General features: G+C 46.2%; 2 protein-coding genes across 2 annotated transcripts; both read left to right on the plus strand.

Moving 5' to 3' along the window:
* Positions 1-1,813: 1,813 nt before the first annotated feature.
* pld1b (phospholipase D1b) lies at positions 1,814-53,138 on the plus strand. Its single transcript, XM_084443106.1, has 26 exons — positions 1,814-2,052; positions 5,152-5,319; positions 7,904-8,076; positions 11,701-11,843; positions 14,556-14,646; positions 14,784-14,849; positions 14,953-15,011; positions 15,246-15,338; positions 15,456-15,608; positions 15,783-15,932; positions 16,976-17,059; positions 17,540-17,621; positions 17,914-18,024; positions 18,179-18,370; positions 45,349-45,547; positions 46,828-46,956; positions 47,055-47,173; positions 47,385-47,498; positions 47,889-47,999; positions 48,096-48,184; positions 48,833-48,946; positions 50,113-50,162; positions 50,274-50,408; positions 50,588-50,741; positions 51,269-51,386; positions 51,495-53,138. Exons 2-26 carry the CDS (start codon positions 5,184-5,186, stop codon positions 51,717-51,719), a joined length of 3,090 nt encoding a protein of 1,029 aa, XP_084299232.1. The 5' UTR covers positions 1,814-2,052; positions 5,152-5,183; the 3' UTR covers positions 51,720-53,138.
* Positions 53,139-53,870: 732 nt separating this feature from the next.
* Positions 53,871-56,718, plus strand: LOC311313461 (uncharacterized protein). Its single transcript, XM_084443592.1, has 5 exons — positions 53,871-53,955; positions 54,725-54,838; positions 55,118-55,270; positions 55,416-55,508; positions 55,776-56,718. The coding sequence occupies exons 1-5, from the start codon at positions 53,953-53,955 to the stop codon at positions 56,091-56,093; spliced, it is 681 nt and encodes a 226-aa protein (XP_084299718.1). The 5' UTR covers positions 53,871-53,952; the 3' UTR covers positions 56,094-56,718.
* Positions 56,719-72,089: the final 15,371 nt, after the last annotated feature.

Below are 72,089 nucleotides of genomic sequence, written 5' to 3' on the forward strand. Positions count from 1 at the left end.
CCGTCATAACATGGATATACTGGCTCGCGCTGGATTTTAAATATCTTCTACCGGCCTCCGAACTACACCAAAGTGATCTCGGTGAGTCAAACTTCTTATAATATGTCGTAAATAAGGTCCAGGTTGTCAAAAACGAGCATTGCCCTTTAACTGCGTTTAGAATGAGGTCCAATGTTTTTTTATGTTTGTGTAAGGAATCTCACCCTAAATTTCTATCGGTGTCCCTGCAACAAGAAATGCAAAGGTCCCCCTGAGGTCTTGGGCCCCTGGGCCTTGTCCTGGTAGGCCCGTTTGGTAATACAGTATGTCTTTGATTATCACCATATCTATAGCAGTCCTAAAAAAAAAAAGATTTATAAACCTTTTCAGGTTTATAAGGTTCCATATACAGAACCCTTTTCAGGTCTGGAGGAACCATTTCTAGTTGGAACCATAGGGTTCTGTCTGGATTTCCAGAGGATTCCCCTGTTGTCACAAAGGGCTCTATGTATGTATTTAAGTGTAGCTAGCCAATGCCATGTCTCTCTATACTAGGTAGGGTGAAGGGTGCATCATAAATCGTGGCCTTGCCTCCTTCCCTTCCCCTGAACAGATCTAAAAGAGCTAGGGATGCACCGATGCATCGGCCGAACATTGGCATCGGCCGATGTTGGCCTTGTTGACTGCCATCGGCCCATCGGCAAATAAAATGACATTCACCGATGGTAGTGGCCGATGTTATGTCGCAACAATTATGGCTTTTTTTGTTGCAAAACGTAGCCTACCCAGCTGCAGATTCAGAGAAGATCTGTGACTTAATGCTGCAAACGCACGTGTAGTTTGCTTTCCAATTAAAGTGAAATAAAAATCTGCGTTTTGGAACCAAACACTTAATTTCTTTGTTTCCCTGGCACAAAAGGGGGAATAAAAATAAAATAAAGTAAACATCGGCCATCGGCATCGGCCATCAGCCGGATTGTTATTTTAAACATCGGCATCGGCCCAGAATTTTGCAATCGGTGCATCCCTAAAAAGAGCTGGGATGGGAGAGAAGCACCGTCATTATGTTCAGCCAAAGGGGAGAAGATGAAGAGAGGAATCCTCGGTAGACGTTTGAGACGCACCGGTCAGATGATCCCTGTGGCTGGCACACCTAAATCTTTGAAAATTATTGAAGAGGTATAGGACAGTACCTTGGTTTAGTGTTGACCCGCATGTGTGTCTGTCTTTGTCCATTGTACCTGCGGCTTTAGCCATTTGCCTCTGCGAGTTTGTTTAACCGGTGACATGTGGGTGTGAATCAGAATGTTGGGTTGCTCTTTGGAATGTCAATAATGAATCACATGACCATTGCTGGGCCAGGAAGAATTCTAAGGCATGGTAATGTGCTGCTTACACACACACAGTCACATGTATGGCATTGCACGTATTTATAAACACTCAGACATCCTCCCTTCTCCCTTCACTCATTCTCTCACTAAAACCCACTAGCACATGCAGCACATTATGTACATACACTTGCGCGCGCGCACACACACACACACACACACAGTACAAGTACACACATGCAGAGGTGAGTGTTTCACACACCTTCATTAATATCCACATACCTTCATGCATGTGACAGACAGGTGTTACCCAAGACCAACATCCCGCCCCTGCTTCCCCATTGGCTATCTGCAGGTTACCCGAATCCCACCGGCGAATGATGCCTCCCCTTCTGTGTTCTTTTCTGCGCTAGGAGGCGGGCCTCCCTCCCTCCCTCCACCTAGCTCCCTCTCTCTTTCTCACACGCACTCGAATAGGGTCTCGCTTGGAGAGCAGTACACCCACACTCCTCTGAGGGAAGAAAAAGAGAGACACAGAGAGTGAGACAGGAGAGACTCCTCGTTTCAGACGCCGAGTCAGGAGAGACCACTAAGACGAGAGACTAGTCATTATTGCATTTCTGAGGGGAGGGAGAGAGGAGACGCGCCTGGTTTCAGAGGTTCTGGGAGAGCTGTGCTTGAGGGAACCTGAGAGAGAGAACAAAAACCTGACATGATGGGGCTCCCTCACCCTCTCCGGGTACAGGTCAGTGAAAGGGGGGTGTGTGTTGTGTGTGTTGTGTGTGTTGTGTGTGTTGTGTGTGTTGTGTGTGTTGTGTGTGTTGTGTGTGTTGTGTGTGTTGTGTGTGTTCTGTGTGTGTGTGTGTGTGTGCGTACGTACCTCGGATCTCTCGTGCCTGTGGTTTCCAGGGTGTGTGTTCCATGTGAAGGTGGTTGTTAGTAATGAGTGACTTTACAGATCAGAGCAGGTAGGGCAACTCACTTTGAGTGTTTGTGTGTCGTGTGTGTGTGTGTGTGTCTGTGTGCATGCGTGTGGACTCAACACTCTGCCACCTGGCTGATGAGAGACCCACCGGGGGTTAGTTGGCGGGGGGTCACTGGACCCTGCCGCACCCAATTAGGGTGAGTGCCGGCTGGGCTGGTCTCTCACACAGCCCCCCTGCAGGGGCAGACCTCCAGAGGGAGATGCACACAGGGTCAGGGGCTGCCGCCGCAGCACACATGCAGTACCAGTAAGGGGGCCCACAGCAAGCTGGAACGACCAAATTAGATGTGAACTTGACTTGGCACCGTCCAGGGAGAGGGGTTAAGCGTTGTTGCCAGGGTTTGGTGTATAGCATTACACCCAACCATGTCCCTCACACTAATATATGCTAACTGTATACTTACCCTGTCTCAGCAGGCCTTGCCTGTGTGTGTGTGTGTGTGTGTGTGTGTCTGTCTGTGTCTCTGTGTGTCTGTGTGTGTGTGTGTGTGTCTGTGTGTCTGTGTGTCTGTGTGTGTGAGTGTGAGTGTGTCTGTGTGTGTGTGTGTGGGCAGGGCGGTGTAACTCAAGCCTCCAGGCTTTGTATAGGTGTATTAAAGAAAAACAAAACCTGGTCAGGTCAGAGGTATGAGCGGTGAATAGTGGTTTCCCAGCATCCAGCTGTGTTCTCTTCTAATCTCAGCAGCCTTTCTGTGTTTCCTTTTTATCTCCCCTCTCTCTCCCCCCCACCCCCTCTCCCCCTCCCCTCTCTCTCTCTCTCCCCCTCCCCTCTCTCTCTCTCTCCCACCCCTCTCTATCCCTCCCCTCTCTCTCTCTCCCTCCCCCTCTCTTGCTCCCTCCCCCTCTCTCTCTCTCACCCCACTCTCTCTTCCTGCATCTCTCTCTGTCTCTAAGTTTAATCCCTCCACCACCGGTTGAACCGGAGCCATTGTTAAATGTCTGCCACTGCGACTGACGGCAATGGGCGCACCTTGCACATTCTCTCTTTCTCCCCCTTTCTCTCTCTCTCCCTCTCTCACTTTCCTTCTCTCCCTCTCTTTCCTATCTCCCCCTCTCTTTCTCACTCTCCTATTCTCTTTCTCTCTCTCCCTCTCTCCTTGTATGGATCTGTAGAGCAACAGGCAATGCAATTAGTTTGTAGAAATAATCATATTTTTTCCCAGATAGTCCACTAGTTCTTTCGAAGAAAAACAGACACACAGACATACAGATGTCGGCTTCATTATGGAGGACTTCCGCTACCCAGTCCTTATCAGTGTGTGTCTACCACAAGATGACTGTACTTGCCAAGCATGTACAGAACCATGACCTCAATATTACAATATTGAGACAATAGACAATGTGTCGGTCATTTAGCTGTTTCGTTTGTACTCATGCGTACATGTGCACCATACAATACAGTACAGCACGTCCAGGAAGCTAGAAGTGTGAGTTATTTGCATGGAGGGAGAGTTTTTCATACAGAGAGAGAGAGAGAGAGAGAAAGAGAAAGAGAGAGAGAGAGAGAGAAAGGGGGGGGGTGCAGCTACAAGTAGTAGCCTAGCGGAGTCATAGGAGGTCGCTGTTCGTGCAGGGAGTAGAGAGACGGCCTAGTATTCAACCTTGACTCAGAGAGAGGGAGGGAGGGAGAGGGGTAGGGAGAGGGGTAAAGAGAGGGAGAAAGAGAGGGAGTAACGACAGGGAGAGAGAGATGGGTAGAGGGAGGGAGAGAGGGAGTAGAGACGGAGAGTTGAAGAAGGGAGCGGCTGTGTTTTCCGCTAGAATATTTGAGATAGAAAAAAAAACACATTCCAGAAAAAGCTGCTGGACCTGCTTACCTTCATCACAGAGCCAATGAGAGCACAGCCATACACACCTGTTACCATAGCACCCCCGGTTCCTGGAGACAGTTCGAAGGAACAGGAGGCGGTTCGAAGAGAAGTCTCTGTTTTCCATAGAATTCATGGAAACACACACACACACACACACACACACACACACAGTGCACCTCTAATGCTTGGACACCAGATAGCTGATCTTGTCACGCTCATGTTTTCGAGGTCTCTGTGTGTGTATGTGTGTGTGTTTGTGTGTGATGCATACCTTATGAATACTGTACACGCCCACAACCTGCGGGTTGACACTGACCTTGTTTCTCAGAGTGTCATCCTGCTGTGTGTGTTGTTACAGTAGCAGAGCAGAGAGAGGGCGGGGTCGGCAGACAACAGAGAGGCCTCCAGTGTTCAGTAGCTAACCGAGTTTTGGCAACAAAGGTGCATTCCAGCTCCTCGCCACCCAGTGCGTCCTCCTGGCCTCGCTCCCAGGGGCGGGGTAAGAGCCGTCGAGGCCGGGGGGGGCGGGGGAACGAGGACGCTCTGAATGGGGTCACGCTAATGGACAAACAAAGGAAATGAGAGGTTTGAATGAACGCACCCAAACCAGAATTGCAAACGTTAAACCCAACTGCAGAGTTAACCAGCGTTGGCAGGTTAGCATTGCTATTCCTCCGTTTTATACTGTCCCATGTTCTAACGAAATCGCTATGGGAAAATATATATTTTAGGGCTTATTTCTGTTTTATTGGGATATGACAGTGAAGATGTATGGGGGGGGAGAAGGGGGGAGGGAGAGAGAGAGAGGAGAGATAAAAAGGAAACGCTGAAAGGCTGCTGAGATTAGGAGAGGGGAGGACATGCAGCGCATGGCCCGGGGCCGGATTCGAACTCAGGCCGCTACGGTTAGGGGCAAGCCTTTATGGGTATGCGCCTTACCCCCAATGAGCCACCGGGGGGCACCGCCCCAGTCACTACAGTTCTGTATGTGCTGATGGACAGTCTGCGTACAGTAATTTGGTGACCCTCCCGCTCTGCCCACCCCCAGACAAGCCCAGGGCCCCGGGCCGAGTGTTAACCATGCTGCGTAACGACCAGCCAACCACAAGCACCCTGCAACTGGTCGCCACGGACATAAGCGGCATCATGGAGAACCTGGACACTCATGAGCTTGACCTGGCTGATGGGGAGTACGACACCACAAACAATCACACAGGTCAGTGGTGTGTGTGTGTATGTGTGTAATTATTATCAATAGTCTGTTTGATGCCTGACTCAAAACTGTGTGTCCGTGTGTGTGTGTTTTCTGACCACTGTTGGTATATGTGTGTGTGTGTGTGTGTGTGTGTGTGTGTATAAAAGGAATGTGCCCGAATATGAATATTTTATTCAGAAAGGCACAAATAATGCCTTGAAAAAAAAAAAATCCATTCGAAGTTACTCATTATTCAGGGGGAAAAAACATGTTATCCGCATTAGCATATCGTTACTGTATGTTGGGGAGGGAATCACAGGAGACGGCGCACTAATGTGATGAGACAACTGGCAATGCCTACAGCAAGGCGGTAAGAGAAGGACACATTTTCACTCACCTGTGGTAGGATAAAGTTGAAAGGTCAAGCAGCAAGTTTCTTAATTCAGCTAGTGTTAGCTGGTCATTCTCTTTTGGTATAGTAGGTAAAGTCAAGTTCACTATGTAATTTTGTTGGATTTTGGAGGGGATTTGCAAAACTACATTTTTGGAAAGGGTGTTGTATAAGGAATTAGAAAATTAATATTTCCATTTGCCCAAATGTCTATGTTGCGGACATCTTGGAATTTACAAAATGGCTGCGGTAAAACTTAACCTTTGTAATATCTCGCCTTCTAAATAAGCTGGAACATTGGTCCTCATTCCTGAACATTTTCTCAAGTGTCCTCTTAAATGTCTTCTTACGAACTTCGTAAGACCAACCATAAGAAAGATCCCCGCCGGATTCATGAATGGGTGGAAATGTGTTCCTAAACCGCCAGTGTTCTCAGCTGGATTTGCATACATAAACGCCCAGCCAGCTCCTTACTACAGGGTCGTGTGCACACAGAATCCCCAGACAGCGCGGAAAAAGTTGAGACGTTCCCAATTGACATGCTTTATGTTGAAGGTCACGTGCAAATTTGACATTTTATTCGTCACATGGAACATAGCCTACCAGTAAAATGAGCAGTGAGATGTTTCTCCGCTGGCTCTGTGCACACTAAGCTTAAGCAAGGTGAAACAAACCGATACAAAATAACAAAAGAAAACAAGACGGTATATATGGGCTTTTAATATAATATGCAAAATATATAGCCTACATGAAAGGGATGGGATGTGCTGAGAGCAGATTGAATTGTAGCCTACAGTTTAGTTAAATGCATGATTAGGCTACTTATGGATCTTGATAGGCCCTATATCTATATTATGTAGGACCATATGATATATTTTAGTTATGGATATTCACATGTTTACAGTATTTACATAATGTAGCCTAGATGTGTCCATTCTGACGACTATGGAATATAAGGTGCTGTTGTGCTGAGTCTGAGTATAGCGACTGAGTTTAGTGCTTATTTATTAATTCACTGCCATTTGCAGAGTTTGTGTAGTGCTTTTATTTATTTTAGGACACCGCGATGCCTACATGAATGTGAAACGTAATTGGAAATGATACAAATATCCTCGTATTTATGATTATGATTATTATTCAAGCCTAGGATGTCTGTAGACTTGATGTGAACGCAATCACCTCGGATTTCTCATAAATTCAGCCCTTGCGAACGGGCGCACTCCAATCTGGCCTACCTACGACTGCATTTCCGCATTCTTAAATCCTGTTCTTAGATAAGAACAAATCCGAGATAAGAAACCATTCAGGAATGCCAGAATTGTCCCGGGAACTTCGTAAGTGGAGTTAAGAAGAAATTTCTTCTTAACTTCTTCTTAACTGCGTTCAGGAATGAGGTCCATTGATTTTAACTGCTAAACCTACATTTTCTGGGTCAAAGAATCCAACTGTGCCAACAAAAGAGGTAGAACTGACTTAATGCATTTTAACATCACTTTTTATTGAGTTATTAAAATTTAAATTTTCGTAATATTTTTTATTTTATTTAAAATTTAGCAAATGTGAACTTTGGATGTTTCTGTAACGATCTGCAGCACTGGCTGCTGCTACACATGTCAGTACAGGCTAAGTCCTTAGAACAGTCAAAAAAACTATTTAGCGCTATAGTGCCAGGGCAGTGGGCTTGGCTTATTTTTTTCAGTTAAAAAAAGTTTATGGCTAAAATGATGACACCTTAATGGCTGTCCTTTTTCTTTAGACCAGTCTAAAAGTACAGTATAAGGATGTGGAAATATATTTCAGAACTAATTATATGCCAATATAAATAAATCAATTTGATGCTTTGAAGGCTCAAAAATTGCATTGCCAATGAATATTAGGTTAGAAAATATGATGACAGGGTAGAATCTTTACCAGGGAACAATTTTTACAGAATTTTCTGGCCCCTGGGTGAAACTGTTTTTTTGCTTCCCTCTGGAATATGTAGGGGTGGGACCTATGCCCACCCTCCCATTGCTCTCTGTAAAGCGCATTGTGTTGCCTCTTGGTATGAAATGCGCTATATAAAGTTTGATTTGATTTGATTTAACGCAACTTCTGGTATCAACCATGCCCACTTCTGGTTTTTATCTGAATACAGATACAGATAATGACGTCTCGGTAGTGTGTAAGTGTGTTTTCTGACTATTATGTGTGTGTGTGTGTGTGTGTGTGTAGCACAGGACCGGCTGGGTTTATCTGCTGTGTACAACACGGTAGGCTTCAAGGACGAGGCGGCCAAGGTGTTCCTGTCGTCCCCCATCACCGCCAAGATCCTGGATGTGGAGAGATTCACCTCCGCCCAGGACCGCTTCAACGTCAACGTTAAGGCCAGAAGAGGCCTTAACAAGGTAGACACACACACACGCATACACACGCACACACACACACGCATACACACACACATGAATACACACACAGACACACACACACATACACACACGCATACACACACACACATAGACAAACGCACACGTACACACTCAACTGATTCCATGTCAAAGGTGGCCCTGTTATTCCCGCAGCTGTCTGTTCCCACGCCACGCTTTTGACATATGCATGAAAACTGAAATGAGACTTGTTTTTTTTTAATCTGTTTTAAATCAATGAATCAAACAATTTACTAAACGAAAAGGCCACTTATTAAAAGATTGAAACTTTTCATAAGAACGAAGTCGCCTGTATAACGGATGTCGTGGTGGCTGCACAGGCAAATTATTTTCTAATTCCATTTTTACCTGTAAATATGTAATGTTAAAACAACAGATGTCAATGTCCAAGTATTAGATAGGCTATTTCCAGTGTCTGTTGTGTCGACAAATCAGCATATAGCCTGGTCAGAATGCCTCACAGCAATACCACCTAACTAGAAATGGTGCTCAGAGAGCATAGACCTCCGGTCCTGAATGCATTTCGTGGCCCTGTGCACGCCAAAATTGAATGGGTTCTAAATTGGCTCATTCTACACCCCTCCTCTGAGTTTCATGAAAAACAGACTGGTATTTTTTGCGTAATCCTAGTCCAAAAAATTAATGGAGGTGAATGGCCGTCCGGGCTGTGTTCAGGGGCTCGTGATTCACTTGGGCAGAGGTAAAAATGACTGGAGGTGAATGGGTGGCTGTATTTGACTGGCTCTCTGGTGCCTCCCTCGGGTCCCAGCCGGGGCAGTGCGGTGCACACTGAGCTCTCCCCCAACACACTCCAGTTCAAACCCCGTGTCTCTAGCACCCTCACACAAGTAGCTGGCCTCATTCTGAGTTTTGTTTTCATTTTGTGTAATCCTTGTCCAAAAAATGAATGGAGGTGAATGGGTGGCTTTATTTGGCCGGCTCTGTGGCGCCCCCCTCGGGTCACAGCCAGCAGGGGAAATGCGGTGCACTCCAGGCTCTCCCCCGCACAACCCAGTCCAAACCCTGTGTCTCTAGCACCCCCACACAGGGAGCTGGCTTCACTCTAAGTTTTGTTTTAATTTGTGGATTAGGCCCATGATTCTGATCTGTTACCAAATTTAATGGGTTCTAAGGTGGCCCATGAAACACCCCTCCACCCAGTTTCATAAAAATCGGTTCGGTAGTTTTTACGTGATCATAGTCCAAAAGCTGAATGGAGGTGTCCGGCTGTGTTTGGGCGGCCTGTGGACCCGTCCTGTGATTCAGATCCACTCCAAAATGTTGTAAAAGGTTGTGTAAGTTGGCCCATGCTACACCCCTTCACAGAGTTTCATGAAATTGGGTCAGGTAGTTTTTGCATAATCCTGGTTAAAAAAATGAATGTAGTTGAATTGCCGGCCGTGTTTGGGCGACTCGTGGACCACCCCCCGTGCTTTGGATCTGCTCCAGCATTTAATGGGTTCTAAGTTGGACCCTGCCACACCTTCTACCGAATTTAAGGAAAATCGGTCCAGTAGTTTTTGCATAATCCTGCTAACAAACACACACACACAAACACACACACTCACACGCACACCACCGAAAACATACCTTCGCCCCAGTGACAGCACAGGGCGAGAGGTTAATAAATCGGGGGCTTTCACGGATATCAAATATCTACTGTAATATCTTATAATAGGGCTGGGTATTGGCAAGGACCGCACACTACGATATGTATCACAATACATGGATCACGATATGATATATATCATGATACATTGTGATACGATACAATACATATTGTGATACAATGCGATACTCTAAATAATTTACAAAACATTTTAAAATACAGCTGAAAATATAACCATAACCCTACAGTAACTCCATCCCCTGCTCCTTGAAGGTGATCCTAAGGGCGGAGAAATGTAAGAACATTTTAAATCCATTTAAAACACAAACAACCTATGACTGAATTATCCTTAATTTTCTAGATCTATGTCTATTCCCTGTCATGTTGTGTATATTTTCCTTGTGCAAAAACAGATGTCTGTCCTGACTCAGAACCCCAAAACGTGAGCGCTAACTTTGTGACTTAACAGCAAAACCGTAAAATGTTCGACAGACAAAAATAGTGTAATAGTTGTGGGCGTGAAATGTATTGCAGAAATAACCATCAAGGAAACTGCTGGGGTGGTTCTCCTAGTGTCTAAAAGGGCACAGATCATCAAAATATACATGCTGTAGAAAATAGGCATTCTCTCTATTCCTTCAAATATTCTGGACTCTCACAATAGGAAACAAAGTGTCATATTGTGTTATACGAACGCACATTGAATTATTAAACTGTCAATGCAGTTTTTCAGCATGAGGCAGGCTACTGCAGGTTGAAGGAATAATCAATTCCATGGAGGTAACCCTGCAGGATGAAGTACTGTACTCAGGCACTCTTCATCGGCATGGTAACGGAGCCTGATATTGCACCTCTGGAGATGGTGAGGCTCTCCTGCCTCTGCAGGTCTCAAGGCCTTGAACGTCAGATGGCTTCTTATTAATATATTATTCTATTAGATAGACAAAATTATAAGTATTATTATTTATCTATTATTCTATCATTAGATAGACAAAAGCCTTTATTTAGACAGGGAAGAACATACTGGGACGAGCAGAATCATTATTACAGTAAGGAAATGACGTAATGAAGTCATAATGAAGTTTTGTTATTACTGTAATATGCAAACTATGTAGGCTATGTGAAAGAAAAGGCCTAACTTTTATGTCACTCTGCTGCTGTAACACCCAAATCCCTCCATGGCGATTAATAGTCTTATTTTATTTTATCTAAATATAGCAAAGACAAATATATTCTTAAAACGCATGATTATAAGCTATCCAACGTTCACAATGAATGAATGGCCAATAACTTTGATTAAAGGCATTCCGATGAATATTGCTTCGGTTATTTCAGTGGCATTCATTCATATTAGCAAATATTTAAAGTAGCATTTACAGGAGAATATGACCGATTACAAGCTGTCCAACGTTCACAATGAATGAATCCCTATAAACTATTACAGGCATTCAGCTATTTCAATGGCATTCATTCATGCATTTGGATATAAATATTTAAAGTAATATTTACAGGACAATACGGCCGATTCTAAGCTATCCAACGTGCCAAGCAATTTAACTGAATTGACCGCGCCCTAGTTTTCACGAAATATCTTGGTCACAACATCATAGCCTGGCGCGGCTTTGGGCGCGGCTGTAGCTCAGTTGGTACAGTGGGTCGTTCAATGATCGAAGGGTCAGTGGTTCGAATCCCAGCTCCGACTGTCCACATGTCGAAGTGTCCTTGAGCAAGACACCTAACCCCAAATTGCTCCCAATGAGCAGGTTAGCACCTTGCATGGCAGCTACCGCCATTGGTGTGTGTGTGTGTGTGTGTGAATGGGTGAATGAGATGCCATCGTAAAGCGCTTTGAGTGCTGCTAAGGTGGAAAAGCGCTATATAAGTGCAGTCCATTTACCATTTGGGCGCTGCTTTGGGCTACAATGCACACGATCACAGGATCCAAACACAAGTCTGGCCTCTCCCTTTACCTGCAGTCGATGCCGTCGGTGTTTAAGATCGAGCTGAGACACGGAGAATTCAGCTGGATGGTGAAGAAGAAGGAGAAACACTTCGTAGACCTTCACAAAGAACTGCTCCGATACAAGACCTTCATGAGTATCCCTCTGCCCAACCGAAGGTACACACACATGCACGCACGCACGTACACATGCACACATACACACACACATACACATACATGCACACACGCACGCACGCACGCTAGAGATGTGCGGATGGAGTTTGAGCGCACCCGAATCCGCGTACACTCATCAACATCCACCCACCCGACGAAATTATCTTCTAAAATTTAAAGACCCGCACCCAACCCGCCAAACATGAAGTTATTGTATTTACATTTAAATTATGTCCAGCCGTTCGTGCTCATTCGCTTTTCATAGGTGCATTTTCTTGACTTAAACAATTTAACACTAGAACCGCCAAAGACGTCCATTGGACGATTGTGGGTTTTCATTTGCACATAGCTATATTTTAATAAAACATTGAAGTCCGCCAGTCAATGACTTTTACTAAAATGGTGTTCTGTTAGACATATTGTTAAATATATTCAAGATCATTTAAATAAAAAAAATATTGTCTATGTTTTTAATTTATACCTATGTTACGGTCAATGTGAGAAAACGGGGAATGTGAGCTTTTCCCGGTTATTGCGCACATTCCCCGACCTCGCGGGGAATGTAGGAGAAACGTGCGTTTCTCACATCTCTGTGAGATTGTGCACATTCCCCGACCTTGCGGGAGATGTGAGAAATTGGTTAGTAGCTATTTCTCACATCTCCCGTACGGTCGGAGATTGTGCAAATTAACCGGGAAATGCTTACAATTCCCGACCTTGCGGTAAATCTAGGAAAGCTCAACCGTATGCAAAACTTCTGCGCTGCCGGGTGGTGGGAGAGGGCTTATGTGACGCCTCAGATGGCGTGCACCATAGGAGGCACCCACGGTAGTTTGGCTAACGTTACTGGCGCACACCTGTGAGAGATTTTTCGTCTGTCTTTCGGCTAGCTAACGTGTAGGGTTCCTTTGGAGGTTCCCACCTTCCTGTTGTTTCAATGTTCCTTTTGCATTTGTTAACTTGATCAACAGTATCCTCCTAATACTACTTACACTGTGTGCAGCATAGGCTATATTACTGTTCAAAGTAGACCACAGACTGTTATTATTAACTGTAGGGGAGGACCGGGACGAATGAAACACTTTTTGGTTTGATCAGATTTACACAGAAATTAATAAAGATGGAGATTACATTTTTTGATGACAAACAACTTGTACATGTCCTTTACTAACCTATTAGTTGTAAGTTTCGTTCTGTGGTGTAACAGTTCAATTCAAGACGGCCGAGAACAGAAGATGTGCATTGTTTCTCTTGTCCCTGCCGTGCGGGGCGAGTGAAACAGATGAGTGGGACGAGTGAAACAGTGAGATTGTTTTGCTTATTGCGTTGCGTAGCCTCGCGGCTTGTAGGCTAATTATCTTAACTTTCAACACATGTATAATTAGACCCAATTTAATGTTTCCATTAATGCAATTGATGCTATGTATTCGAAAACCATGGGCAAAATGTCAAGCACCTCTCGTTCTAAGCGCACGAGCCCTCTCCCACCACCCGGCTGCGCAGAGGTTTTGCATACGGTTGGACTTTGCTAGATTTACCGCAAGGTCGGGAATTGTAAGCATTTCCCGGTTAATGTGCACAATCCCCGACCTTGCGGGAGATGTGAGAAATACTAACCAATTTCTCACATCTCCCGCAAGGTCGGGGAATGTGCACATTACCCGGGAGATGTGAGAAACGCACATGTTAATCCTACATTCCCCGCGAGGTCGGGTCAACCGGGCTTTTCCCGGTTATTGCGCACATTCCCCGTTTTCTCACATTGACCGTAACACCTATATCGGGCGGCTATAGGGAATGCGCAGTTTCGTGCTATGTATAGCCTATTATATGCACAGTTTCGCACTATGTAGGCTATTATAAATAAGTATTATTCATTGGGGGAGCTTGGACTCGCTGGGGACTGGTGGAGAGACGAATAGTCTACAGAGCCTCCCCAGACGCGACTTCATCCTCCAGTTGGCTGAAGAGCTGCGCGCCGAGTGGATGGCGTCCAAACAGCCACCAGCGGCGCCCATTGCAATGTCCACAGAAGAATACCCCCCAAAAAATACCTGCATGTTGAAGACAAGCTGCAGCAAGAACAGAATTGTCTACCAATGCACGAAGTGCACCAAAGCTGTCTGTGGCAGTTGCACTGCCAAGGTGCAGAGGATATGTGCGAAGTGTATTTGAGCTGCCGCCTCAACTGCACGTAAGAGCAGAGCGCATCAACTCGTGTATAGCCTACAACTAGCCCATACCCAATAAAATGGCTTATTGTTTTATTCATATATCAACTAGATAATTATTATTCATATATCAACTAGACAATTAGATAATTATTAATTTCATTAGATAATTATTAAACATCTAAGTTCTATGCTGCATCTGTGATCACAAGATGCATAGGCCTAGCCTACCGTAAAAAGCGATGCGTTCTCGTATATTAACTTTCATAATAATTATCTAATTAATAATTATCTATCTCCGTTCTATGCTGCTCAGCTCAGCTACAGTCCAGACTTTGTAGAAAAAAAGAACGCCAAAAAAGTGGAAATAGTGGCACTCCAAGAATAGTAGAGGTGCAAGACTTAAAAATCAATTTCACATTTTTTAATTGGGCAATATCGGGCATTGTGCCTTCATCAGAGCATGCTACAGTACAGTATATTGGTTTATCTTTCTCTTTCTTTCTCTCTCTCTCTCTCTCCCCTCCCTCCACTACACCATTAGCAGACAGAGTGTGAGGCGGAGTGAGGTGCCCAGGCTGCCCAGAGGGGGTGACGACGAGTTGGTCCGGGATGAGCAGGCGTCCAGCCGGAAGGTACGTCATTCCCCAACACAACCGTCAATCGCTCTCTGCTGCTTGTAACAACAGTATGACTCCGCTTCCTACCTTGTCAAGTACAGGTATGTGTCCTGACGTGCGCACGTGTGTGTGTGTGTGTGTGTGCTGAACAGAGACAACTGGAGGATTACTTGAACAGTCTGCTGAGAATGTCCATGTACAGGAACTACCACGCCACGGTGAGACGACAACTCGTGCTAATTGATAAAGATGTGCAAACATAGTAAATAAAATGAACTGGAGTGAATCACTGGGTGATGTGTGTTGCTCTCTCTCTCTCAGATGGAGTTCATCGAGGTTAGCCAGCTCTCCTTCATCCACGATTTGGGACCTAAAGGCTTGTAAGGACTTGAGTCTGAATGCGTCCCAACACAGCTGCTTTTATTCACAATGTTTGAGGTTCCGTCGGAAAAGGTTATCTCTCTATCTCTCTTTACCTCTCTCTCTCTCTCTCTGTCCCCATCTCCGTCTCCCTCTCTCTCCCTCTCCATCCCCTCTTTCTCTCCCTCTCTCTCTCACCCTCTCCCTCCCTCTCTTTCTCTCTCCCTCTCTCCCCCTATCTCTCTCATCCCCAGGGAGGGGATGATCTATAAGCGGTCAGGTGGTCATCGTATCCCCGGCTTAAACTGCTGTGGCCACAGGAAGATGTGCTACCGCTGGTCCAAACGGTCAGTTCGCTACTACTGTACCGTTTACACTCCCCACTCACCACCTAGTATACAAGTCTTATGTTATTAACGTGTGTGTGTGTGTGTGTGTGTGTGTGTGTGTGTGTGTGTGTGTAGCTGGCTGGTGGTAAAGGACTCTTTCTTGCTCTACATGAAGCCGGACTCTGGAGCCATCTGCTTTGTGATGCTGGTGGACAAAGAGTTCAGTATCAAGATGGACTCCAAAGAAACAGAGACCAAATACGGAGTACGCATCGATAGCCTTTCCAGGTGTGTGTGTGTCTGTGTGTGTGTATTGGAAGTGCTGATTGAAGACAAATATTTGTTATGTTGTTGTTTGTCGTGTTAATTGTGTGTGTGTGTATGTATGATGATTGTGTGTGTGTGTGTGTGTCTGTGTGTGTGTGTGTGTGTGTGTGTGTGTGTGTGTGTGTGTGTGTGCAGGAGCCTGGTGATTAAGTGCAGCAACTTCAGAAACGCCCGCTGGTTGGGTAAGACAATCGAGGACTTTGTCCGGAAGCATGGCTCCGCCTTCCTGACCGACCACCGCTTCGGATCCTTCGCCAGAGAGGAGCTCAACATCCCCGCCAAATGGTAACCACGACAACAGCCCATTAACCCTCACACAGTCCTGCGACCGCATTGTTGAACAGTCCCAATGAAATACAACACTCTACACATTCATGCTTGCAGTTAAAACAAAACAGAGTAAGGGTATCTGGGGAAATTGTCTTAGAATTTTGTAAGGAATCCTTCAGCTGTTTTATCCACACTTTGTACAACATGGCAGGCCGCTTAGCCAGTCATACAGGACTGGTGTCATTAATGATGGTATCAGAGTAGGGTAGTCCAGGAGAGGCATAGAGAGCTAGGGTAGACCAGGAGAGGCATAGAGAGCTAGGGTAGACCAGGAGAGGCATAGAGAGCTAGAGTAGACCAGGAGAGGCATGGAGAGTTATGGTAGTCCAGGAGAGGCCTAGAGAGCTAAGGTAGTCCAGGAGAGGCATAGAGAGCTAGGGTAGACCAGGAGACCAGGCTGAGGAACAGGTAGAACCATTTTTGTTTCGTTTCTTTATTTGCACATATAAGAAAATGTAAAAAGATACAATATGGTCCAAGTTTGGTCCAGATTTTGGCCCACGTTTGGTCCAGACTTGGTCCAGGTTTGGTCAAGGTTTTGTCCCAGGTTTGATCCAGGTTTTGGCTCCAGTTTGGTCCAGGTTTTGTCCCAGTCTTAGTACAGGTTTTGGTCCAGGTTTGGCCCAGGTACAGTCCGGCAGGTCCAGGGGCTAGTTTGGCACAGATGGAGTGTCTTGCTGGAGTAACCGGATATAAGAGAGCTGCTCATCACCCGTCTGTCTCCCTGCAAGGGCAACGCTATACTGTGTGTGCGTGTGTGTCAGAGAGAGTGTTGACAATAAGAGGATCAAATGGAGAACGATGCAGAAAGTGAGAGACTGATTAGAAAGGAGCAGAGAAAGGAGAGTGTGTGACACATGTGATTGGTGAATTGCGCAGTTGCCTGAGCTTTGTCTGGTGTGTGTGAGTGTGTCATGTGCGTGTGTGTTGTGCGTGTTTGTTATGCGTGTGTGTGCGTCATGTGTGTGTTGTGTGTGTATGTGTGTGTTCCTGGACAGGTATGTAAATGGGAAGAGCTACATGGAGGACGTAGCTGATGCTTTGGAGGAAGCCAAAGAGGAGATCTTCATCACAGACTGGTGGTGAGTGTGTGTGTGTGTGTGTGTGCGTACTGTATGTGTGCGTGCGTGCGCGTATTTGTGCGCATGTGTGCGTATGTGTGTGCGTGTCTTAAAGGGTTTTTAAGTGACTGTAGACTTGGTATGAAATAGTAAAATACATAAGTGTAGTGTCTCATTAAGCATCCACAATAATCTGAGTGAAAATCAACATTCAGAACTATTGGGATTGGGTCACTTAGCGGTCACCTCTAAGGGAGTCCTCTGGTGAAACAGATCTATTACAGTCTGAGACCAGGAGTACTGTTACCCAAACCCCACCATCCTGTGTGTGTGTGTGTGTGTGTGTGTGTGTGTGTGTGTGTGTATGGGATTGCTGTGCACTGTGTGTGCATGTCTGTAGGTGTGTGGTTTCTCACAGTAGTCGTTGCATGGCTCTATTGCTGTGCAGCTGTGTTTGCGTGTGTGTGTGTGAGAGAGATGTCACAATGTGTGCGTTCACAGGCTGAGCCCTGAGATCTTCCTGAAGAGGCCCGTTATTGAGGGCAACCGATGGCGTCTTGACCACATCCTGAAGCGAAAAGCGGTAAACAGCAAAATCCTCTCTTATTGGTTCTTCACAAGCCTTATTATGAAGCGATATGGCACCAGAACCCGTGGTATATCATGAATATCGTCACGACGGGGTGTTGTTAGGTACGACGCGAAGAGTCGAACGCACTCGAAGAGTGTGTGTACCAAGTATCATTCCTACCTCCATGGCATTGATAATGCTGTGCAACCAGTCATTTAACAGTCTTGTATTATGCTTGTACGTGCCAAAGTTAGTTAGTTTGTGGACTCTAATGGGCAACACGTATCTGTTGGTGTCTCTACAGCAACAGGGTGTGCGCATCTACGTGATGCTGTATAACGAGGTGGAGCTGGCTCTGGGCATCAACAGCGAATACAGCAAGAGGACCCTCAAGCAATTGCATCCTAACATCAAGGTAGGGCTGTATTGTGTGTGCATGTGCATGTGTGTGTGTGTGTGTGTGGAGTGTGTGTAGAGTGTTAAGGAGTGTGTGTGTGTGTGTGTGTGTGTGTGTGTAGTATCTATGTGTGTAGTGTTAAGGTGTGTGTGTGTTTGCGTTTCCTCGGTAGGTGATGCGTCATCCTGACCACGTCTCGTCCTCGGTCTACCTGTGGGCGCATCATGAGAAGATCATCGCCATCGACCAGTCGGTGGCGTTCGTGGGCGGGATCGACCTGGCTTACGGCCGCTGGGACGACCGGGAGCACCGGCTGACCGACGTGGGGAGCGTGACGCGCTCTGTGGCGCTGGAGCAGGAGCAGGTCAGACACACACACGCACAGACGGTTTAGGGTCAAAACCGCGCCACGGCAAAGCCGCAACCCTGTTATTCCCGCTAGTGTAACTTCCTGCGCCACGCTTTTGACATATGACTGATTTTACAGAAAACTGAAATGAGACTTGTTTGTTATTTCTTCAATGAAGCTAACAATTTACTAAACGAAAATGCCAGTTGGTAAGGGATTGAAACTTTGTATTAGAACAAAATAGCCTGCACATGAGTCATGGAGGCCGCACCTCAAATGATTTCCTAATTCCATTTTTCCCTGTAAATACGTAATGTAAAAACAACAGATGTCTATGTATATGAATTATTAGGCTCTTTCCAGTGTGTTGTGTCGGCAAATCAAACCGGAATAATAATCTAGTTTGATGTTTTTGCCTCTGGCAAGGGAAATCTATTTCCGCCGTCTGTTTATGAAAACACAATAGTCTGTTCTGACTCAGAACCCCAAAATGTGTTGTAACGTTGAAGGAGAATTACATTTTTACGATGGGACAGGGAAAAAGACTCTGAGGCTATGCTGGAGCCTCAGAGTCTATAGCCTCAGAGTCTATAGGTGCATTTCCATTACACTTTTTCGCAAAATAAAAGCGATATTTCTAAAGTTTCGACAAAGTACATTTGCGACTTGCAGGCGTTTCCATTGAAAGGTGTTTTGCGCAAGAGCCGTAATTCTCGTAGTATAGTCTCGCGACGCCACTCAATACACGCAAAGCGTAACCAGGAAGTAAACAAACCGTTGTAATATTTGAACTTTGTTTGAGCTTTCCCCCCGGCTCCGCTCTTCACACTAGAAGCGCCAAGCATTTGAAACTTACCAGCATCGCCGTGGAGTGGGTCAAATGCCCCCACAGTCTTTAGAATGGGAGGCTGTTACTGACACATAATGACCGCTAGATGGCGCTCGTGTGTGTGACACAGACCCCCAGGATTCTAAATCTAAAGTGAAGCCCTATTGAACCGCGCCATCTTGGCAAAACTTGTAGTCATTTGGCTATTTCCGGTGACTTTTGTACTTGCGCAGTTGTGTTTTTCTGTCCTACGCGCATCCACGAACAAGTTCACGCTTGTGTGAAATGAAATGAAAACCGGCTTGCATATGAACCTGTTTTTTGTTGAATATATCCATTGGAGACATTATTTTTTTATCCAGGCATCTTAGTTTTAACAGGTTTATTATAGCTGAACATGTTTTGTTTGCTAGTAGATGGTATTCATTCCGTTCGCGATAACATTATTGTAGCCAGGCTAAATTCCTCCAGGGAGCCAGTGACAGGCGAGTTGAAAAGCTTCACTCCCCGCCAGCAGGAGCTTTGGCCGCTGCTACCGCATCTCGGATAACCCGCTGAGTTTGTGGTTATTTCACATTCGCCCTTGATCAATCCCAATACTGATCCATGGTAATAATGAATCAATCGTTCAGATATAGGTTGGGTTCCGGTGCATACAGTAGTTGAAATGGTAGTGGGATACGGTGATAAGCTGGAGTGAAAATTTGACAGCAATTAGCCTTTTCCAGAAATGGACAGAAACAGGATATTTTTTAGAATAACAGGAATTTATTCACAACAATGGAAAGGAGTTGATGTGTAGGCATGAAGATGAAACGATACACTGCTATTCAACAATCCACAATAATTAGCCTAGGCCTACATGGTTAAGTTTGGGTGTTTTCAGTCAATGTTGGCGTTGACCGCTTCTAGCTTCTGTATCGAATACTCGCCGACTGGTGTAAGATGGATAGCCTAAGGTTAGAGAGATAAATGTAGGTTATGTTAATAAAGCTAACACTGATGTTGTAAAATGCATGTAGCACTGCCGATCTGAAAGATTGATTTATTATTACCATGGATCGGTATTGGGATTGATCAAGGGCAAATGTGAAATAGCAGCCACGAACTCAGCGGGTTATCCGAGATGCGGTAGCAGCGGCCAAAGCTCGTGCTGGCGGGGAGTGAAGCTTTTCAACTCGCCTGTCACTGGCTCCCTGGAGGAATTTAGCCTGGCTGCAATAACGTTATAGTGAACGGAATGAATACCATCTACTAGCAAACAAAACATGTTCAGCTATAATTAACCTGTTATAACTAAGATGCCTGGATAAAACTAATAATGTCTCCAATGGATATATTTGACAAAAACAGGTTAATATGCAAGCCGGTTTTCATTGCTAAATCAAAGCGGGGAGAGCCGGGGGTGCCATACCATTGTTCCGACATCCCATTAGTCCGACGTCTCACTAGTCCGAAAAACCGATTTTTGGTCGGACTCGATCGGTGAACAAGTTTCGGACTAGTGAGACGTTGGATCAATGGTATGTCGGAACAGTGGGCAGTCCCCGAGCCGGGAACGTGCGTCTACATTTTGTGAACTTGTTTGTGGACGCGCATAGGCCAGAAAAGCACAACTGCGCAAGTACAAAAGTCACCGGAAGGCCAGAAAAGGACAAATGCGCAAGTACAAAAGTCTCCGGAAATAGTCAAATGACTACAAATTTGCCAAGATGGTGCGGTTCAATAGGGCTTCATTTTTGATAGCGGTCAGTGAATGGAGTGGCTGTAACCAGTTCTATTAATACATCCATGGTGTGACACCAAATGCGAGTGTATAGCCTAACGGTATTATAAAATATAAACCACATCACTGATAACACTTGAAAAATAAGAACACATTGGCGCAGTATGATGTAGGCCTATTCACCTATTGAGCAATTTATGGATGGATGGATTTATGGATGAATTCTGTGTTTACTCAAGCCCGGTCGGATTTCTGGCTAAGCCGCTGGTGTAAGCTTGTGTTGCAGTTTTACCACATTAGTTATTATTTTCTGTATTTGAGCTGAAAGGCATTTTTCTTAACATGTATTATGATATATATATATATTATACTAAATTAATATATAATATTTGGGCGGGTTTTTATCGCATTGGGGGGATTTGGAGCACTCGGGCTGGAGCACCAATCTGGCAATCCGGCTTGTTTACATCCGGACGTGAAGTATGTAGCAACATTCTGTGGAGGGCAGTGATATGCCTAGTTGCATCGACACTGGAAAGCCATAAGAAGAATTTAATAAATTTTCTGCATGTTTGTTGTATTCTATTTGACATGTTCCTTTGCCTCATTTAGCACCAGCTGCAACAATCTCTTCCAAATCCGTTCTCTCCGTTATCAGGGCTAACGTTGCACTCAGTAGCTGGTGCTTATTAGCTAGGTTTGGTAAAAAGCTTGTGCAGTGGAGGGGTTCTTTTGGGGGAATTATTGGATTATGCCATCTTACGTAAGTTCCCAAGCTTGTTTGATAACTATTCGATGCAGTCTGCCAGGCTAGTGCCTGTCATCGTCATGAATGAGACGGCCCCAGCTTTTGTTAGATTTTAACTTCAAATTAACGTTTTTGTGTTTTGGGACCAACTCTTAAAATAATATAATACGTCATGCATAGCTAACGAGAGATTATCGCATCATTTTATAACCTGTATTGTTCGACTTTGCAATTGCTTGCTTGCTAGCTAGCAAGTTGGGTAACGTTGGGTGTATGAAGCTGGATTGTGGCCAATTGCACCCCCCTCATCCCACAATGGAGGCTATCAACTGGGCTTGGGACTCATCGCTAACTGGCAACTGGCCCGGTTGAGCTAATGATAGGTCACGTTAGCTAGCTCAAACAGTTTTTTTTATTAGGATATTATTAGCCTATCCAACCAATGTTATGTAGTTGTAGGCCTACTGCTGTATGGGTGGTGGTTGGTATTTGCAGAGGGCTACAAACAGAGTGTGACACATGAGCACAGTTGTATTTTCTATGCAATATAAAGGCTACTGAAAAATAAATTGACTCAAACAATCAGTTAACACTTTATTTTTGAATGAGTGGCTCTAGTGGCTTAGAATAAGGGTCTTCCAGTGCAATGGGAAAATATCGACTATGCTAGTTTGTTCATGTTGCACATAAAAATTCAAGTATTGCTTAGCCTATATTCGCATTTAGCTTCCTCAATGGGTCAAGACAATAGAAATACAATGTAAACATTTACTCGGTACAATAAATATCACAGCCAAGAATAGACATGAAAGTTGTGATCAAGACACATTGGAGTTGGCCGGCTTGTGGATTTATAGATCTTGCACCCAGCCACTGCAAAACTGGCAGCTAGCAGCCTAGCCTATTTGCATGTCAATGTAGGCTCATTGAGAATTCCGTGAATGGTGGGGGTTGTAGTGAGTGTGAGTGAGCCCGCCCACTGACAGTGCAAAATGATGCGTTTCAAAATGAACTAATGTTAGTGGACGAGTGTGCCTGACAAATGTGAAATTAGCAGAATCGTATTGTCTAACTCAGTAGTGACGACCGCCCATGACTGTTGCTCTCGATGTAATTTTGTGTGTGAAAAACGAGAGACAGTTCCAGTTTCCAGTGCAATGATTTTTTTTTTGTTTTACTCATAGGCTTAGCCTAATGTGTGGTATTTCTAGCTGTTGGGAGGGGAGGGGGTGATATTCTATTGTGTAGCCTATGTATTCTAAGGTGACCAGATTTCTAAATGAAAAACGGGGATATTTCCGCTTCGGCGGTCAAGTATCATTCAATAGGCCTACTATCACTATGAAGTAAAAAAACAACAACAAAAAAACAACAAAGGGACAGTTAATCATGTATTTTGAAGTTTATTTTAGCTAAAGAAAAAGTTCAAAAAATGTCAACTTCAGTCTGAACAGCCAGTCAGTGTAGCCCTGTTGTGACTTCAGATTATCTCACACACCGTTCCCTCATGAATCACGAGGGTAACCTACCTACACCGAAACCAATTCAATTGGGTGATAAGTGATATGCTGATAGGCCTATAAAAACACACATGTTCAAATAAAATGCCACATCAGATGCCACATAAACTAAAGTAAACATCAGCTTATCACTTAGGAGAGTTGGCTGAGCTTATTTGGATTGTAGCAGAGAATGATTTATATAAATGTATTATAAATCTATATAAATGGTTGCTCCCTGTCCTCCTTTGACATTCGCTACCAGCAAACAGACAGCTAGGCCTATTTGCATGTCAATGTAGGCTCAAACTCATTGAGAATTCCGTGAATGGTGGGGGTTGGGGAGGACAAAATCGTCGGAATGGAGATATACCTCGCCACTCCGAATGAATGGAAGTCAATGGCCGTGTCCGAAATGCATACTACCTGCTACATGCTATATAGTAGGCACTATATAGTACGCATACTGCATACTATATAGTACCTACTGTTCCACAAAACGCGTGTAGTATGCGAGAAAATACAGCATGCTACTCGAGCCATCCAGCGGAAGTGACGGGATACGATACTGTTTACTCCCGCGAAGCTGTGGTACAATTATCCGGTGTTTTCTGTGATCATTTTGGGTATTATCCACAAAAATGTAGCCTTTTCCTGGCATGGGATGTGCGGCTGCTGCTGCCGCCAGGAGAAGTCGTGTTCGCGCTGCAAGGAGAAGAGCCGTCATGAGATCTTCTCGACATGCTTGTAGTTGAGGTAAATATTGAACGTTAGCTTGCTAGCTACGCTAGTTAGCTAGGTTAGTTGATAGCCCCGCATGTGCTGGCTTGGGGCTATACTGTTACATTTGTACCAGGGATGTTATATTAAATAGATTCTGAGGGGCAGGTAAGCAAAACAATAAAACTCAACTCATTTTAAAGAGGTGGGTAACTGAGTTTACCTGGGTTTACTCATCACTACACGCCTGCTTTGTAATGTTACATTTTAGCTCTACAGATAATGACATCTATCTATTATCATATTGTAAAGACAAGTATATGCCATACGCACAAATGAGTTAAGTTTGCCCTAATAATATTCCCCCTGTAGGCTCACATGGAAGACAGAGGTCCTCACCAAGTCAACCTCCACGTCCCTGCTGAGGACCTATTTTGACGGCGCGGACACAAGGACGGACTTCAGATTGTCAAAATCGACACAGAGGAACCTTGGTGATGGTTAGGAGGATGGGGCAAGACCATGGAGGTGCTAATAATAGCAATAATAATAATAATTCATTGCATTTAGAGCTTTTCTCAGTACTCACCCTTTACAATGGTCTTGTCATTCACACACAGGTGCTAGTCTTTGGAGGTAACATTACATCAGTCATTTAGCAGACACTTTTGTCCAGCATTACCTTAGTCATTTATTTAGCAGACACTTTTGTGTGTCTGCTAAGCGACTTACAGTAGGCCTAATTGCATTTAACCATTTAAAGGTTGAAGACCTTGATGGTGGCCATGGTCCTGCTGCTGCAGATCATCCCAACCCTGGAGATGGCCTCAGAAAGTGTCTCGCAGCGGCAGCATCAGCACCAGCACAAGCTGCCTGGATCCCAGCTCTTGGTGAGCACGACTACCCATCCTGCCATAAGTAGTCAGTCTATCAGTTCATGAGTGTGCTTTGCCTTGTTCCTTATAGACAGCCTTGAGGCTTTAAACACCGATCAGTTGGTTATAGGCAGCCTTGAGGCATTTGTTTAAATGTATTTGTATTTAAATGTATGTGTAACACTGTACATAGTAATCAGTTTAAGTATTTTGGGGGGAGACAACAGATCAGCGTTCTCCTGTCAGTACCTTTTGCAAGGAAAGCTAATGATCTGACCAAATATAAACAAGTCAAAAGTATATTTGAAGACCATTGTGTAATAAAAATATCCAAGAAATGTTTATGGTTGTGTTTCTTCCATTATACATGTAAAGGTTACTTCTTGATGTATTAACATTTCAACAAAGTGTAATATCTACACATCAGACACATTGTCTTGATATGTCTACAGGTCATGTACAGTAACTTGGAAGGTCTTAACACAACACGCAGAGCGCTTTGGACATGTAACTCCCTTATCAAGTAGTCGTTAGTCAGACACATTAAACAGTGAAGCTTTCATAACCGTCTCTGAATAATTCCAATGAAGCATTGTGAACCAACATGTGTGTTCCGTCTTTTATGCCTAATTGCAAACTACAATGTCCATTAGGAATGTTCTTTTACTCTAATGACTGGTTTTAGGTATAGTGACATTTGTTCTTTGACTGGGAAGACATTACAAGGAATGACACACAAACACCAATTTAATTCAAGAAAATACATTTAATAAAAAATAACAAAAACAATAATGGAACAAGATAAAACAGTTTTTTTTGACTGAGGCTTCTAGAAGCAACATCAGCCGGTCCTCCCTCTCCTTAAATAACCCCCTTTCCTCCCTCCACTCAGCCTTCATCTCTGCCTTCTCTCTCCCCCGTTCAACATCAGCCGGTCCTCCCTCTGGAGGACGGCCAACTCTTCCCTGTTTACGGGGAAGAGAAACACCACGCTGAAAGGCTTGGAGTAAGTTAACTAACGTATGCATTGTTGTTCAGAAGCAATCCAGCGGTCTGTTTACTTTGGATATTGATTTATGTAGGACCTACATCTTAGAAGCTGGGCTGCAGGGGAAGACGGAGACAGCCTGGATAAAGCACAAAACCTTGTAGCCATGTACAAGGTGATTTTGATCTACAGGCTACATGATAGCAAATATATTGATAGGGACTCACAGTTTGTATGACACTAGAAAACTGTTATCTAACCTCATAGGACCTAAAGAGCCCCAGAACTGGGGTCAGCACAGAGGGAGGGGAGGCCACAGCCGCTTCGTGGAAGTGGTACGGGGTCTTGGGAGAGGCGATGGGGGCCACCCATGCAGCCGTCCTCCAGAGGATCATCGTCCCTGGTGTGGTCGTTGGTCCCTGTAATACATCCAGAAGTATTATGGGACAATGAATATTAATATATGATATATGAACAGTTGAACTCGTTTAAATCATGGAATGAACAGACAATTGTTTAAACAACTTCAAGTAACGTTAGGCTCGGTGGCTTAGGTTTGCCATTTAACAACTCATCACAATTTCGACATTTCTTGCACATTTCTTAAGCGATCATGGTCATATTACATGGACATGTTACTCTGTTTGTCTTGATTCTAGCTATAGAAACATCTAAGATTTGACATGAATACGTTTTGAGCAAGAGCCGTCTGAACACCTGTAACGTTAGTAGCCTATTAACGTTGGCTGGGCTAACTAGCTAACGTAACGTCCACCACAGAGATCAATGCAAGCAGCTAGCTATCATGACGTTCTTTTTCGAAATGTCATTTCTACCCCACCTATATACACAAAACTGCATTTGTAGCTCTGTGTCGTTATAACTAAGATATCTGTCCGAAAAAATAATTTTTCCATCGACAAATTAAGTCAATACTTACATTTGAAAACTCCCGCTGCGGTCCCGGAGATCTCTTCGTTCGCCATCTTTTTTTATTTTTCTCACTGCCCAGTGACGTCTCACGTCTCGACTTCCGGAACAGTATGCTGAACTATGCTACATTTACGCCCATTTTTTCGCCGATTTCGCCTACTATATAGTACCTACTATATAGTAGGCGAAATACAGTATGCACAGTTTTGATGCAGCATGCTGCATCTCGCCTACTATATAGCAAGTAGTATGCAATTCGGACACGGCCAATGTTCGGAATGGTGGCCCTCATCCTTTCGGAATGGCGACACCTTTCTGAGCAGTGAAAAGGTCCTCCATTCCAAATGAATGGAAGTCAATGATCAGAATGGCGGTATTTCGAAATGCTGAGCCGAACCCAGAAATGTTAGTCCCACCATGACATGAACAACCAAGACATTTAGAAAAAGAATTCTCAAATGTATAACAATAATAATAATAATAATAATAACTGAATAATGACTACACACCACATAAACCCTTGTGGAATGTCTGGAAATAAAAAGACCATGGAAATGGGTTCTCTTTCTCCAAACTTATCATTTACTTGTAATTTTTCACTGGAATGAACAAACAAACAATGGACTTGTTACTCCATGAATTAATAAAATCAATAAATAATCCATAAATAAAATCAATCAATAAAACTATGGTAGATCATAATTTGTCAGGATCATAACCAATTGTTTGATCAATCAGTCAATCAATCAGGGTAAACTATTCAGTACTCAATTCTTCTCACTTGGTGCCACTCATGGAAGCAGTTCCGCTCTACCAGTAGGCAGAGGGGGACATCACATGCCTCATAACTTCCATGGTGTGGCCTTTGGCCTCTCCTTTATTTATTTATCCTCTTCCTCTCCCTCGTCCTCTTTCTCAGTTTGTGGTTGGTTCTGGTTCTGGTGTGGAGGCCAGCTTGTTATTCTAAAATGCACCAACTAGGATGGAAACTGGCGTGGAAAACGTGGCTGGTGTGTGCTCTTTTCTGAAAAATACAAAACAGAGAAACAACATTAATAATAAATTAGATTTATAAAGCGCCTTTCAAGACCCCCAATGACGCTTTACAAGATCAGAGAAGACCAATGAGACAAAACAACAGGCAGGACTAACAACACAGGGTAAGCAGACTAGGTAAACTGGCCAACTATGGGCCAAAGGCCTGGGCAAACAGGTGGGTTTTGAGGGCTGATTTGAATGGGTCCAGGGTTGGGGCATTACGTATCTCGGAGGGGAGGGAGTTCCAGAGGGGAGGGGGCAGCCACACTGAAGGCTCTGTCCCCGAAGGTGCGTCAGCTGGTGTGGTGCGGTGTGGGGGGGGGGGCTTGGTGTGGGTGGGAACCCTGGCGGCTGATTTCTGGACATACTGGAGTCTGTCCAGGGTTTTACTGGGTACCCCGAACAGGACTCCATTGCAGTAGTCCAGACGTCTCTGCGACGGTGTTGGAGAGTGATGGCTGGAGTCGGGAGACTTTTTTGAGGTGGAAAAACTTAATACATTCATATTTAGTTCTCAATTTGTTGGAAATAATATAGCCTATATAATTATTCTAACTAAAACAGCAGAGAGAAAGAAAGAGAGAGAAATCTTTTCATACCTTTTGGGAGGTTTTGGCGGATGGACCACAGTTGGTAGGCTCAGGAGGGATTTTTCACCTTTCAGGGAATGGATGAGTCGTCTGTGGAAAAAAAAGAAAAGTTTTGGTAACACACACACACAGCAATTGCCTAACTAACTAAATGACCCCGAGACTACAGTAATGAATCATGGACTGTGGGGAGTTGGGTCACACACACACACACACACACACACACACACACACACACACACACACACACACACACATGTGCGCATACTCTTTCTCTCATTTGAACTGCAAAAGTAGCACATCGAGATCATGTAAATTAAACATTCATTGTTGGATAGAAAAAGTTGCTCCTAGCACTAGTGCTTATTTATGTCTCTTGTCCTATTATTTCAGTTATAATATTTCAGTTATCACTTTCATCACCTTTGCGCTAGCTCGATAGCTAGCTCGCATTCCACTGGAGAGTCAAGTAAACAAACAGTGCGCCCCACAATGCACAGCGCATCTGACTACGGGGTCTTTTTTAGGTCAAACATGTTGCTTCACAAGGAAGTACTGTCCGTCGGAGAACGGGTGGTTTCACACAACAACTGGAGCGCCCTAGAAATCGGTTGTAACCTCTCCGAAAATACCTCTTCAGGAGGGTCTCGGAGCGGCTTTTTTAGTGCGCACTTGTCTGCGATTGTTGTGTTCGGAAGTGGCGATCGGGCGGTAGATTCGAAGTGTTTGGTTCTGGTGAGATTGCATAAACTGTACTCTGACTGTGTCCACATTTCTACTAGTTCGGATGGTGGTGGTGGTAGTGGTGGGTACAGGACACAAATGGAGTGGAGTGAGGCGAGGCCGAGGAGGAGCTTGAAGAGGAGAGATCAGGGGCAGGGTTCGGGAGGTAGTGAGTCCGGGGGCGGCTGTGTGAAGCAGTCGAGACTCGGTGGAAGTAGCTCTCGGATGAGCCCCGGTCGTGTCGTGGAGTGGAAGGTAATTGTGGAGTTTGATCAGGATGGCGGGCACTGTCATCCCCTTAAACTGACTACGGCGATCGAGAAAGAGATAGGGAAGGTGAAGTTTGCTCGGTTTCTCGGCAATAGGCGAGTATTGATTTGTGCTAACAGCGAGATACAGAGTAGCAAGATCCTGGGGATGTCTTTGCTTGGCGGGGAAAGGGTGAAGGCTCATGTTCCGGGTGCAATGGCACGGTTGAAGGGTGTGATTTCGGGTGTGCCTGTGAGTGTGTCTATGGAGGAGATCAAGAAGGTGCTGCGTGGAGGCAAGGTGGTTGAGGCCACTAGACTTATGAGCAAGAGGGATGGCGCGCTGACGGCCACCTTGTCAGTGGTTCTTCAGTTTGAGAAGGCCCTTCCTCCATCAGTGCAAATGGGTTACGTGAGGTATAGTGTGAGGGCGTTCATCCCCAAGCCGCTCAGATGTTTCAAGTGCCAGAGAATGGGGCACACAGCACAGCAGTGCAAGGGTCAGGTTAGATGCGCCCGTTGTGGGGGCCAACATGAGTATGGGAAGTGTGAGGTAGATGCGAAGATGCGTTGTTGTAATTGCGGGGGTGAGCACAGTGCTGCATATGGTGGATGTGTAGCGCAGATTGAAGCCAGGGAGGTCCAACGGGTTAAGGTGGTGACAGGGGTATCGTATGCGGAGGCACTGAAGACGGTTAGGGCGGCGGGGCCGAGCAGCAAGCCTCCTAGTGGTGTGACTGAGAGTGCTGCAGTGCAGAGTGTTGGTCCTGTGCCGGACAGGCGGCCCCGGCCCCAAGCTCCAGCTCCACCGCCTAGTGTGTGTTCCCACAAATGTAGTGTTGGCGATGACACACTGGTAGTGGGCAAGGTGGATTTTGTGGCCTTCATCTGTCATGTCATGAATGTTGCAGCGCAGCATAAAGGGAAGAGCGATAAGATCAAAGCCATTGTGGAGGCAGCCGAAAGATTCCTTGCGGTGACGGAGGTTAAAGCGGAACAGATACATGCTTTGTTGAATAAACCAGTGGATAATGGGGAGGGTTGAAACCTTACTGATGGTGCTTCATATTCTGCAGTGGAATACTAGGAGCCTTGTAGCCAATGGCCAAGAATTGAAGAAGTATATATATATCCGTTAGATGTAGTTCCTGATGTTGTGTGTGTGCAAGAGACTTGGCTGCGGCCTCAGTTGGATTTTGTGATCCCCGGGTTCAGGTCTGTAAGGAAAGATCGGGCGCACAATCAAAGTGGTGGGGGGTGTGCGACTTTTCTGAAAGATGGGCTAGCCTATAGGGAGGTGGCTCTCCTGTGGATGTTGAATGTGTTGTGGTTGATTTGTGCAGCCCGCGGGAGGGGGGCAATATTAGGGTGGTCAATTTCTTTTGCTGCAGTGCATAGTGGGGAGCACCTGGATGAAGTGCATAGGCAGCAGAAGATCTGCACTCTTAGTAGACATGGGAATGTGTGGGATCGGAGAGGTGAGTTTGGGTCAACTCTAGATGTGGACTGTACAATGACAGAGCTCAAATGAGCTTTGCAGGGTACCGGGTATTCAGCCCCGGGGCAGGACCAGTTATGCTATGCCATGTTCCGACAGCTACCCGTGGCATCTTTACAGCTTGTACTGAGATTTTTTAATAGAATCTGGAGTGAGGGCATCTTGCCATGTGGGTGGAAGAGTGCAGTGATTTTGCCGTTTCATAAGCCTGGGAAGGACCCTGCTGTGCCTGATGGCTACAGGCCCATCGCATTGACTTCTCATTTGTGCAAATGGATGGAGAAGATGATAGTTTGCAGGCTGTGTCATGTGCTGGAACGGAGAGGGCTACTGAGTCACTGTCAGAGTGGATTTAGGAAAGGGCGTTCCACGCTGGATGCTCTGGTTGGAGTCTGCTCTGAAGTTGAAAAGTCAATGAAAATGAAGGAGGGGATGGTGATAGTTTATTTTGACATTGAAAAGGCGTATGACTCTATGTGGAGGGATGGGCTACTTATCAAGTTGAGTCGTTTGGGTATTGTGGGGAGGTTGTACAATTGGGTTATGGACTTTTTAACGGGTAGGACACTTAGAGTCAAGGTGGGTGCGGTCGTCTCAGAGCTGTTCAGCATAGTGAATGGTATCCCTCAAGGGAGTGTGATCAGCCTGGTGTTGTTTAATGTGATGATTAGGGCTGTAACGATTATTACATAATCGTCAAACCGCGATTATTTTTTCTGACCGATTGTTTTTTTTAACAGCGGTTATGAAAAAAAAAAATATATATATATATTTTATTTTTTATTTTTTATTTTTTTAAAATAAAATAAAAATCTGTTGCAGAGTTAATATGGTAGCAACCCTAGTTCAATGGGATTCTTCAGCTTGTTGGCACTTGTCCTATATGTTCATAGCAACTAATGACAAGAGACACTGTATTAAAGAAGCACTGATGCATTGTCCACTTCATGTGCTATTTGTATACTCCAAATTTTATTTAATAGCCCACCCCCCCCCTGTCAACAACTCTGACAATTATTGTAATAATCGCAATTATTTTGCTGACAATTAATCGTTAAGCAAAATGCATAATCGTTACAGCCCTAGTGATGATTAATGATATTTTTGCGAACCTTGAGGGATGCATCAAGTCGGCTCTTTATGCATACGATGCCATATCCATTTGGATGAGGGGAAGGAATGTGCCGTACGTGTTCGGGAAGCTGAGGCAGGCAGTTGAGAAGGTGGAAAGGTGGTCTTATGAGTGGGGGTTCAAACTGTCAGCGAGCAAGTCCTGCTACATGGTTTTCACTAATAAGCGCAAGCTCGAGGCTGGGGGGCTCATGCTCTATGGTCGGCCTCTGGAGTTGGTTACAGAGTTGAAATACCTGGGCCTGTGGCTCGACAGCAGGTTTACATGGGCAGTACACATTCGCCACTTGGAAACCAAGTGCAAAAAGGTTGTCAATCTACTGCGTGCTGTGGCTGGGTGTGACTGGGGGGCAGGAACGCAGTCAATGCTGGACATCTATAGGGCACTGATGCGGTCAGCTCTGGACTATGGGGGTGTGGTGTATGCAGTGGCAGCTAAGTCTACGTTGCTTAAAGTGGATCGGTTGCAATACAGGGCTCTGCGGATCTGTTTAGGAGCTATTAGATCTACCCCCAATAATGCGGTGCTCATTGAAGGTGGAGAAATGCCACTGGAGCTCAGGCGGGAGAAACTGGCGCTGGCCTACTGGGTTAGGCTGCAAGGGTGTGGGGACAACCACCTTGCTAAGCTCACGTTGCGGGATTGCTGGGAACTCAATAGGTTCCAGGGGACTGGGTTTGGGTGGACTATTGAAGCCACAGTGAGGGACTATGGGCTGGAGGGGATAGAGTTCACTAGATCTGCCCCAGTTAGTTGGGTGCCCCCTTGGCTCTTCCCTGAAGTGACCGTGGACAGGCGCGTTCTGGAGAGAGAACATGGATGGCAGCCGGGTGAAGTGGGTATGAACACGGGCATGTATCTGCGTGCGAGTTACTACGGGTGTGTGGAGATCTACACTGACGGGTCAAAGGATGAACTGGATAGAGTGGGGGTTGGAGTGTATGTCCCGGGGTTCGAAGTGGGTCTTTCCAAGCGGCTGTCTGATATGTTATCTGTGTACACGGCTGAAATGGTGGCGGTCATCCTTGGGTTGCAGTGGGTGGAGGAGGTCAGACCTGATAGAGTGGTGGTGTGCACGGACTCCAAATCAGTGCTGGACAGTATACAGTCCACCCAGTCCATCAGAGAGGATCTACTTATCACAGAATTGTATCACAGTTTGTTTAGGCTTCACAGGGGTGGGATAGACGTGCAGTTTTGTTGGGTTCCGGCACATGTGGGGGTGACAGGGAATGAGACTGCAGACAGACTGGCGAAAGGTGCGCTGACTAAGGTCATCTCGGTGCCTGTTCCGCTCGGGAAGGGAGAGGGGAAACCGGTGATTAGAAGGAAGGGATTTGAGTTCTGGCAGAAGAGGTGGGATGAAGACCAGAAGAGGAGGGGGTATCACAGGGTGCAGAAGTCAGTTATGGTGAAGAACTACACTGCACAGAACAGGAGGGAGGAAATCGTCATGGCTAGACTCAGGTTTGATCACACGGGACTGAACGGCACCTTGTTTGTACTGGGGAGTGATACATGTGGGCACTGTGGAGCTGCAGAAAACACTGAACATGTTCTATTGCACTGTCCCAACTATGAAGAAGAGAGAGAGAGACTCCGGGATGAGGTCAGAGAAGCAGGACGGGAATGGAATTTGAGGGGTTTACTGGGCACGGAGGGGGAGGGGGTAGGAATCTGCAGGAAGGCTCTATTTACTTTCTTGGGTGACACACGGTTGTGGGGCAGACTGTAGTCTGTAAGCACTAGGATGATGACATGATGATGCACACTCTTGTACAGTAGGTGGCGGTATGCAACTTTAAGCTGTTTGCGATCTGCCATAAACCCAAGGAAGAAGAAGAAGAAGATTGTTGTGTTCACACAGGCCCATACAGAGCGCTCTCGGGCCCAAAGCTAGTTTGCTGTGCACAAAACTATGTGTGTGAAACCACCCTACGTTACTCCCTTTACGCACAAATATTACTTACAGTAGGATTGATCATTTTGCAAAAAACATGAACAAACAGAGCTAGCTAACATACAGTGCTAACATAAACAGTGCTAGCAAACATAAGCAGTCGGCAACATTACAGTAACGTCAAAATTACCGGTAAGAATGGGCTAATGTTAGCGAAGCTAACCAAACTTACATCATCGACGAGATCCAAATTGTTGTCACGTCTCCAAATCCCCCAAGCTCCTCTTCTGATGAGCTGAACTCAAAGACAGCCTCTAAAACCTCAGCACATCTCCTGTTTTTTGTTTGCTCATTTTATCTCAGGTAGCCTAAGTTCATTCAGGTAACGTTAGCCCAGCCGGATTCAAAAGATCCTCCCGAGTTGTTTGCAAACCACATGGCCCAGGTTTATCCAATGGGGGCCTCTCTTGATAGAAAGTGGTGAATATTGTGGATGGTCATTGGTTTATTATGTCTCAGGCTGATAGACAGCTGAATCCACCAGTGGGGAATTCGCATGGGGAAAGCTCCAACCAATGGAGATTCAGAGAAGGCAGCGCATGCAGCCTCATCATAAATGCTGTAAATCTCAAGACACGAAACAGATGTCTTGTACACAAAACAACGGTTTAAAGTTATGTAAATATGATTTCTGTGCGTGTTGATATGGCTGAAAAATCTATGAAAACGTATAACGCCCGCGCCACTGCGGGCGCAGACTCCAGAGTAGCCCCGAGCTCAAGCTGGGGGACAGACCCCTCATCTGCTGGATCCACTACATCTCGCACTGGTACGTGTCGCCTGGAGCAAGGGGACGTTGTCCGGATCTGTCCAAACTGACCGAAGGCGAACGGTATGAATGCCTCACTGAGCGATGGCTCCAGATAAATCCCGACAAGTTTAAACACCCTTATCTGATCCCAATACCTCTCCCGGAGAAAGACCTGACTGGGATCCCGAAGCTACCCGCAGAGGACGACGTCGATCAGGCGGATTTCCTCCACGGCACCTTCTGGGGGACATCAAGCTACAGGGCTTTACTCTCGGGCAAAGACGATACCCGAGCAGCGGCCCGAGACCTACCCTGGTACAGACAGAAAGAGTTACCCTTCCACCTAGAATCAAGCGGCCCCTCCCTGTCATGGAACATATCGACAGGTTTGTCGAGAGTACCTGGGTGGCGCCTCTCGAGCAGGCTAAGGCCCCGGTTCACGCCTGGACTGACGCCACGCGTGTGTCCGGCTACGAGCGCGACATCTCCGGTGGCATCCCGGCGCTCGAGCCCTCCTTTGCCGCCCACTTCGCTCCTGGCGCGGCTGCGTGGAGCAATACCAAGAAGCCTCAGCTTCCCGGGGCGCGAGACCGACAAGCGGCTACCCTCTCCGACCGCATGTATGTCCTCGCTGCCCAGGCCACGGCCGCCGTTTCCTCCATCTCCATCCTGGTCACTACCCTGGCATCGGAGTTGAGCAGCGGCGCCTCGCCATCTCCCGAACGGGTTCCCGACCTCCAAGCTGCGGCTGGAGCGGCCATGCAGCTCTGCCAGGCTGCCGCGATCTGCACTGGCCGCGTCATGGCTAACGCTGTGGTGCACCATCCCCTGCTGTGGCTGGGCGTCTCCTCTGTGAACGACACAGCTCGCACGGCTCTGCTGAATGCTCCCATCTACCGGTCCGGGCTGTTCGGCTCTGCCGCCGGCGAAACCCTGGAACGCCTCGGCAAAGTTGAGGAGCAGTCCAAGCTGGTGGCCAGGCATCTCGGGGTCAAGAGGACCCAGTCTGCTGCCTCCCGTGCCCCCGTAAAGGAGGAGGAAGAGGAAGGCGAGGTCCGCCCCTCTGAGGGCTGCCCCCGGTCCCCCTCCCGCGAACCAGCGATCTGCTCAGGCTCCCCATGCTCCTTCCACCGCTCGCCAAGGTCCTGCTCCGCAGTGGAAGAGAAAGAAGCCCGGCACTAATGCGTGACAATTAACGTCTGCTCAGGCTGCTATTGTTCCCTATGGCCCTCCCCTCACGTTAGAGGATGGTTGTGGTCCCTGTATTAGGGGTTCTCACAATAAAGAGCATGCTCATGTGTACACTGGTGGTCACTTGTGTCATTTCCATGCTCGACAGTCTGATGCTATGATTAACAGTCTGATGCTATGATTAATGTGTCTCTGGGTTCTGGTTCTGAGATGGTTGCGCCTGCCCCTCCGCTCTCTGCCGAGAGAATTAAGTCTGTGGAGGGTAGCGCTGTTCTGCCCCGTTATCATGTCTCAAGTAAACTACGGGCCAGTTCATCCACTCAGTTAGCTAGCGCTAGCCTGGCTACTCTTCCTACCCCGGCGGGGATATCAAGGAAGTTTGTCGGGCAGCCTTCCCCCTCCACGGGTCAGCTTTCGGCAGCTAAACTTTCCGTTTCCAAGAGAAATGCTCGCCAGAGAGTTAATCCTGTGTCTCGCTTGGTGTGTAATACTGGGAAGGCGTTCTCTGCTACTTCTACGGTGAGCGCAGGTATTCGTGTACGCACCATCGTTAAGCGAACTTCATTTGAAATTGAGCGCTCGCTCTGCTATACTTCAAATTTGAATGATCGTACGTCACTGGTTCCCTCCGTTGCGCTGCATCGGTATGGGTCGACTGCCTCATTTGCATATGGGAGCAAGATTCCCCGACTTTTCGCGGCAAGTTCAAAGGCGTCTGCCTCCACACAAACTGAGTCTATGTCGGCAGCGGCCTCATTTGCATACAATGACTGGGCTCCGCTACTTCAGCCGTCTGCCTCATTTGCATATGAGAGCGATGCTCCTTTTCCTTGCGTTGTGAGCGATACAAGGGCTACCGCTACACAGGTTAAGTCGGTGGCCTCTTCATGTGCATACACTGACGCGGCCCCACTGTCTGCAGACATGATAGTTGATTTTCACAACAGCTCTCGGGCTACTTACGAGCTTACGTCTCCAGGCTCTGGAGGACGTTTACACTGTTCTGACATTGATGTTGCCCCCACTTCAAGTAAGTCGGTGTGTGATGACAGTGTCTGCGGTTCGCCTCCCTTTCATATGCGGCCCCCCTTGGACTGCTGCAGCCCCCACGGGTGGGGAGGTGCCAGCGGTGGCGGTCGGGGCCGTTCTAGAATACGATCGCTTTCTGGCGAACGTCCCGCGCACGGCGGCGGGCCCTCTCTCGCGATGCAGAGTGGCGTGGATGCGGTTGCCATGCCTCCCTCGCTGGCTGTTTCGCATCCTGACATCTGGGTATGCGATTCAGTTTATCGCCCACCCTCCATCCTTCTCCGAGATAGCGGAGCTCCTATCCAAGGAGGCGATAGCGGTGGTTCCACCGAGCCGCTTGGGGGCGGGATTTTACTCTCGTTACTTCCTCGTCCCGAAGCGAACAGGGGGGATGCGTCCCATCCTCGACCTGCACCTTCTGAACAAATGCGTAGCCAAACGGCATTTTCGTATGCTCACAGTGAGGCACCTGTTGGACTCCGTTCTCCAGGGAGACTTCTTCACAAGCATAGATCTAAAGGACGCATACTTTCATGTTCCCATCAGAGAGGGTCACAGAAGGTTTCTGCGTTTTGCCGTCCAGGGTGTGGCTTACGAGTACACCAGGCTCCCGTTCGGTTATGCGCTGGCTCCTCTGGTGTTTTCCAAGTGCCTAGAAACGGCGATTCTACCACTGAGGCGCGAGGGCATCAGAGTGCTCGCCTACCTGGACGACCTTCTGATCCTCGCCTCGTCAGCCGCTCAGGCCAGGTCGCACACCTCCCAGCTTGTGACTCATCTCACAGGCTTGGGATTCGCCATCAACTGGGAAAAGAGCACGCCGCGCCTGTCTCAGTCTGTCATTTATCTGGGTCTCAACTTGGACTCTGTCTCGATGCGCGCCTGTGGCTTTCGGTGGCTTTCTGGAGGAACCCGCGCATCATCGCGCGTGGTGTCCCTCTAGGCAGGGTGTCGTTCCGCATACCGATTTTCACGGACGCGTCCCTCTCCGGCTGGGGAGGGACGTGCCTGTCCCAAGCCGTGGGGGGCCGTTGGCCTCCTGGCGAGAACAGGCACATCAATCTCCTAGAGCTGGAGACTGTGTTGCTGGTTCTTCAGCACTTTGCACCTACGCTGAGGGGGCTCCCTGTGCTAGTGCGCTCAGACAACCGTGCCACGGTAGCTTACATCAACCGTCAGGGTGGTGTCCGCTCAGTGGCTCTTTATCGCACGGCGGTGAGGTTGTGGCTGTGGGCGAGCTCCAATCTGAGCTCCCTCCATGCTCAGCACATTCCGGGCCACTTGAATGTCGGCGCCGACCTCATGTCGAGAGGCGGGCCGCGCCACGACGAGTGGAGGCTGCATCCTCAGATTGTGTCACATCTTTGGGCGCGCTTCGGTCTTGCGAAAGTGGACCTGTTCGCCACAAGGGAGAATGCTCACTGTCCTCTTTGGTTCTCTCTGAGTCGGACGGACAGCCCCCCGCTGGGAGTGGACGCCCCTGTACGCTGGGAAGTGGGAGTCTTTCGTGCGTTGGTGTGATGAGGAAGATGTAGACCCGGAGACCTGCTCAGTTGAGTCAGTGCTCTCCTACCTACAACATCTGTTGGACCTGGGGCTTGCTGCCTCCACCATTAGGGTGTATGCGGCTGCTATTTCAGCATGCCATGAGGGGTTTGCTAGGACTACGGTCTTTGCACACCCTCTGGTCAGGCGTTTTTTGACGGGTGTGGTCCGGCTTAGACCACCTGTCAGAGCCTTGGCCCCCCAGTGGGATCTGTCACTGGTTTTGGACGCACTGTGCAAGGTGCCGTTCGAGCCTTTGGAGCAGGTTGATCTCAGATGGATGTCTATCAAAACGGCATTGCTCCTCGGGTAAGCGAGTGAGTGATCTGTGTGCGCTGTCGACGCAGCCGGGCTGCCTCACCATCACTGGGGACGGCAGTAAGGCCGTTCTGAGGCCTAACCCGGTTTTCCTGCCCAAGGTGGTTAGGCACTCTTATAGTGCTAGGCCTCTGGAGCTGCGCGCCTTTTCTCCTCCTCCGCACTGCTCGGTGGAGGGCGCCCGGTTGCATCTCTTGTGCCCGGTCCGTGCGCTCTCTGTTTACATTAGGCGCACGGCCTCGTTCAGGACCACGCCTCAGCTGCTCGTATGCTACGGTGCGGGCAAGCTGGGCTCCCCCCTTTCCAAGCAGCGCCTCTCTCGCTGGCTTTGTGAGGGCATCTCTGCTGCGTATACCGCGGCAGGTCGCCCTTTGCCTGGCCGGGTGCGCGCGCACTCCACTAGAGGAGTTGCCGCTTCGGTTGCGCTCTTTCAAGGGGTGTGTGTGGAGGATATCTGTGCTGCGACGTCCTGGGCGTCGCCGTCGCCTTTTATCCGCTTCTATCTACTGGATGTGCCATCTAGCTCCCTGGCAGACTCTGTCCTGAGTGTCGCTGCTGGGGCCACGCCCTGAGATGGCGTGGCTGTGTTGGTCGGGGCTGTGCTTGGTAACTTCCCGGCCAATTTTACTTGCATGTTTATGCAGCTTGACCATTGTTCCGCCCCCTGTGCGGGGTGCGCGGCCTTTGGTTTCTAGCTCCTGGTGGACACCAGGGGACCCTTGCATTCCGTTTGCGGTCCTTTGCCTCGTCCGCCCGTCTTATTGCCTGACCGGCCCTCCGTTGGGGTTCGGGTGGAGGGAGTTGCACTTTACTACTGTGTGGTGCTTGTGTACTCCCTTGCCTCCAGTGGGTCGATGTTTTTATGTCGGCCTGGCCCGCGTACATTGTGGGCATCGCTGGAGCTCCGCCTATTACCAATAGGAGCGCTAGCGCCCCCCTATGGGGCGTAGCTCCACGATGTAGAACGAAGGTTACGTATTGTAACCCCAGTTCTACGAGTGGAGAGGAGCCCCATAGGGTTTTTTCCGGGCCCTGCCTCTAGCTTTCTAGCTCGTCTGACTTAGTGTGGGAGAGCAGATTGCTGGGGTTTAGCCACCTTTATAGTAGGTGGGGGGTCTGTGATTGGTTAGGACGATAAGGAGTACATTTTTATCTTCAGATTGGTTGTTGGCATGCCAACATGGGTTACCAATAGGAGCGCTAGCGCCCCCCTATGGGGCTCCGCTCCACTCGTAGAACTGGGGTTACAATACGTAACCTTCGTTTTCTGACCTGCGTCAATATTTCAATTTCAATTTTTCAAAGGAAAGTATACACAAATCGACAGTTGGAAAAAATAAGTCCACACAGTGATACTGTATAAAAAATGCAAAATTGAAATATTGCAACCAATTACGTATTATTCTTTTTAGTCACGTGATTGATAAAATTAAACTGATAAACGTTACAGACCAAATAGGCCTAAAGGAATGAATTGTCATTATAATTTTGTGAGCGCAAACATTGACTCAGCAGCAAACTGTGAAAATGTTGGACAGACAAAAATGCAATAGTTGTTGGTGTGAATGTGTATGGCAGAAATTACCACCAAGGGAAAGTGCTGGGTTCTCATAACTATAGAGATGTGTCATCAAAATATAGCCTACAGAAAATAGGCATTCTCTCTATTCCTTCAAATAATCCCCAAAGTGGCACATTGTGTTATTACAGTCAGTGTAATTTTTCAGCATGAGGTTGGATACTCAATGCTGCAGGTTGAAGGAATAAGCAGTTCCATGGAGGTAATCCGGCAGGTTGAAGTCCGCCCCGTCATACAGGCGCACCATCCTCAACATTTTCTCATTTTGGTAACCGAGAGCAACGAGCCGTGGAGTTGAATCAAGCCCCCAGGATTCGAAATCTAAAGTGAAGGCCTATTGAACCGCGCCATCTTGGCTAGATTTGTAGTCATTTTGCTATTTCCGGTGACTTTTGTACTTGCGCAGTTGTTCTTTTCTGTCCGACGCGCGTCCACGAAAAATCCCGGCTCTCCCCGCTTTGATTTAGCAATGAAAACCGGCTTGCATATTAACCTGTTTTTGTAAAATATATCCATTGGAGAAATTATTTTTTCATCCAGGCATCTTAGTTTTAACAGGTTAAATATGACTGAACATGTTTTGTTTGCTAGTAGATGGTATTCATTCCGTTCGCGATAACGTTATTGCAGCCAGGCTAAATTCCTCCAGGGAGCCAGTGACCGGCGAGTTGAAGAGCTTCACTCCCCGCCAGCAGGAGCTTTGGCCGCTGCTACCGCATCTCGGATAACCCGCTGAGTTCGTGGCTGCTATTTCACATTCGCCCTTGATCAATCCCAATACCGATCCATGGTAATAATGAATCAATCGTTCAGATCGGCAGTGCTGCATGCATGTTACAACATCATTGTTAGCTTTATTAACATAACCATAGCCTACATTTATCTCTCTAACGTTAGGCTATCCATCTTACACCAGTCGGCCATTCGATAGCTAGAAGCGGTGCCAACGTTGACCGTGGACGTGGACGCGCGTCGGACAGAAGTACAACTGTGCAAGTACAAAAGTCACCGGAAGGCCAGAAAAGCACAACTGCGCAAGTACAAAAGTCACCGGAAATGGTCAAATGACTACAAATTTGCCAAGATGGCGCGGTTCAATAGGGCTTCATTGTTGATAGCGGTCAGTGAATGGAGTGGCTGTATCCAGTTCTATTAATACATCCATGAGTTGAATCTACATGATTCTCATGACGCTGAATCTACACGGTTCTCATGACACCATGAGAAATTAACCAGCAGGCAGCGGCACCGGGGCGTGACCCATTCGATACCGGTCCGTACAGAAAGGATACATTGCACACGAACTGTACCAACTCTGCAAAGCACGAATCATGCCCACAACGATGGGACGCACAAACGCCCACTTGCTTAGCTGTAATCCTTATTAACAGTCGAAACAGGAGCATTTTGAATTACATGAGCACGGAGCATCATTTTATAGCTCAGAATTGCCAAGCGCTGTCTTCCGACCGAGTCCCACACAGGCGCGCATGCAACTTATCTCTCCTGTTTACAAAGTCGGCTCTTGTTTCCTTATTATATGGTTTATATATAATCCCCATTTTCATACCTTTGTGTTGGCCGTTATTTTATTGCAGAAGGCACTCGCGCCACTTCATTACATTTTCATAGCTGACAGAAAGAAGCCCAGATGAACAAAAAATGTGTATTGCATTCTTATAAGTTGATATAAATACAAGAATATATCTTATAAGAATAACTATATAGACGATTGTTGTTGTAATCTTTTTTTAATCTTATGTTGGTTTTGGTTCTGTTTATTTAAGGCTTCTTAGAAATTCAGATTGAAATGTGTTAGGTAAGACCCAGGCGCACAGCAATGGAGGAGCCAGATGATCAGGTTTCAAGCCTGGAGGGGCGGTTTAATGGAATAAAAGAGGGGAGCCACAAAAAGGTTTGCCACAAAACAATAGGGGATGCAAAAATAGGCGCCAAAAATCCTGCCACTAAATAATAAGACAAAGTGCTGTTGGGAGCTGGAGAGGGTTAGAGGTGGGTGAGGGCTCTGTAGGAGCTGGAGCGCCGTACGCCCGGTCTGAGGCGGCGCGCAGATGAGCGCATAGTGGGAGAGGAGAGAGACGGACGGGAATAACGTTGTCGCGGCAATAGCTAGACTGGCTCTGGAATGACGCTGCTTTGGGGGGAGACACAGACAGACAGACACACACAAACACACACACACAGGGTTTGACTGACGTGGGAAGCATGAAGCGCTCCGTGGCCCTGGAGCAGGAGCAGGTCAGACACGCACACACACACACACACTGTCTCCTGGAGCCCCAGTATGTGGGCCCAGCACCAGCTTCTTCACCAACAATTGTTTATCCTTCAGGCACAGGGTCTCACCTGATTCTAATGAATATTATTAAGATGGGATTGAGTAGATTCTTCTAGCCTCTACCTCCTATCCCTAACCTTCCCCCACTGCTGCTCAAAACTGCACCCCTACTGTGACCTGATAGTTTGGATACAGGACTTGTGCCACTTGGGTTACGGCAGCTCTACTCTGAGCAAGATGTCTGTTGGTGTGGTTGCTAGATTATATTTAGTTTACTTTTACTGTAGGGATAAGTTATTTTTAGAGTCTAGGGTAACCTGTCAGATCCTTAGCATGCATAATTATAATTTTATTTTAATTAGTTTAATTTTAATTTTTACAAATACAAGAGAGTGGACACTGCTCCCCTATCTGAGCTCTTCTCTCTGGGGGGAGTAAAAAATAGAACCTTAACTTTAAATGCAAATGTTACTTTAAATGATTGCAAATGTTACTTTAAATCAATCTAAATGATTGATTGCCAGGGCAATGAGCATACATTAAGCATACTGTCAATTACAATAATCCTCCATATTCCACTGCAGCAAGGACCTGAAGGCTTCTGTTCTGACTTATTGTCCTTTCAGTCCAGATCGGAGCGTTCTTCCACTCATTGTCCATTGTCCCTTCTGCGTACTGTACAATCAAGAGATTGCTACATTTCTACAGTTGTAGACTGGGGGATTCACAGGAATCCCCAGGAGCATTGTTGCTCCCTATTATATATACTCTCACTCTCACCCTGGGCTTGAACTCAAAACTATAGACACCCAAGGGAAGGTCATGTTCATGTTGAGCCAAGTGAGAAGCTGGCAGACCTAACCCGATCAGAAGCATACTTTGTGTCAATTTTTTTGCCAGAACATCAACGGACACCAGTGACCACTTTGAGTTTCTTGTCTTTGAAAACATTGTGTGTTTTTGAGGGATTTTGTCTATGCACCTATGGATCCATTGTGTGTTAGCGGCAACGGGTTATATCTCAAGAGTGCACTGTTTGATGAAACTTTGATATCGGCTGTTGTATATGATCGTGAATAACCTTATAGCATGGCTTATAATGCTAAATTCTGAACCTGTCCTTTAATCAGGAATAATATTCTGAAATCGGATCTGTAGCTAATCATTGAACAATAGCCTAGGAACTGGTTTGTTCATGTGTGAGTCAATGATTAAAATCAAAATAGGAAGTGGATATGGAGTTTGTATTACTGGAAAAAATCTAAAGAGTAACTTTATACCAGGAAGATCCATGGTGAACTGAGTAATAGCCTACGGCAGGCCTTATCTAGGCCTATGGAACGCTGCGCTCGCACAGAGTGCGGTCACGTAGGCTACGCTCTAGGACGAAGTTGGGTGAATGGGTGGACTTAATTTAGTCCTCTTGGTAAAAGTTGATTGGACTCTAAAACCATGAAAGAATAAAACAAAAAAATGCAGCAAAACGAAGTAGATAAGATGATGGTTTGGAAGCAAAGGGAACTGCTTCTTACATCTCTTACAACATAGCCTATATAAATAATAAGGTGAACAGTAGTAATATTGTTATCACAGCGGTGGGGATTGAGATTGAATAATTAGATATTGAAATAAAATTAGTTCAGTGATTTTTCATGCATGGGAAGTCAGATGTCCTAGGAAGAAGATTCTGAATATTGGGAAATACAAGAGGGGCCGGCAGCTGAGGCTGCCCCTAACAATCAAGATTCAAGATCTGTTTATTAGGCATGTACTGTATATGGCTCACACATACTAGGAATTTGACTAGGGTTAAGGCATACGCTGTTGCTGATGACATAGGACAGGGTGCAGGACAGGACAGTGCAAACACATGACAGTGCAATGTGCAAATTACGATATACTAAAAAAAGGGGGAGGAGCAGATGCAATATACTGTACATACTACTGTATATATAGATTGGAGTGTGGTGAGTGTATGCGTAGTGAGTGTGCAGAGTGTAGTGTGGTGGATGAGCAGTGTTATGTACAGTGTGTGCCGTTGTGATATGTGGAACAACCAGAGGTCATGTGCAAGTGATGCAAAGGGTATAGAGTCAGTGGGGGCGACACAAGCCTTGTTAATGAGTCTGATGGCCGTGGGAAAGAAGGTATTTTTGTGGTGTGTGTCCCACAGTCTCCTGCCAGAGGAGGGTGGGTCAACGACATTGTGATAGGAAGGGTCGGCCACAATCTTATTGGACTGTTTTAGGGTCCTGGAGGTGTGCAGGTCCTGATCAATCATCATGACTAAGGGTCTTCTTGATTTTGAACAGGCATGTTCAGGCATGCCCCTACTTTAATTAGTGTTACAAAGCAGTTAAATAAAAAATCTATCATGATTCGTGTCTAAACCTGAACATATCTAGATTCTTAGTATTAAAATTACTGTTAACACAGATAACATCATTAGCTATGCACAGATAACATCATTAGCTATATCTTTTGACAACACACACACACACACACACAGAATTAGACTGACATGGGGAGTCACTTGATCACAGACACACACGTGAGGATTGGACATCCACACCAGCTACTGTACCTCTCCCCCTCCCGGTTCTCTCCCCACCTCTTCCACTTTTGTTGTTGTTTACTAGTCCGTTCCTCTGTGTTTTGTTTTTTTTCTCAGCCATGTCTGTGCATCATTACCTGAAGAGAACGCATACTGTCTGATACAGTACAGTATACTGTATGGAACTTGATATTTCAACGTCATGTGATTCTGTCCACAGTGCGAGGCCTTCCCCTCCAACAAGGCCTCTCCCCCCGGTCCAGGGAAGGCCGTCACTACGGCTGTGGACTCTGAGAACCAGCCCAAGTTGAAGGGGCAGATGAGGCCGAGGAGGACCCGGTTCAGCCTCAGGAGACACCTGCAGAAACACGGACTGGCCAACGCCGACTGCGTCAGCAGTGTGGAGAGCGCAGAGGAGAGTGAGTATGAACAGTATGTATGGAGAGTGAGAATGCCCCCTCCCATTGCACAGGCTCAGGCTGGTGAGTCAGTCTGCTGATTGGGCGATGAGCTTTTTGGGGCGGGGGCTTTGACTGCCTCGGCGCGGAACTCCCATATCCCAGTGTGCTTTGCAGTGGTTCCTTTTGAAAGTGTGGATATTGGAACTGTGTGTGATTCTGTCTGTCTGTCTGTCTGTCTGTCTGTCTGTCTAGACGTCAGTCAGTGTGTCTTTCAGTGTACCACTCTTTCTGAGCTCTGTGAAAACCAGCATAACAGCGTACAAGTACATCTGGAGTTTCCCCTTCTGTAGCAGAAGGCCTCTATAAACTATATGTTGATGGCAGCATCTGCAGTTGAAGCCAATGAGTGGAAGCAGAAAATGAATGTCTAATTTTCTCCAAACTTCAATTAAACCCAAAATGGCGTTCAGAGACCACAAGAGGCCCTTTAGATTTTAATAGTTTTTTTCCCCCTAGGCTATAATAATAATACACACACACACACACACACACACACACGCGCTCCCCATGGTGTGTGTGTGTACCCTAGCTCCCTGTGGTGTGTGTGTGTACCCTAGCTCCCTGTGGTGTGTGTGTACCCTAACTCCCCATGGTGTGTGTGTGTGTACCCTAGCTCCCCATGGTGTGTGTGTGTACCCTAGCTCCCCATGGTGTGTGTGTGTGTACCCTAGCTCCCTGTGGTGTGTGTGTACCCTAGCTCCCTGTGGTGTGTGTGTGTACCCTAGCTCCCCATGGTGTGTGTGTGTGTGTACCCTAGCTCCCCATGGTGTGTGTGTGTGTACCCTAGCTCCCTGTGGTGTGTGTGTGTGTGTACCCTAGCTCCCTGTGGTGTGTGTGTACCCTAGCTCCCCATGGTGTGTGTGTGTACCCTAGCTCCCTGTGGTGTGGGGATGTCATGTGCTTTTTGTAAGCTTGCTTTCTTAGCTGCTTCCTTCTCCCCTGCCCTCAGTTACCCTGCCTCAGTCTGCTCTGCCACGGTACTCTAGATATGAAAGCTCCATCCAACGATGCAAGCGCTGAAACTAGTCCTCTCACAACTAACCCTCTCACAACTAACCCTCTCACAACTAACCCTCTCGAAAATAACCCTCTCACGTACTAGGCTCTCTCTGTCTCTCTGTGCCTTCCACTGCCCCCCTTGTGTGTGTGTTTCAGATAGGTTTTCTCCCAATTGAAGGCTTGATTTGTGTGTGTGTGTGTGTGTGTGGGGGGGGGGGGTGTGCGTGCGTGCGTGTTAGCGAGCAACTCCGCGCCTACTCTAAACACAGGTGTTGTGGGGCTGGTGGGAGAGACGCGCTTCTGGCACGGCAAAGACTACTGCAACTTCGTCCACAAAGACTGGATACAGCTGGACAAACCCTTCGACGGTAAGAACCCCGACAGATCGCACGATGCACAGATGCGCACGCGGGACGCCGTGGTCTGAATTCCTGTCCTGCTTCCGTGTCCTCGTCTGCTGCCTCAGACTTCATCGACAGGCACGTGACTCCCAGAATGCCTTGGCACGACATTTCGTCGGCGGTTCACGGGAAGGCTGCGCGCGACGTGGCCAGACACTTCATCCAGCGCTGGAACTTCACCAAGGTCAGGGGTCACAGCAGGACGACGCATCTTGGAGCTGTGGCTTCCTGTCTCTCGTCAGAGTTTTGTAACCTTGTTTTTGCTTTCTCTCTCTCTCTCTCTCTCTCCCTGCCTCTCTCTCCTCTCTCTCTCTCTCACCTTCTCTCTCACCATCTCTCCCTCTCTCCATCATGTTCCTACTCTCTCCCTCGTCTTCTGCCTCCCTGTCTGACAGATTATGAAGCCCAAGTATCGTTCTCTGTCCTACCCGTACCTCCTGCCCAAGTCCCACACCACCGCTGCAGAGATCAGATACCAAGTTCCCAACTGCATCCCTGTTAAAGTCCAGGTAACAACCTCACCCTCTCTTTCTCCCTCCCTCTCTATCTCTCTCTCTCGCACACATACACACACTCACATGTCAGCCTCTCCCGTCTCTCTATCTCTATCTCTCTCTCTCACTCTCTCACTCACTCACTCACTCACTCACTCACTCACTCACTCACTCACACATGTCAGCCTCGCTCGTCTCTCCTACACTCACACACACACACACACACACACACACACACACACACACACACACACACACACACACACACACACACACAGACATACTGTACACACACTATCACAGAGTCTCTCAGCGTTATGTCTCTCTCTCTCTTTCTCTCTCTCTCTCTCTCACACACACACACTCACACACACACACACACATTCTTTTTTTCTCCTGTCTCAGATCCTGCGGTCAGCGTCAGATTGGTCAGCTGGTATCAAGTACCACGAGGAGTCCATCCACAAGGCCTACGAGCACGTCATCAAAAACAGCCAACACTACATATACATAGAGGTACACAGGAGAGACAGGAGGTGACACAAGGCCATTAAAACACTACATAGCTCTCCATAACGGTGTGTTAGCGTGCCGTATTCTCTCTGCCCTCAGAACCAGTTTTTCATCAGCTGTGCTGATAACAGACACGTCTTCAACAAGATTGGAGACGCCATCGCTGAGCGCATCCTCAGAGCCTACAAGTTAGAACACACTTGCACGCAATAAGCACACACGCACACACACGCACGCACACACACAGACAAACACACACACACACTCACACACACACACACGCACACACACACTGACTTCATGGATATGGAATGGATGGAATTCCTCCACATCAGAACCTTGATTACAGGATCACACTAATGACCCAGTATAAATATCCATGCTGATACGTTAGTATGTACAGTGCAGCACTGCAGAACAGCGCAGCCGCCCCGGCCTTTTACGGGATTGGCTTCAGATTTTGGGAGCATTCCATCAGCAATAAAAGAAAGTGCCTCATAAACACACACACACGTCAATATCAGGCGGAAACCTCGTATCTCCATTTTGGTGATTTTTTTTTTTTATCATCAATTGAAAGCTGGGACTAACCCTTTACAGCCTCTGAACACGTCCTGGCCCTGGGACCAATTAAATGTATTCTAAACATCTCATCATATGTGATTGTATGTAAAAAATAAATAAACAAATAAGAAATTGCCGTTCTTCACATTCTGAAAACGTTTTGGAGATACAAGGTTTCCGCCCGACAAGGTTTCTGCCCGACAGCGACGACATATAAACTGGTATGGAAACGGGTGTGGGTGAAAGTGTCGCTTGACGTTGTCGTTCCTTAGGGAGGGCATGAAGTTCAGAGTGTACGTGGTGACGCCTCTGCTGCCCGGCTTCGAGGGCAACATCAACACTGGAGGAGGAAGCGCCATACAGGCCATCATGCACTTCAACTACAGGTAGGTGGGGCTGTGTGTGCCTCTGTGTGTGTTTAGGTGGGCCTGTGTGCACCTCTGTGTGTGTTTAGGTGGGCCTCTGTGCGCCGTGTGTGTGTTTAGGTGGGCCTGTGTGCGCCGTGTGTGTGTTTAGGTGGGCCTGTGTGCGCCTCTGTGTGTGTTTAGGTGGGCCTGTGTGTGCCTCTGCATCTGATTCAGATTCAGATTTTCTTTAGCCAGGTAGGTTTTCACACATACTAGGAATTTGTTCTGGACTGTTGATGCATACAGTTGTCTAGAACAAACTCCTAGTGCGTGGTCTCTGTATGATTACTGTCCAAGGAAAGCTGCGTTGTGACTGCCTTTCCCGTCCCAAGGTAGTTAGAAATAACTAGAAAATGTTGAAAGTTGATGCCCTTTTTTAATGGATAGAAGAGTGCATTTTCAGCTTATCAAACCATTGTCAAACCCATAAACATTTTATAGTTATTTTTTAACTATCTGGAACTTCCTACAGTGTACCCAGGGTTTGTCTCTCTTTGAAGTTCCGTGTACATAAGGGTGGAGAGGGTTACAGGTTTTATGGCCCCTCTAGTTGACTCAGTATAGATAACCACTCCTTCATTTCTGCAGACAGAGCAGTGAAGTTTAGTTTTAACACCCCTGCACTTGTCTATCTGTGTTGGGAGAACAACCCAGTTTGGCAATGAAAACATTTTTCAGTTTTATTGGTTTGATTTCGCCATTCAGTGTCAACACACCTTAACTCAAGAGAGGTGTTCCTGACTCTTCCCTGGTCCTGAGAACTGCAACACGAGTAGGCTTTATTCCCCCCCAGCTTTAACTTTCATGTGTCAGTTGAGCAGGAGATTGATGGGAAATGAAGTCATGTGTGTTAGCATTGTCTCTGAAACCAGTATTCGAGTAACTAGTATTTCATTCGTTCTCTTTAGTATTACAAAACATTAGGGAAATGGAAGTTGTGTGTGTGTGTTCATTCTATCCCCATTCCAGACAGCTGGTGTCCGTTGGGGTCAAGTCAGATAGTGTCTGTGGACAATTAGTGCGGTATTAATCTCTCTTTGTCCGTCTGTCTGTCTCTCTCTCTCGCCATCTCTTTCTCTGTTTCCCTCTCTATTCCTTTCTCCCTCTGTTTCTCTCTCTCTCTCTCTCTCTCTCTCTCTCTCTAGAACCATGATCCGAGAAGATTGCTCCATTATATCTCAGCTGAGGAGAGAGAGTAAGTTTGTGTGTGTGTGTATGTTCATGTTTGGAAGGGTGGGGGATGTTAGCAGCACCAGTGTTTACATCAACAAAGGGTCTCCTCTGAGTTTCCTCTCCTGCCCTCTAGTGGGCGAGCTGTGGCTGAACTACATCTCCTTCGCTGGGCTGAGGACCCATGCGGAGCTGCAGGGACGCCTGGTCACCGAGCTCATCTACGTCCACAGCAAGATGCTCATCGCCGACGACAACACTGTCATCATTGGTGAATAAAGGGCCGCTTGGCTGGATTAATAACGACCGGTTGCCGTTAAAAAAAAAAAAGATCCTGTCAGCCAGTCAGAATCAGAATCACTTTAATAGCTAGGTAGGTTTTACACATACTAGGGAATTGTTTTGGTCAATTGTTGTTTTTGCCATCTCTGTCCATGTGTGCGGGCGCAGGTTCCGCCAACATCAACGACCGCAGCATGCTGGGTAAACGGGACAGCGAGGTGGCGGTGATCGTGGAGGACTCTGAGACAGTGAGCAGCGTGATGGACAAGCAGCCGTACCAGGCCGGACCCTATGCCCTGCAGCTGCGCCTTGAGTGCTTCAAGTACGCTGCTACATGTGTTTGTGTGTGTCTGCATGCAGGTGGATGAAACAACAATAATAATAATAATAATAATAATAATAATAATAAAACTGTGTGTTTGTGTATGCACGCCGGTGGATAATTAATAATAATAATAACTAACAATAATAACATTAATAATAAAAATGATAATAAAACGATGCTTGTGTGTATGCATGCAGGTGGATGAGGATATTATAAAAAAAGATAATAATAATAATAACTTTTTGTATAGTGCCTTTCATTTAAAAAAATGTAGCTCAAAAGTGCTTTACAAGAGGGAAATTACACAGTGCTTCAGATAAAAATAGATATAAAATAAACATTAAAAGCAGGGAAAATAAAGTGGAAGATAAAACACAATAAAAATAATATAAAGATGAAGAAATCATGTAAAATACAATATTTTAAAAAGAGATAAAAACACCATTCCCACACGCTGACCGCTGACCTCTCCTTCGTTCTTCCTTCCCTCTCTCCTCCGTGTTCCTCCCCTCCCTGTGTCTCAGGATGATCCTGGGCGCTCACACGGACGCCAGCATAGACGTGTCGGACCCCGTCAGCGACCACTTCTACAAGGAGGTGTGGATGGCCACCGCCGCTCGCAACGCCACCATCTACCAGAAGGTAGCAGCGCACGCTAACTGACCGCCTGCAATACACAACACCCTGCCAGTAGCTAGCGCAGTCCCCCCCCCACCCCACCCTCACCCTCCCTCCCTCCCTCCTCTGCAGGTGTTCCGATGTCTGCCCTCCAGTGACGTCCGGAGCATTCTGGAGCTGGATGGCTACCTGGCCAAGCCCGGGCTGGAGAGGGAGGATCCAGCAAAGGCTCGCGAGGAGCTCGAGAAGATCCGCGGCTTCCTGGTCCAGTTTCCTCTCAACTTCCTGTCCGAGGAGAACCTCCTCCCTCCCATGGGCTCCAAAGAGGCCATGGTCCCCATGGAGGTCTGGACCTGAGGGACACACACGTGCACACACACACACACCCCCGCATACACACACACACACACGCACACACACTATTGCCACACAAAATACTAGTCATCACTACACACACACACACACACACACACACACACACACACACACACACACACACACACACTCTCTTTCTCTCTCTCTCTCTCTCTCTCTCTCCCTCTCTAAACCAGCATCAAGAGCTCTTTTCTCTTTGAAGTGTGTGCCTGAAGAACCAGGCATCTCCTTCCATGTTTACAAGAGAGAAAAGGACAAAAAGACGAGACTAAGACGAACTGAGAAACTGGAGCTTGACACATTCGGACATCCGTGTGTCCAGGAACGGACATGGCCTCCATTAAAGCCTGGGAAAGCTACTTTTACAACAGAGTCTTGTCCTCTACTCTAGCTTTTACTGTTTACTAACACTATGCAACCGGCTGGCTGGCGAACGCAGCAACTGACTCCTCAACTGGAAGAAGGATTGGCTTATGAAGCTACACTAACGTGACTTTTAAGGGAACAAGGAACAAGGGAGTACAAGAAAGGAGAGTCACAGCTTTCCAGCCGCTTTAAGACTTGATGATGCCATATACATGAACTCTTAACTTCACACCATTGCATGATGTCTGAGAAGAACCCTCCCAGGAAGTGCCAATTGGTTGATATTGTTAATGCAGTAGAGCTTCACTTACATTCCTTATTTACTGTACATTCTGTGACCTCTTTTTACTTTGTTGGCTCTCTGTAGTCCACTTTTTAGTGCCGAGGACTACATTACCTGCAAACCCTCTATGGCAATGCCGCCCACAATGGCTCAGGCCTTATCCAAAAGTGGCTTCCGTGTTTCTCTCTGCGTGTACTACTGTGCTTGATGCTTACAGTATGTAGCCACTAGCATGTTAGCTGGAGTCGCATTGTGTATCCTGCTCATGACATAATAACTGTTGTTAGTCAGTGGCTGTGTTCACTAAAAATTATCCAAGGATCACTTAAGTGTCTTAGTACAGACTGTATCTATGGCAATGTTGGGACCTTACTGATGCGCTGCACCTTGTTCCCTTCTTTCTCTCCATCTCCTTCTTTCTCTCTCTCATCCTCTCCATCTCCTTCTTTCTCTCTCTCATCCTCTTCATCTCCTTTCTCTCTCTCATCCTCTTCATCTCCTTCTTTCTCTCTCTCATCCTCTCCATCTCCTTCTTTCTCTCTCTTATCATGCCTTTTCTTGGCCGCTCCCCTGTCTCCATCTTTATCTCCCAACATCTTGTTTTTTTACTTCTGATCACTGTGTTCAGAATAGCATTTTTGCACAACCTATTCCTCTCGTCGGAAACCCCAGAAATAATCTATGGTACCATGTCATGTATTGCAGTTGATTGTGGGTTGATATGAAATTAACTTCACGATTAAATAGATCTGATTGTCACAAGCCTTGTGGCCTTTTTCTGACGCATGCCCTCCTCAGAAGTGACAGCCATATTGATGAGGTCTGTGGGAAAAGTGGCAGACATATTGGTGAGGTCTGTGGAGAACAGTAGTGGGTTTCACCTCTTTCTTTCATCTCTGAGATATTGACTGGTTAATCTGTTCCAGCTCATCTACATAATATGAATACACCCTTGTCATGTGGTGCTTTACATCTCTATGGGGTGAGTGGTGCCCCTTGAAATCTGCAGAAAGCAGCTGATTGCACTTCTATCCTACCGGTGGAACTGTGGGATCTTTCCATGATTTGGTGTGTTTTAATAGTTGACCTTGCGCACACGGGAACATAGCCTATACAGGCTTCTCTTTAGCTAGTGGCGCTTTTGAGGAACCTTGTTAAGTCATTGACAACAGATTACACAGGGTTGAGCAGCTGGTTCGAGTCGACAATCGCAACCAGCAAGGAAGGAGTAACCAGGATACCACTCCCAGACTGCTGGCTCCAGCTGCTACACTCTAAACCCGGATTTGATTTTAATTAACCTTTTGAGTGGTCATTACTTATTGTTTCATGTTTTGTAAAAAAAAGTTCTCATTACTAAATCAAGTTAGTTGTTTGTAATAGTCAGCTGAAATATGCAGTGCAATGGTCATGTTAAGCAGAGATAACTTAGTATGTTAAGTTTCTGTAAGGGGCGGGAGGGGCAAGAGCTCGAGCCCTGAAGAGTCACTCTCCACCTGCTTCTGCTGCGCTAGAAAGCTGTGGCCTTTTGAACGACGACATTAGCTTACTTTTACACCAAATGGAATGGTGAGTGTGTAAATACATACATATCTTTCTGGGGAAATTGATTAGAAAAAAGGCCGCTCCGATGACAACAAGTAACGTTAGCTTATGCTATGTTATAAGGTTACCGCGTCTTGTTGGATGATCTGAGCTTAAAGCAGTTGACATTAACTTGGCTAATAACCTAACTTGTCAAACAAAAGACCAGCTCATTAGTTGGTCATTAGAAGAGGTTGGTTAATGTTTTTCAGTGCTAAAGTTAGCTTAGTGTTGCTGGCATTAGTTTTCCCCTGTCGATTCAGTTTACTATAACATGTTGTTGCATGCCACCATGTGCATTAGCCAGGCTGGCATTAGCTAGCTAGCTAGCTAGCTAGCCACTAGCTAACCTCTGTTCAAATGGTAAATGTACAGATTCAAATGAGTGTCTGTTAAAGTTGCACGTGAGGGATTTGTTGCATTTAAGCATAATTTAGCGAACATTTCAAAGGACCGAGTCATTAGTTGGTCATTAGAAGAGGCTAGCTAACATTTTGCATTTTTAAAGTTAGCTATCTAAACACGTTAGCTAGACCCAACTGCCTCTTCTGTCTAGCACATGTTGCATGCATGGGCGTGTGACTAGCTAACGTGTTCATATAAACGATGGTGTTTGTTTAAGTTGTAGCCTGACATTACATAAGTGATTTGTTGCATGCAATAGTAGTAACTTTCAAAAAGAAGAAACATTTAACAATGGAGTTAATTTTACTGAGTTGTTGAGCTAAAGCGTTTTTTATGTTCTGTTTTACAGGTTCTTGTGAAGATGGACCTGACTTTTGCATTGAGAAGAAAAGAGGTGGTGGAGTCTAGACCTGCCATAAGCAAGATGGCGGAACGCTGGCCTGCTCTTTTCACAGAAGATCAGGTATGTTGAAGAGAGAGATGATTCGAATGTTTTTCCTTATCCATTTATCGTTATCATTATTTGATGCCATTGTTTGATGTCTGGATATCCTTTTGTCATCTTTTCTGAATTTAGGTGAGCGGGATATTGGTCAGTTGTAGTTGGTTGGGGATGGAACAAGGAGTCTAATTAATAGACTAAAGACATTTCAAATACAAAAAGTTCATGTTTTTTTTCAGCTCTCTTTAGTCTTTAAATGTAATACTGGATTGTGGATTCTGCCTTTTGTGTATTTTTCAGGTGTACATGGAGTTCAACAGGATTGCTGGCAAGAACCTCAAGCATGAGTTCTACGAAGGCATCGATCAGCACAGTCCTCGTCTGGTCGAGATATTCCAGTCTAAGAGAGGGAAAGTTGGGAAGCTGTTGACAGAGCTTACACAACAGACCAGGGTTGGTACACACTCCATACCCATTATGCACTTGCATTGTTTTTCACAGCTTATATAATGACAACGTCACAGAAAGTACTACTGTAAAAGTTGTGCAATACAATTCATAGCTATTTAACTTATGTGGTCATTTTACTCCCCAAAAGACTACAGGGCCAACTGATATCCGGACACTGGTGCTCAGAGGGCTTCCTCTTATCCTTGGTGAGGACACCACAGACTTCTACAAAGCTGGCTTTGTAAGTAACCTCTTATTTTCTCAGAGTATCTAAAAGGACCATGACGGCATAATCGTGAATTTTCAACATTGATAGTTCCGGTCTTTGATAAACCCTGTGTGCAAAATCTGAGCATAGTCACACAGAATAAGGATGTTGCTCCACTTATCACTCATATAATCTGTCTAACTAGTTCATTTCTTTGTGATTTGTCTGACTGTCCCATGACTAGGCTATATTGCTTGATAGTTATTTAATGAGAAATCTCATAATTTTGCTCTCATGAAGGACTCTGATGATGATGACTCATACCGCCACATGGAAATTGGAATCCTCCTCGTTGAGCGTGAAGGTGCTGCACTCTCATCCCTGCATCTCAGTCCAGCCTCGGTAAAGATCATCATTGAGGGAGCAGTTGTGGTGGACAACATCGAAGACCTGCCGAAAGCTATGTGCCTTCTGTTTGGACTTGCATACGCACTGCATCTCAACTACCCCAAGTCGATGAAGCTCACATTCCAGTTCATCCAAAAGGTACTCCTCACGCTGGGCCACAGTGAACTAAAACCTAAGTTACAAACATTGAAAAACCAGCTTGCAATGTAAAGAAATGCTGTCAAGTCTACTGTAAGAAGCCATGGCTGCTTTTGTTTTGTTTTTCCAGCGGCGCGCCGTGCAACCGCAGTCAGTTTGATTATAGATAAGTACATGTATATATGAAGTGGTCAGGTCACAAAGATGTAGAGTACAGAATGTAGATGTAGAGTACAGTACGTAAAGAGATTGGCCGCAATTACAGTTTGATTATAGATAAGTACACGTATGAAGTGGTCAGGTCACAAAGATGTAGAGTACAGAAATGTAGATGTAGAGTTAGTACAGTAAAGAGATACATTTATTAGTAAGAAGTGTATGTTCACACACAGTTCACACAAACACACGCATACACACATACGTTTTTAGAGGCTTGCCAGTTTTAATGAAGCTCTATGTGTCATTCACATCTGTTGTCTGGAAAAGTTTTAGATTGTTGCAATCCTTTGCAGATTTGATTTAATTGCAGAATGCATTTAATAGCAGTGGAATAGAAGTGTATGTTCACACACACAGTTCACACACGCATCCTCACACAAACACAGACACACATTTTCGAGGCTTGCCAGTTTTCATGCAGCTGTGTCATTTGTGTCATGTGTGGCAAAGTTTTAGATGGTTGCAATGTCAAATTCAAATTGTCAAATAAAATATATTGTGTAACATTTAAATGGATTGTTTGATTTGTTCTTTTTATTAAAGCATAATGTATTTCATGCAATCTTCAAAATCAAAAAAGTATAATTAAATTAGAAGAAAATACATTAATTATATTAACAAATGACTTTAAGTAATGATAAATAAGTTTATGTAGTATGTTTAACTTAAAGTAGTTAGTTTATTAAACTTAAACTCACATGATATGTCAACTGCATCCAATTAAGGTTATATGTTAATACAACTTAACCTGTTTAGTTTTTCCTTGTGTAAAAACTAAAGTGGTTTAAGGCAACGGGTTTCCACGCAATTTTCTAGTAATGTCAACTAATTCGGGCTAAGAGTGTAGTTACGAATTTTCCTATCATATAGCCCTAGACAAAAAAAAAACATATCATAAATACCTGCATGTAAATCTATTTCTGTCTATCAATGTCTGTCTGTGTTTAATAGACTTTGGTTGCATCAATTAATTCTTGCAAATATATTCTGCTGTTAAAACCTTTGCCTGTATGTGAACTACAATAAAGTATCTAACGCTCTTGATATATAATAGGTATAGTGGCTTATTCTTTAAACGTGTAGGCCTACTGCCTTCCAATAGCCACTGTCCAAGCGGGAGCGGGGTTAATGACGCACGTATACAATCCAAAATTCCAATAGAGCAACGCGGAGATCCAGGGTTATAATTCCAACCGAAATGGCATTTATTATGCGTAAAAGTACAACAAAATATTTAGTGCGGCTCTTCGTACCAATAAACAAAATACAATTATATTTCCATGATTTGCATTGGTTTAGTTTAGTCTAGTTTTGTCTTTGTTTGAGCGTGTCGTGGTGTCGTGTTATCGTGTTAGCGTGGTCAAAAAGCTGTTCCGCACCCCGTCTCACTAGGATTCCCCCCAGGGGCGTTTCCTTACCTCAATTAATAGATAGCTACAGATACTACCCCCCGGGGGGGGGGGTGAGGCCTACAGGTAAGCATAGAATAGAATAAACCATGGCAAACCATACTGCATGCAAACATAACAATATACTGTAGCAAATTATACCATAATCTCAATTGTTACGTTCTGACCTCCTAATTCCATATACCATATATCTATTTTTCTTACACATTTTCTTTTCTCAGGTCAAATCAATATAAAGTTAATTCTGGCTCCAACAATAGGTGTTGTTACGAGCCTCAGAGGTCTAGGGGTAGAGGGGGGGTACTCAACACAAACTTAAAGAAATAGACTGGGATTTGAAGTTGACTGCATTAGATGCACATAAAGGAGACCAAACCAGGTGCGTAACTGCAATCGATGGACTTGTATTGCATGTGGAAATGATAATGAACTATACATAGAACATGGCATTTGTGAACACAAAAGGACACCTAAGCCACAATCAAATCAATCAATCAAAGCTTTATTTGTATAGCGCATTTCATACCCAGAGGCAACACAATGCACTTTACAGAGAACAAGGGAGGTGGGCATACGACCCACTCTCTAGGCTACATATTCCAGAGGGAAGCAAAAAAACAGTAATCACCCGGGGGCCAGATAAGTGAGCTGTAAAAATTCTTCCCTGACCCCTCTCAACAAGGCGATCGAGCAAGCTCCAGGAATATGTTTGTCTACCGGCTAAGAACATTTATAAAGCAATACATTACATTAAATTACATTTCAGAGTGAGAGAGGCTAAAAGCATCATAGGAGAGAGATTATTCTACGGACATGCTACATCATCCACAGCAGACACAGGGGTATCTATCGGACTTCGGGAGGTCTGCTGGTGACAGTGGGGCATCCACTGGACCTGGTTAGAAGATAGGAGGGAGAGAGAGAGGCACTAGGGAGAGGGAAGGCAGAGGGAAGGACAAGACCAAGGGACACAGATGTTGCCAAAGAAACAAAACTGACCTAGAAAAAAAGATGAGCTCTTGGTTAACTAACAAGTAACCAAACCATACTTGTGTAACTTTTATTAGAGTAGTTAAGTTCATAAGTGGCAAACACCCTCCTAATATGTCTATAGAAAAGTTACACCTACATGCACCAATGTATAGAAGCCTCTGTCTTACCTGCCCCAGGGCCTGCAGGTATAACAATCTACACACTACATACAAACAAGGGAGCAGAACACAAGACAGCTCCGAAAGAGAATGACTGACACCAAACACACATCTTATTTACTCTACATAAGATGGACATGAGGGCTGAGGCAGACCAGGTAACGACAGCAGCAGGTGCATCGAATGGAGGGATGATGGAGAGGTGATTGAATGGAGGGATAATGGAGAGGTGACTGAATGGAGGGATGATGGAGAGGTGATTGAATGGAGGGATGATGGAGAGGTGATTGAATGGAGGGATGATTGAGAGGTGATTGAATGGAGGGATGATGGAGGTGACTAAATGGAGGGATGATGGAGAAGTGATTGAATGGTAATCGATCAACCTATCCATATATCTCTATCATCCATCCATCCATCCATCCATCTAAATGAATCAAGCTCTAAGAGCAGCTGCCATTCAATTCGCACTGGTGCATTCTACAGCCTAAATGACATACGTAGCCTACCATGTGATTCATCATCTCTTTAGTGACACGACTGAAAGTGTATGATTCATTTGCTGATTCATTTGCTGAGATCTGGGAATGTGACAGAACTCCCAGACTTACTTCCTCTGCCTCCTTGGGTGTAGGTGCATACAGATCCGTGAATCAAGGAAAATACTGGATGCAAAGATTAATGGTAGTTTCCCATACCACGTTTTCCACTGATTGAGCTGATACAACTCCAAATGCAGATCTCCAACCAGGCCAGGTCCAGCCTGGCTTATGTGCGTGGCTGGCTTGTTTCTGGTAGGATGGAAGCTAGTCATGCCACTGAAATAGCTGTGAATTGAAATGACATGAAATAATGCATGATAAATTAAGATAGGTCTTGTCACCTGGACACATCAGTTCCAATGTTTCCAATGCTAATCCAGCACAATAAGAGCAGGATAGCATGTTAGCACATGAGCTCACAACAACTAGCAGCAGCTTCTATAACATTAATGGTAGCGGTCAGTGGCTAAAGCAGTTACACTGATGATAACATAAAGTCATCCCCTCCGGGAACCCCAGTCTCCTGGGTGGGAGTCAACAGTCAGTCTAATCACCAAAAATAAATCACATGTAGGCGTAGAGCGACTGGTGCATCACATCCAATACAAAAATGAAGCTGTCGCTACATCCATGCCATAGACCGGCGTTCTGTTTGTTGTGTGACACTTAAATAGCTCCCCCGCTGCACCAAATAAAGTTTTCAGTCACATGACTGTTGCGGAGCCTCGCGCACTAGGAGAGACTGGTGACATGAGGTTACTCGCGCACAGAAAATTGTTACCATTTACCTCAGAGGTCGCGCGTTACTACAGTCGACACCTACAGTAGATTCTGTACCATCCTGTCTCTGGACTTCCATAGCATATCAAGCCACTGTTTCTCAGAAGGGATGTCTTTGATCGCTTGTCATGTAGCTTATAAGCTCTGAAGACGGTACTGGTTCCTCCTTGACTGACTTTACTGGTCATCCAGCTCAGGTTTAACTTTACATGATGACAGGCTGTGAATATGTTACAGTATATGTATTTTGTTCATAAACACAAAGACCATGAGGTTAAGGCTTGGATCATTTATATCTCATATTTGTGTAGGGTTAGGTAGTTATGGATAATTCTACACCGTGGAAGTGAATGGAAATGAATAATTGAATTTCTATGAATTGCAATGTTTCTAGGCATCGAATTAAACTAATTTATTAGAAATTTTACTTTGGCCTCTTCCTTAAGCATGTATTCAACATAATACTATTATCTGAATGAAAAGTACTGAAACAGATGTATAATGTGACAAAAAAGGCAATTTATTATTTTGGCCGGTAAAAAATATACTTGGCCGGTGGATTTTTTCATCTACCAGTCCCCTTGGCAGGTGAGCCAAAAAGTTAATTTTCAGCCCTGACTATAGGATTTGAAGTGTCCTACTCCTATTGTAATGAGGACTGTCTGTCTATAATGCAGTAGCCTACCGTGGGGTCTTGCACAGGGTCTTCTCTGACATTGTTCTTACTCCCAATGCCCCCCAACCTACTAGCCTACTAGGCGTATTAGCCCATCGCTCCAGGTCTTGATTTGGTCTTGATTTCCATAAGCCAGAATCCTTTTACCTGGCCTACAATGTTAAGTGAATAACGAGCTAGTAAGACTGGTGTCAACGGACCGTAACGTGGACTGTATTTTCATGAGGACTGTAGGGGGCGATGGAGCACTACCAAAATGCTAAACACGGATGAAAATGAAGCGATATGGCAGAATACAAGACATTTAAATCAAAAACAGATGTCGAAAGTCGATTTTCATGCCTTCTTTCACTGAAGAGTTTTTTTTGTTTTATTTGGATTTGTATGGGTAAGCCAGGCTTACCCTGGCTTATAGGAGCAATCGCCACTGGTAGAGGTACCAATAATTTGCAACACTTGGGACAAATTAATTGTTCCTACCAAAACATAAACAACTATAATTCCACACTAAAACGAAGTCCATCACAAGATTACGACAACTTGTGCTCAAACACCACAACGCCTTTTATCAAACTGAAAATAGCCCTGCCAGTGCTAACCATCTCTGGGCTACTGTATCACATCGCATTCATAAGCCATCGTTCTGACACCATAATAAGGGGAAGCTTTTGTCAACGACATGCAACAACAGGTCCTTTTCTCTCACATAGCAGCAAATTCACACACATTGCCAACATGATCAATCTGAAATGCATAAAGCTGCAAAGCAGGACTCACCATTTCATTAGGTTTTGCTAGCCGTTAGCCAGTCATATTGGCTGCTTGAAAGTGCCTCAAATCCCTTGTCTGGCTGTGTTAGCCCTTCCAGCTGTCATTCTGCAACTGTATCAGTGGAGGCTCGTCCATTGAGGCAGGGGAGGACAGTCCTCCTCAGTTTTTGGAGAGAAGAGAGGGATTAAAATATAAATATATTAATTTATTTATTCATAATTAATATTATCTCAGTTTTGTTCATAAAGCAGGTTTTCCCTATGGATAAAAACCCATTATTGAAATTCTAAAGCTCCAACAGTGACATCTATAACATGCAGCTGGAGGACCAGATGCGGGTTATTTTCTCTTAAATCAATGTAATGCCTTTTTTCTTGCTAATTTGTGATTGGCCAAAACGCTGAAAAATTACCTACTCCGGCCCTGTCTGAACACGATTCAGATATTGACATTTTGTTAGTCCAATCACATTCCAGATTCCAGATTTACCACAGTGAAGGCCGATTGAGTCGGCTTTGATGTCTGTGTTTCTCTTCCCTGTGCCATTGGATACTTTTTATGTGTTCGTAGCTCCATAACATAATACATCCGAAAGTATTATGGGACATATTATACATCAAACTGTTCGTCTATTTCTCTTGATTCTAGCCATCTAAATATCCAAGCTGACATAAATACTTTTTTGAGCTAGAGCCGTCTGAACAAGACAGTTCCACTGGCTGGCTATAGCCGGTAACGTTAGCTACGAGGTGCACGTCAGGCTATGGCGCGCAGATTGGCTGGAGGCGCAAACTGTCGGCAACTCGAAAAATTTCTAGAGACTGGCTGCGTTCCGAATCGCATACTTCTACTTCTTACTACCAGTACCTACTACAGCTGCCCTTAGAAAGTACGTACTTTGCAAGCAGTAGACATCCAATTGGGACATACTACTCTGTCATGACATTGCGCCCTGAAATCTGACGACATCCGTCGCAGTCCATAAAGCGACATTCGCCCACAGCTGTCCGCAGAGACGCGCAAGATTCGAAATGGTTGGCGCAGTAAATCCCTTGCAGATGCACGAGAACGCCATTCGTCTAGCTCACCGGAGACGCCAATACCGTCGGAGGACAAGAGCTCTCCTGTTGTTCCTTTGCAATGTATGTAGTTTGAACTGAATTGTACATTTTAACCTGATCAAGGTATTTATCCACGTCAGTAAAATTACAGAATGCATTTCAGTCATTGTCATTCTATGTCCTGTCTGCATGTGAAGCAGCCTCACATTTAACTTAGTAACGTTAGTGTAAACATTCTTGCCAATTCTGTTGTGTAACTTAGTTGACTGAACCTACATTTTACAAACTTTGATATGTGACAGTATATAATCAGATCATTGCAGTCGTAATGTAGTGTCCTTGTATCTCAAACTGGAAATAAACCATTCATGCAATCAAGTTAACTTTTTATTTCACATTCATTTCACATTCAATCACCATACTCATATTCATAGGATGTCCACCCTACAACATATTGCCAGTTGAACCCCAATGCACCCATCCTGCAGCTCTACTTTGATGGCGTGTCCAACCTCCGCCCTGACCTCCGCCTGACAAGAGCATCCATAGCAGCACTCACAGGTGCTCTTACCCTGGAGGCTGAACATGGCTGGGAAAAAGAGCTGAAAGTCCTCATGTTCCTGTACTGGCTTGCCCATGCAGCCTCCTACAGGGTAGTCTCCAGGGCTTTCGGCAGCCCCAAGACTACAGTCCACAGGACCATACACAAGGTCAGCTGGGCAGTGGTTGGGCTCCTGAAGAGGATCGTCCGCTTCCCTCAACCAGACCACATTGAGGAAGTGGGTGCTGACTTTGCCCGGCTAGCGGGCTCTCCAGCATTTCGCGTGGCAGTCGGTGCCATCGACGGCTGCCACATACGAATCAAGCCCCCTTCAGAGGATGCAAACTGCTACTTCAACAGGAAGCTGTTCGCCTCCATCCAGCTCCAGGCTATCTGTGACCATCGTGGCAGGTTCATAGATGTGTTCTGTGGTTTCCCTGGGTCTGTCCACGATGCCCGTGTGCTGAAGAACAGCCCTGTCTATTCCCAGCAGCTCTACCCACCAGAGGGAAGATGCATCCTGGGTGATGGTGGCTACCCCTGCCTGACTGCCCCCATCCGTCTGATGACGCCCTACCGTGAGCCTGTCCAGAACGCTGTGCAGGCCAGGTACAACAAGAAGCTGTCCAGAGCCAGGGGCATCATAGAGCGCTCTTTTGGAATGATGAAGACCCGTTGGCGTTCCATCTTCTTCAAGTCCCTAGAAGTGAGCCACACCTTTGCACCTGTTGTCGTCACCTGCTGCACCATCCTTCACAACCTCTGCCTAGACAACGGCGACATTGTGGAGCCTGAGGAAGATGATGATGAGGCAGGAGAGAATGGCGATGGCCCAGAACCTGGAAACAGGGATGTGGAAGCAGGTGAAGGTGTCAGAGATCTCCTGGCTGCAGCAGTGTCTGCACCACTTGACTGTGTTCCAGCTCTCCAAGAACACGATTACACAATCCAACATTATACACAGCATCACACCTCATTGTTTCTTCACCAAAACCAAGCTTGATGCCTGTTAATTTGTTCTTCATTTTGTATTGTCACCTTCATTTTCCCAAGCTACCATTATGCATTATGTTTTGTTTAACACGTGTGATGTATAAATCCAATGATCAATCATAACTACATCTAATGATCAATCATGACTTGTGTATTGTGTACTGTGTAATCCACACATCACTTTGTCCCAGTTTCCCCTGTAACTTTGAAGGAAAAAGTGTGGATGCTTTGAAAGACCATTTCAAGTCCAGTGGAGGCCAAGCTACCCCTGTCAGTCAACAATTATTCAACACTCAGGATACAGTATATTTGACTGATTGAGCTCTAAGAAAGCACAGGTTAGTTGGTCGAAACATTTAATGAGGCATTTTAAGCAAACAAATGAAGCTAATTAAATTAAACATGCTGCAACACAAGACAAACAAAACAAACAAAGCTAAATGATCATTTCTTGGCAAGTGCCTCCAGTAGTGCCAAAAAGCGGTCCTCCCGCCTCTCCTCTCTTGACCGAGACTCATCCTCTCTCCTACTGGCCTCCTCGTCTCTTCTCTCCTCCCTTGTAAGTTTTATTAGTCAGGTGCACATCATACAGGTATAATATGCACTGGAATGCAATTGCTAGCTCCCAAATGTGCATAGTACAGTAAAAAATAGAAGTAACTAGGGCTGCGAGCAGCAGTGAGCGGGCCCTCGCACCCCACGCGCGTCGGGGTGCGGCGCCGTTAAAGGCTGTGCTATTTCGGTGTCCAGTACTGAGAGAAACTTCCTGTCACCAGTAGGTGGCGCTCTAAGCGTGACTCAATACCGAAGCATAGATGTGTTCAGGACGGTACCTTGATGAAGCGTGAGAAATGTTGAGTAAATCGGATAATGTATGTAGGAGTTATGAGGACTTCCTGTTTCACCAGTAGGTGGCGCTGTAGGTATGACGCAATACTGACTTACAGAAGTGTTCAAGATGCGACCTTCATCAAGCATGAGCAATTTGGAGTAAATCGGATAACATATGTAGGAGTTATGAGTACTTCCTGTTTCACCAGTAGGTGGCGCTGTAAGTGTGACTCAATACCGACGCATAGATGCGTTCAGAAGGTGACCTTCATGAAGCGTCAGCAATTTGGTGCAAATCGGATGATGTATGCAGGAGTTATGAGGACTTCCTGTTTCACCAATAGGTGGCGCTATAAGTATGACGCAATACTGACCCAAAGATGTGTTCAGGACAGAACCGTCATGAAGCGTGAGATATATCGGACAAATTGGATAATGTATGGAGGAGTAATGAGGACTTCGCGTTTTATGGCGAAATGTCAAACTTTGGCGGGGCGCCAAGGCAAGGGTGTTTGGTGAAAACTAAATTTTTTTGATAACTTTTGATCACAAAGGTCTTACGATGAAGCTGACCGAATAGGAAGTTGATCGGATGAAATCTGTAGGAGGAGTTCGTTAAAGTACGAGGCATGGAAATGGTAAAAACAAGGGTAAAATGGAACATTAAGAGCAAAATGGCGGACTTCCTGTTGCATGTTGGGTATAGCTCCAAGAGACATTTTAGTGTGTCTCGATGAAATACATATGCCCTCCGAATTTCGTTCGCCTACATCAAACTGAAAGGTGGGGCTCGCCATTTAAAATTTAACAGGGGGCGCTCTTGAGCCGTTTTGCCACGCCTATTTCCGTCACCCATGAATTATCAAATTTTTCACCGGGACTGATGTATCTGCAAAGTTTCATCCGTTTTCATCGATGTTTAGGCCGCCAAAAAGGCATTTGTTTTGGAAGAAGAAGGTAGGAGAAGGTAGAATAATAATCCTTCGAGTTTCAATAGGGCCTCGCACCGCCAGTGCTCGGGCCCTAATTAAGTAAAAGACACAACATTTAAAATAGAGTACAAATACAGCACAATCTTGTTATACTGAGGGAGACTGGAGTAGTCCACACCATCTTGTATTTGTCATACCTTGTTCTGGCTGCCTCCTCTCTCCTCCTGGCCTCCTCTTCTCTTCTCTCCTCTCTCCTCCTGCTCTCCTGGTACCTCTCCTCCTCCCTAGCCCTGGCCACCTCCTCTCTCCTCCTGGCCTCCTCTTCTCTTCTCTCCTCTCTCCTCCTGCTCTCCTGGTACCTCTCTTTCTCCCTAGCCCTGGCTGCCTCCTCTCTCCCCCTGGCCTCCTCATACCTTTGCCCCTCTAGTGCCTGCTGTCTTGCCTCTTTCTTTTCCGTCTCTCTAAGGTACTCCAGTACCTGGCTACTGGACTGACCTCCCTCCCTCCTTCTCCTTCGTGGTGGTATAGCAGGACACTCGTCCTCCACAGGAATGGGATCAGACACAGAGGGAGTTGAGACTTCAACAGCCTCCTGGCTTGCTGATGAAATTAGCAATGGTGGGGTGATGGATGGCTTACTGCCCAATGCAGCATCCATCACCCCATACCATTTCCAGGAGGCTGCTGTTGACTCCCCTCCCTCTGTGCTGACCCCTGTTTTAGGACACTTCAAATCCTGCAAATTAGATGACAGGATTAGTTAATGACACTAAAGCATAGTAAATGGCTAATCGAAGGCATACACACAACACTGGTGACTGACTTTGTATTTTTGTTTGAGGTTCTCCCATTTCTTTTTTATGGTGGCTGGTGTCACCTTCCCCTCCAAGCCATACTCAACCACAAACATCCTAAGGGGACAAGGAACATGCCCAGCAATGACAAATGCTCCTTTCATCACATTTCGTAAAATAGGGTCAAGTGTTACTCACTCAAACCCCTTCATTGCTGCATTTCTCTTCCCAGTGAACAGCTCCTCCTTCTCCATCCTCCACTGGATGAGTTTCTCAGTATGTTATTCTGTCCCTAACAAATTAATGATGTTTTCCAGTGAGACAAAGCAGTTGACTGACTAGTACTTCAACTACCTAGTTAACGTTAGCTATCTGACGTCCTGGATAGGCTCGTGCATTATCAGCAAACTATTTTCTGGTGAGCTGAATTGGTATGTCGTACGTTCTATTAATACATCCATGGTCGTACCTTACATAGCTAGCTATACTGACTTGGCTTGCATTCTGCTTTTTGGCAAATTTGACGAATGATGAGAAGAGTGAGAGGTAACGTTGTTAACTTCAGTGCACCACATAGCTAGCTAGCTAACTAGCTGGCAAGTTGATGTTACAGAAGTAAGTTACGCTAGTAGCTACCACTATAGATACCACTAGGCCACTGGCTGAGGTTATAGGTTAACATTTGCGCTCATTTATCCACTTAGCTTCGTGCAGCAATAGTATCTTTTAATGTTTCAATTATACACACAACACAAGTCGCTACAAATATGTAGTGACGTTACTGTACTTACACTTGAATGCGCTGCTGCTGCCGCTTGCGTCCGCCATCATTGCACATCTGTCTGCGCGCCGCAGGATTCATAATAAAGCCTCCAGCGCGACTCGCACGTGACGTAATTTCCGCTGCACACAGGATTGTGGGTCAGAATAGGCAGAGAAGCCTGCTGGCTTGCATACTGCAAAATACGACCGGATGTAGTAGGACATCCTGGCATTTTTGCCATACTGCATGTGGCATACTATGTATTGGGACATACTACATTCTGTTTTGGCATACTATATAGTAGGGTAGTATGCGATTCGGAACGCAGTCGCAACACCGGATCGGAGAAATCCTGCTTGCGTGAGAATTGATCGCTTTGCGGTGCTTATTCCTAATCCAGTGATGGATGGGTGGATGGAAAACTTTCAACTGAATGTTCATATTGTTCTGATAATTGTAGCATAGCAACATAAGAGTGGCAGCTTTGACAGTAACCCAAATGAGCTAGTGCTAATCCCATAGCTGTACCATTGCTAGCTAGCCATGAGCGAACTGTTGGATACTGCATTTGCTGTGCAACGTATTCCATTGTCCAGTTGTCAAATCTATTTGCCAACAAACTGTTTGAGAGCCAGCACACCTCAGTGTCCCATAATCAAAAACATTTTTAATATATCATTATCACCTAATCTCTCCAGCACCTCACCAATAATATCAATTATTTTCTCTCTTTAGGGAAGAGTACAATCCATTACAACAACTATTGCTTACAATGTTTTATTGTTGTATGAATATGATAAATAAATGCTGCATGTAGTTAAAGAAAGTGTTATTCAGTTTTTCAGATGCTAAAATTGACTGTAAATCCACTATCCAGCTGATATTTCAAATAATAACTGACTGAGGGAAAGTGCACCCCAGCGCCCATGGGCATTTCGCCTCTCTTCCTCCTGTCCTCCTCAGTTTTTTGAGTCACCAGCCGCCACTGAACTGTATCATAGGGGAAACACTGATGCTAGCCTGTGTAATATAACGTTACTGTAGTCTACTTAAACTTGGTTCAATCACAAGAACGCAACAGGTTTACTTTTTGTAGTTAGTGTGTAACCCAGCTGGCATTTCAACGTTGAACAGGTGATTCAACGTCATGTGATGACGTGAATCAACGTTGGATTAGGTTTAGATTTTGAAAGGTGAATTAACGTTGATATCGCGACGTTGTTCCAACATCTTACTCTTCAACATGGGTGATTTAAGGTCTTACAATCACTGTTGAATATGTGTTGAATTTGAAATGTGAATCAACTTTGAAATCCCAACTTTGTTTCAACGGCTTATTTTTCAACATGGGTAAATTAAGGTCTTTGAACTTGAACTTTTTACAATTTTATTTTACATTAGAATCAAGATGCACATGTAGGCCTACAACAGCAGTGAATGGGGTTGCAACACTGACAACTGTGCAAATAGCAACAACATCGATCCAACAATAATGTGAAAAAAAAGTGTTTGTGGCACTGGCATGCACACACACAAACACATTTTGTGACATACTTCTATACAGCAATGCTACAGAAAAAGCATTCACAGCAGGGCTGGACTGGCCATGTGGCGTACCGGTAGGTCCGGCCCGGTGGGCCGGACCTACTTGTGGGCCGATCTAAAAAAAAAAGAGCTAACGAACGGCCCATAGAGCAGGGACAGCGGCCCATTGGTCCATTTTCTATACTGACACTGGGCTGGCCCAATCATATGTAGGCCCCACCCCTCCCTCTGTTAGTTTCAGGTGTCATTTGCGTGGGCCGTTAGAGAGCCAACTGGCCTGGCCCGCAGTGAATGGCCTGTCCCCCCGTCAACAAATCGCGCAGCAGCACCTCCCCCCCCCCCCCCCCCCCCCCCCCCCCCGTCAACAAATCGCGCAGCAGCACCCCCCCCCCCCCGTCAACAAATCGCGCAGCAGCACCCCCCCCCCCCCCCCCCGTCAACAAATCGCGCAGCAGCACCTCCCCCCCCCCCCGTCAACAAATCGCGCAGCAGCACCTCCCCCCCCCCCCCGTCAACAAAACGAAACTGAAGGTGTTCCATCTCACCGCGTCGGCTCGGCTAGTGGCCTGACTGGGGGTACATTTCCCGGTAGGAAATATTCACCCAGTCCAGTCCTGATTCACAGTCAATCTGCCGGCTGGTAACAGCTTTTAGCTTTCTAAACATAACCTCATCTGCAGCACAATACGACCCAGGATGTAGCCTATGTTAAAACGCGAAAGCAAAACCAACAAGCTAAACAATATATTAACCTTTCCATCTACAAGTAGCGGCAAAAGTTGAACAACAAGGCAAGGGAATGACTGGCACATTGCTCAGCTTGTATAGAAGTAGATACTAGCTACGTCCAGCTAGTGCGAGACAAACAATACATCCATGGAGACAAACATTACATACGATACATACACCGCACCAACATTGACAAAGAAACTACGGTGTCCATAATAGGACATCCTCGGATGTCCATGAAAGGAATTTGAATCTCATTCTTTGTGCAAGCGCAAAATAAGGATTTGTGACCAATAAGATTAATTTATTGCAAAGATATATAAAGCAAAACCTTCGTTGGGCCACTTTTTACCCATATTGTGCGTTAAAGGGCTATAAGGCAGGTTGAAGACATCATGTTGATGTACATCAATGTACAGATCTTCAACATAATTTCAATGTTGATTTATAAGTATTTTATCAACCTTTTTCAACCATTGAGCATTCAATATTGTTTCAAGGTTGAAACGATGACTGACATTAATCCAACTATATTTCAATGTTGAAGGTCGGTCGTGTGCCAGCTGGGAAGTTAGTTGTTACCTAGGCCTACTTTGATTTGTGTCCTCCTCCTGCCTACTATCTTCCTCTCTCTTTCTTCTCTGTCCTCTTCTCTCAACACCATCACGCCAGGTACGGTTTGTGCGCTCATGTAGGCGCATAAAAAGAAAAACCCGAAATATTTCAAAATAAACCAAATCCTCCTCCATACTGTTAGCGGCCCGACAGTGGAACAAGGAACACAGTCTATCTAAGCCTGTTACTGCCCTCCCGTGGCCGAAAACGGTAAATGCAGTCTATCACATAAAAATTTTCTGTTCAACGTCATCATCCTATTTCGACATTGCGCACGCATCACTGTAATGACACCGGTCAATAGAATCGATGTTTTTGATTGATGGACCTGGTGGCATCCGTAGTTCATTCTTTTGTTGCCAAAATGCGCGCGCACTTAATTGTTTAGCAACAGGAAAAGGGTCTATTGTAGTGCCGAAGAATTGGAGTCGGAGGCGGAGTGTCGAACAATGGAGCTAACTTCACTTTATTGTGAGACATCAACAGAACGTTTCATTACTCAGTCAAACAACTCGCAGAGAGAGAACATCCGGAAGTCCGCCTAAGATAACAGATCGTGCGGAACCAATTAACCTCACTCAAGTACCGTAGGTGAATTATGTAAACCACCACACAAGCCCCCCCAGAATTCACCCATAGTCAAAATCTTCGCGCCGGGGAGGGACGACAGCCCGACCCCGGCGGGTGCACACAGCAGGGGCCGAAGGGGGAGGGGCCGCGGGCGCAGCTGCGCAGTCCATAGGGTCAGGGGCCAAGGGCGCCGACGGGGCCAAGGGCACCCCGGCAGGGGCAGGGGGGCGGGGCAATGGAGGACGACCCCGGCGTGGGGGCAGAGCCAACTCCAAAGGCCGGGAAATGTCCACGTGAGCGGGTTTAACCCTGTCGATGGAAACGGTCTCAGGCCTACCACCAATGTCCACGACCAGGCCCTTAACCCCATGCTCCAGGACCCTGAACGGGCCGTCGTAAGGGGGGCGTAGGGGCCCGCGGTGGGCGTCATGGCGAATGAAAACAAAGTCCGCCAAGCGCAGGCTGGGGGGGACCCGGGAAACAGGGGCGCCATGCAATGACGTGGGGACCGGTGCGAACCTCTCGGCGGCCTCCAACAGGGAGGATCGTTGCCGGGCTGCAGACCAGGGGGCCGTGGCGACCGGAATGAAATCGCCGGGGACCCGCAGTGCCTGGCCGTAGACAAGCTCCGCGGACGAGGACTGCAGGTCTTCCTTGGGGGCGCACCTGAGGCCGAGCATGACCCATGGGAGCTTATCCACCCAATTGCCGTCCGTCAAGCCGGCGCGCAGGGCCGCCTTCATGGAACGGTGGAACCGCTCACATAGACCGTTCGCCTGGGGGTGATAGGCGGTAGTGCGGTGCAGCTTGACCACCAAACCCTCAGCGACCGCTTTCCAGAGCTCCGAGGTAAACTGCGAGCCCCGGTCGGAGGAGAGGTCGGACGGGGTCCCGAAGCGTGCGACCCACGTGCCGATGAACGCCCGGGCCACGTCCGCAGACGCTGTCGAGGAGAGGGGAACGGCTTCGGGCCAGCGGGTCGTCCTGTCCACCATGGTGAGCAGGTAGGTGAAACCGTGCGAGGGGGGGAGCGGACCCACTAGGTCAATGTTGACATGGTCAAACCTCCTCTCGGGGACAGCGAAAGGTTCCAAAGGGGCTTTGGTGTGGCGGTGCACCTTAGCGCGCTGACAGGCCACACACGAG

Source organism: Borostomias antarcticus, assembly GCF_949987555.1.
Source record: "Borostomias antarcticus genome assembly, chromosome: 9".
NCBI classification, from domain to species: domain Eukaryota; kingdom Metazoa; phylum Chordata; class Actinopteri; order Stomiiformes; family Stomiidae; genus Borostomias; species Borostomias antarcticus.

Excerpts from the sequence above, each read along its gene's own strand:
- pld1b (XM_084443106.1), top strand. The coding sequence starts at position 5,184 with ATGCTGCGTAACGACCAGCCAACCACAAGCACCCTGCAACTGGTCGCC. Across the intron at positions 18,025-18,178 it reads AATTGCATCCTAACATCAAG|GTGATGCGTCATCCTGACCA; the intron begins GTAGGGCTGTAT and ends TTTCCTCGGTAG. Across the intron at positions 50,163-50,273 it reads ATCTCAGCTGAGGAGAGAGA|TGGGCGAGCTGTGGCTGAAC; the intron begins GTAAGTTTGTGT and ends CCTGCCCTCTAG.
- LOC311313461 (XM_084443592.1), top strand. Across the intron at positions 54,839-55,117 it reads CTCTTTTCACAGAAGATCAG|GTGTACATGGAGTTCAACAG; the intron begins GTATGTTGAAGA and ends TGTATTTTTCAG. Across the intron at positions 55,509-55,775 it reads ACTTCTACAAAGCTGGCTTT|GACTCTGATGATGATGACTC; the intron begins GTAAGTAACCTC and ends GCTCTCATGAAG.